The sequence below is a fragment of the Adiantum capillus-veneris genome, chromosome 18 (genome assembly GCF_014529385.1).
Source record: "Adiantum capillus-veneris isolate H3 chromosome 18, ASM1452938v2, whole genome shotgun sequence".
NCBI classification, from domain to species: domain Eukaryota; kingdom Viridiplantae; phylum Streptophyta; class Polypodiopsida; order Polypodiales; family Pteridaceae; genus Adiantum; species Adiantum capillus-veneris.
This window is the reverse complement of record NC_140948.1, coordinates 95,195,564-95,267,652: the sequence shown is the minus strand read 5'-3', so window position 1 is coordinate 95,267,652 and position 72,089 is coordinate 95,195,564. Positions and strand designations below refer to the sequence as shown.

The window sequence follows — 72,089 nt, the reverse complement described above, 5'->3', positions numbered from 1 at the left end:
GAAAAAAGCATATCTTTGACATGAATGGCTTTAATGCAAAAAATCTTTATAGTATATACTTAGCATAGAGGAGGCATCTCCATCCACACAAGTTGCCATCAGTTTGTAAAGGCACCGTGACTTCCTTAATTTTTAACCTGTATAGCTCTATTCCACATAGCCTTCCATATACGTGCAACAATCTTTTTATGCATCTGCAAGCAAGAGGAGTTGGTATGAACCCAACACAATAACTATCTTCATTTTATTTAAAAAATAAAACCAATTTATAATTTTCAATACTCACGGTCTCAATTTTGGATGCGTTCCTCGAATTGAGTTTAGTGTCCAGACAGCTGGCTTGTCAAGTTCAATGCAAATGAGGCTCCAGTGGTGGTTGCTCTCATATGGAAAAATTATGGTTTTGCTACTTGCAGCATTGGACAATCAGCAAGCCACTTCTCGAATGTGCCGATAGGGTTATTTTTCATTATGAGAAAGGAAGAAATTTGAGAATCTAATATATATATTTCTGCATAGCTTTGTGGAGGTTGTTGGCTCTTTATCAAACTACAAGACAATTTGATGTTGTTAGTCTCTAGCCTCAAGGCTAAATAAAAATATGCTAGAGCTGGTGAAAGCATCTTACTTCAGGAAGATATATACAATCGAATCTGTGATTTGAGCATCTGAATCCCACAATATATTGATATCCATAGAATCTAATGCGAGTCTTCTTATACCATCTTCTAGCTGTATATTTACTATTAATCCTTCCTCCATAGATGACAAAATTTTGTTGTTGCTAACATCGATTTCGTGTGTAACAATGTGGTAGTTTTTAAACTCTTCTTCTATAGCATGTGTTGCCTTTTCCTTTGCTTTCAGTTTATTTATCTCCTCTGCACGTCTTATTTCCTTGGTCAGCCCTGGTGCTGGTATTCACACCATGGGTGACTTCTACAATATTCACCACCTCTGGCTTTGATGGAGGAATAACCAAAAGTTCCTTCATTTTATTATCTATAAATTCATTGGGCTGGAGCAGTCTATCATATCTCCACCTTGATCTTTTCACAGTTTCACAATCGTTGTCCATAATCGTTACCCTATGTGCATGTGCTGCAACAATTGTTATGTCATTGAAATATTCCAGCAAAAAATCTTCTGCTACCTCTTGTAGTGCTAGCAGTGCAACAGGTTTCCACCTCATGGTCTCAAAACATGCTTCCTCACATATTGACCTGACTAGTCTTTGGAATGGAAACTTTGGTACTAGAAGCTCGATACATTTTTGAGCCTCGTGATTTCCTTAAACAATCTGATCCGTCTTTGGAGCCTATTCATCCTTGGAGCTTTCAAGATTTTCATGGGCTTTCCTCGTCTCTTCTTTTTACTAGCAGATCTTCCTCCTCCTTTAGTAGCCAAACCTGGTCCTTTGCTTGCCTTTATCGCAGTCGCCTTTGTTCTTGCCATTTATCTGTAAGCCAATCTCTCTCTCTCTCTCTCTCTCTCTCTCTCTCTCTCTCTCTCTCTCTCTCTCTCTCTCTCTCTCTCTCTCTCTCTCTCTCTCTCTCTCTCTCTCTCTCAAAGTGGCATTATGGCACGCAAGAATGATTTAGCGACTGATCAAATGATATCCGCGCGCCATTGTGCACACAAGGGCTCAACTTTTTTACCACAACATTAAAATTCTTTTCTCTCTCTCTCTCTCTCTCTCTCTCTCTCTCTCTCTCTCTCTCTCTCTCTCTCTCTCTCTCTCTCTCTCTCTCTCTCTCCCTCCTTGAGAGTGGCATTATGGTGCATGGGAACGATTTAAAGACTGATAGAATGATATCCGCACACCATTGTGCACACAAGGGCTCTAATTTTAACCACAACATTAATTTTTTTCCTATCACATATAGGGACACACACACACACACATATCGGGACAAAGTGTCATTATAGCACGTGTAAGACGTTTAGCTAAACATAGAATCATCTATGTGCACCATTGTGGATGGTTGTCATTTTGGCTTGTGTAGCAGTCCCAATAACATACCATTTCGAGTTTAGCATTCACACAAACACACACAACACTACTCTCTGTCTCCTCTCTATGTCTCTCTCTCATACCTGTAGGTATATGTGGACAGCAATACCCTCTGCATTGTCACCTTGTGCGTTGCTCTCTGAGATGTTGTCCCTCTTTGTCTCTCTCTCCCTGTCCGTGTCTCTTGCTATGGATGATGGCAGTATCTTCTTCTCTCTCTCTCTCTCTCTCTCTCTCTCTCTCTCTCTCTCTCTCTCTCTCTCTCTCTCTCTCTCTCTCTCTCTCTCTCTCTCTCTCTCTCAGGTGCTACAATAAGCATGCCAACAAATATTGTGCAACCCATTGTGTGAAAGTGACCTCTCAATAAAAATTATATGGTGCAATAAATGCCCACTAGTTAATTTTAGCCGTTTGACATGTGTAAAGCATGTAGTTATTTTCCATGCATGTCAACAACGGTACTATGAACGATTTGATTATGAGAGAGAATGAGAGAGAGAGAGAGAGAGAAAGAGAGAGAGAAGGTTCTGCACATTTCACTAGGTTGAGAGAGAGATTTCACTTAGGGCGATTTCAAAATTTGTAAGTGGAATTACACTAGAGCTCGTACACACACACACACACACAAAGTGAGAGGGAGAGGGTGGTTGAGAGAGAGAGAGAGAGAGAGAGAGAGAGAGAGAGAGAGAGAGAGAGAGAGAGAGAGAGAGAGAGAGAGAGAGAGAGGTATGCAGAAATAGCATCTCTTGAAGGTCACCATGCCTAACCCCTCTTTTCTTATAGACATGATTTAATGTACATTTTGAGAGAGACAAATAGACATGACAATTTTACTTGTCTTATGGCGCACAGATGGGTGTTTTTGGTCAGCCGATTGTTGTTTGTGTGCCATAGAGCACTAAACGGGTATGTAGGGGGATAGGCACTCAAATAAGACCGACACGAGGGGGGGGGGGGGGGGGGGGGAGAGAGAGAGAGAGATAGAGAGAGAGAGAGAGAGAGAGAGAGAGAGAGAGAAAGAGAGAAGAAACCTTTATTTGTTGTCCTATGGCACGCATATACGTAGTATTGGTCTGTTGATCATTCTTCGCACGTCGTGGAGCATGTAAGGGGTAGCAAAACAAGGAGAGAGAGGAGTCGAAACTCAAATAAAATGAGATGCTCTAAGTAACTTTGTAAAAAACAAACATGACCTATGAGACCAATCTGTCATAAAGAGAGAGAGAGAGAGAGAGAGAGACCAACAGCTTGCAATTTAGGAGAAATGTGCTATCAAATTTAATAAAAAAGTTAAATGTTGGTGTGTCCCAATACTTACCTATTTTTTCATGTATTATGTTTTTCTTAGGATTAAGTTCCCACATAATGAAGAGACAAAGGGTGGATCCATTGTCTTAGGTGAACAGGAATCAGAAGAGAGACTACCTAAGTTGCTAAGAGGCTCTTTAAAGAGATATGTGAACTTTGCTCTGGCTAAAGATACATTTCTTGGAGATGACGTTGTGGGGACATAGGAACCCTTCAATGACTCAGAAGCTTCAGAACAAGACGAAGTGCCTGTAAGCCAAAAGCTTCAAGTGACTAGCACCAAAAAGAGAAACATTGATCTTTCTTCTGCCAATGAGCCATCTACAAAATGTAAGCAAGGGGTTGAAAATCATGCATGTGTGGATGAAAGAATTTTTTATTTTGCAGTATCTGCAGGAGCTGCTGAAATGTTCGACAAGGTCTCTTCTACCTTCAATGCCCCATTCATTCTAGGTGACCTTATAGCTCAGCATAGCGATTTCCTCAAGTCTAAAAGAGACAAGTTTGAGCTTGAGGTCCATAGGGGTAGGGTGGTTCTTGCTGACATGGTGGTGGTGCACTTAAAAGATTGTGATTCCACAAGATGGTCATACAAGAAGTACCATCAGCTGCCTTTTATCTATAGACCCTCACGGTGTCCTATTCACAAATGAGATTGCAAGCTAATTAAAGAATCCTTTGGGTTCCATCTATTCCAAAATTCTCTATCTACTAGTCTATTGAAATATCCTTTAGAGGTAATGGATGAGGAGTATCTACCACCCGATGAACAAGATGATGAGGACATGGAGTCCAATAAGGTTCTTGAGATTGAGGAGGACATTAATCTTGAGGTAGAAGCTAAAGAGGTGCAACGAAGCAAAATACTTACAGTTAAAACATTTGACATCAAACTACCTTTAGATTTCTCTGCTTTAATGAGAATCAAGCCACATTGATGCTTTCTGGATTGCCAGACTTCAAATTTGGTGAGAGATCATACATTTTCCTCCATGACATTCAAAGTATATTTTCTTAAGGGAGGACTTTGAACTTGCCACGCTCTCCAAATTTCAAGAGGGGAGGAGTGGATTTGTATCTAATGACAGCAGTGACAATGAGGAGATGGAATCATCTAGTAACCCAATCAAACTCTGCTTTGATAAGGCAGAAAATTATAGAGAGACACTCCCAGATGAGGCCACCTTCCAAGCTATCAGAAACAACCTTAGAGGACCGGTTTACGCATCCCACACAAGGGTCCACGAGGTCAGTGGACCTATGGAAGGATGACTTTTATATGCAAGATGAGAGCTACATGGTAAGCCTCCCCCCCCCCAAAAAAAAAACAAAAACAAAAACAAATCTAGCAGTCATTGTCTTTCCCTAAGTCATCCTTTTCTATACAATCATGTATTTCTAAAAAGAATGACTTCCTTTGTCGTCGGACAAGAGAGTATTGTGGAAGGGATGCAGCACTAGAACAATACCTTGCCAGACTCTGTGAGGCACCCATACTAGTATTTCACAATGGAATGTCCCAAGTGGGAAGTAATGCAACATTCACCCTCAAGACGCTCTCACGCTTTTTAGGTGGACCAATGCTACCACAAAATGCAGACAAAGTTATCCTCGTCGACAAAGTTTTTACTACAGAATGTTTTGGATATTGTCCGGGGTACACTGGTTGTCATGCAGCTTATTATTACACATACACAGCAATGGCACTCACTTTAGGGAAACAAAACCCAAATGAACTATTAGATTATGGAAAATATTTAATGATCCGATACAAGGGTAATGTGCCAAATGATATCCACTATGTCATCAAGTTGAGAGACTTGTGACTTGTACTATATCTATTATATCATTAGGCATCTCTTATACATGTTGTGACCTAAAATCAAAATCTCTTGATCCACCTATGGTTAACATATTGCATTGTCTCTCTCCACTTTCTCTGGCCTTCACGAGCAATGGAGTTGTTGAATGCCTCTACTCGTTTCCGTTTCCTTTGTTGCAAATGCCTAATTGCTTGTTCTATTGCCGAACATCCCATTACATGTTTTTGTTGCAACCGATGAAGGATTCTATGATAAAACCACTGAAACAACTCTTTAAAACTGTTTGCCTTATCTCAAGAGCCACCATGTCATGTGTGTCTGAAATATGCATTCTTAGCCATGTAATGATGCTGCCTAAATTGGATTAAGAACCTAAGTAACCATAGATTATTAGGAAGGCATTCTCCATGGTATTAAGAGAAGATCTCTGACACCTAGCTTGGTCAAACTAGATTAGTCAGACTGCTTAATTTTTAAACCTAGATAAGTGATTATGACAAAAATTACATTTAATTTAATGTTAGATACTAAGCAAATGTGTTGAATATTATGCTACCAATCACAATTAAAGCAGACAAACATGGATGCAAAAAGATAAGGGGCAATGCTAATGGACAAGAAACACCTGTTTGTGTGATGGCCGTGCTTGATTTGAAGTGTGAACGAGAGAAAGATACCATGAAGGTCCAAATCCTAACAATAGCAACACGTTCATGTACACACAAGGAAACACAAAGAATACCCCTAGGAGACACATCAGTGGGAAAAGGTACCAACACTTATTGAACACAACTAAAAAACATAAGGAACCCTTATCTAATTATTTGCACTCCCCCTAGAGAGTCAAGGGAATCGGATAGTGTAGAGATTGGGGAAAACCCTAAGGCTAAACCCCTATCCTCGTCGTCAAAAAAAACAAAGTCATCATCCGTGAGACCATATGTGCCATCCGTATAATCATGCAAATCTTCTTCATCATCAAAGGCACCAATGTTTATTAAGAAGGTCACTAGACACCTATAGTCATCTTGGTCAAAAGGATAGGCTTGTGCATTGGGAGATACACTCTCTACTAAGTATGGATCAATCGTGGTCAAGAGACGTATCAGCCATTCTAACTCCTCGAAATTCCTCTCACATGCTAGCGTACCTACCAAATCCCATACACAGGCAAGCACCGGAAAGACCATGTGAAACATTTGTGAAAAGTAACGAGGGTACCTCTCACCCAAGGCAGGAGTGGATGACTCTAGCGTACTAGCCATATCTGTACACGCAAATAGATTATGGTTAGAGTGAAAATATTACAAGGGTCGTGTTCTTCTGCATAATGTGTTTTTATGATTTTGTGTCATGGCTCTTGCTCTTTTACTTTTTTATCTTGTTTTTGTGAGTATAAGGCTTTATATATACATTCCCTAAGATTGGAGATTGAGAGGTCAGGGAGGAAGGTTGAGAGGAAGCAAGTGAATGATGGATGTCAGCAAACACTCCCCCTTACTTGGGTAGATCATACCTTTTGGAATGATGTCGTCACCTTTTGAAACTAATTGTTCCAAGTTGTTATGGGTGAAGACTATAACCAATAGTTTTCAACCGCCCTATGTGTTTCATCTAGTTGCAAGGGTGGTAAGGTACTCTCCCATGATTTTATTTGCAACATTGTTGTAGGTGGTGAACTTACAACGGGAGGTGCAAACTCTTTCTTGCTTGTATGGATATGTACAATGGTAGGTGGAGGTTGTGTTGAAGCTTCTATTTCCGTATAGGAACTACACGAAGAGCAAGAAGCTTCATTTGATCTCCCTGTTCCTGAGCTAGGTGAAACAAATCGTTCTTTCTTCGGTACCCAAACTAGCTCTGGAGCAGGTGTGTAGCATTCCATGATTTTTTCCTTTCCGCAATCTTCAATTTGTTTTGGAGCCACAGGATTGAGCTCACATGGGCCTGGTGACAAGTAAGAGAACAATTTACATTTTGGCACCTAGGATTGATCATATCCATTATAGTAGCCTTGGGCTTCCAATAGCTTTTTAGGAATCCAACGCAACGTTTCTTTAAATTTATTGGGGCGAATGGGACGTCTCTTACCAGGCTCATGTCTTTTAGCACTGGCTATGGTCGCTGAAGAAGCTTTAGGGACCCACTTGTATTTTTTCTTTGTTATATTGGGATGGGTCTTGTGTGTCTCAAGCTTTATTTCAACTACATCAGTTGAAGCTCTAGAGAGTTGGGCTATGGGGACATATGGTTCAACCTCTTGGACATGCAATGTTTTGGGTTTTATTTCCTCAAGAGGGAATATCTCATGGACTATGGCTTAAGTGGCAGGGCTAAGAGTTGGTTTCTGTTTTGTGACACCCCCTGTCCCCCAATCAATAGTGCATTTGGTGGCTATCATCAACGTGTGTCCTAGGTTTATATTGCCCTCCATAGTTCCAACAGGCATGACCAAAAAGTCTTCAGCTACAACCCCATTGTCATAACTGACAGAAGTGTGTCAAATTCCAAAAACCGCAGTTCTTTTCTTGTTGACACCCTTGACTTGGATAATACTCTCAGATAGAGGTGGCTTCCCTAACTGACACCACACCCCATATGATAGCAGATTATATTTAGCACCCGTGTCCTATAAGGCGTTATATAGAACTTTTCCATAGGTGTTGTTTAGCTCAATAGGGTATCTTAGAGGTGTGTCAGAGTCCAACCAATCCTCGTCGATTTCAACGTGGAATGCATGTGTAACTCCAAGGTTAGGCTCTCGTTTTCATCTTATGCGTTGTTGTTGCTCCTTAGCCTCAGCTTGAGCTTGTATCTTCTTCAATTCTATTTGTGCCTTGGCTGTCTTTTTTGTATGGATGGCATGTAGCTCCTCTTGGCTTAAAGGATCATAGTATCTTTTAAATTTGCTCCCATTGAGGAATCCAATGGTTTTAACTCCATCAAGAGTCTCCACATGAATGGTTCCTTGTGGGGTGATCTCACATACTCTATATGGTCCTTTTCCCGCATATTTCAACTTTTTCTTTTCGTTACGTACTCCATACATAAGGACTTTATCACCAACATTGATATCTTTGTTCTTTAGATGACGGTCAAACCATTTCTTCCTCCTATCTTTCTCCACAAGTGCATTTTGCACAGCTAATTGCCTCTCTTCATCCAGCCTTTCAAGGATATATAATCGCTCAACTAAGGGGTTACCATCCCAACCTTCTTGAGAAGCTACTCGAAGACTAGGAATGACAAACTCCCATGGCTTAACTGCTTCTTGGCCATACACCATCTTAAACGGTGTGCAGTTAATGGAAACTTTGTACGCAGTATGATAAGCCCATAGAGCTGATGTAAGCTTTAAATCCCAATCTGTGCGATGAGCTTCCACCATTTTGGTTAAGATAGAGATTAAGGTCTTGTTGGTGCTCTCAACTTGGCCATTTTCTTGTGGATAATAAGGTGTGGACTTATGGTGAGCTATCATAAAGTTGGTAGTGAGTTCTTTTATTACTCCATTTATAAAATGAGTACCATTGTCACTCACAATCTCAAAGGGACAACCAAATTTTGTAATAATGTTCTCAAAGAGAAACTTGGCAGTTGACCTCGCATTGGCTTTATGTGTCACCCTGGCTTACGCCCACTTTGTCACATAATCAGTGGCAACGATAATATATCAAGATTGAGTGCTACGAGCTTCCGGACTAATTGGGCCTACAAAGTCCAAACCCCATTTTTCAAATGGTTGAGTCACTTTAACAGGATGTAAGGGCATCTTATCCTTTCGTTGTGTGATCTTGTAACGTTAGCATTCATCACATCCTTTTGCAAAAAGTCATGCATCCTTGAATAAGGTAGGCCACCAATAGCCTGATTGCAACACCTTTCTAGCTATTAGTTCCTCTGAGAAATTTCCTTCGGCTATACCCATGTGGGCTCTTGCAATATGTATAAATACTCGTCCTCACGGGCACAACGTCTAATATTATCATCCTTCCCTAGCCTGTAGAGAGTTCCTGCAATGAGAGAGTAAGGTTCACATTCTTTTAACAGTTTTTGAGCTATGTCCTTACGAAGCTCTTTGAGTGGAAAACCATCAACTAGAAAGTTCACAATCTTCTCACTTCATTCAGATATGGTTTTGACTAGGAATATAGAAGTATCGGGCAACTCATCATTGACTCAGGTAGGGGCTTCACCATTCGGTATGCGAGACAAATGATCCACCATGACATGTCTTTTACTAGGACTCACCACAACGGTAAAATCAAACTCAAGGAGAATTAACAACCATCGTGTAATTCTTCTCGTGGAACAAGGTTTATTTACTAGATACAACAAGGCTTGATGATCAACATAGAAAAAGAACTTGTTGGCCAGAAGGTAGTAGCGAAATTTTTGCACTCCATAAATCATACCTAAACCTTCTCGCTCTGTAGTGGTGTAGTTTCTCTCGGCATCATTCAATTGACGACTTGCAAAGCTAATGGGGTAGTCCAATTTATGTTCTCCTGGTTGAGCTAGAACACACCCAATAGCAAAGTTCGATGCATCAATATGCACATGGAAAATTACATTCCAATCGGGCACTCGTAGAATAGGAGTGCTAGTCAAGGTCTTTTTCAATGACTCATAAGCATGGTCACACTCTACGGTCCATTGGAACTCAATAAGAAGCTTGTACAAAGGACGAGCTATCTCGGCAAAGTCTAAAATAAACCGTCGATAATAACCAACATGGCCCATGAACCTTTGAACTCCTTTATAGTTTGTAGGAGGTGGCAATTTAGCAATGTCTTTAATTTTGCTCTCATATGTGGAAATCCCATTTTTGGAAACTATATGCCCTAAAATGACTCCATGTTTAACCCAAAATTGGCATTTTGAAAGGGTTTAAGGAGATGCAATACAATCTGCACTTCTCAAATAATTTTCGTAAGCATGATAGATGTTCTTTCCAAGAGGAATAAACACAAAGGTCATCTAAAAAAGCTTCGCAAAACTCCCTCAAATAGTCTCTAAAAGCAGTGTTTATTAATCTTTGAAAGGTAGCAGGGGCATTGGTTAAGCCAAAAGCCATAACACGAAATTTCAAACACTCCAAATTTGGTTATAAAGGCTATTTTATCTTGGTCCTCCAGCGCAATTGTGATTTGATTGTAGCCAGAGTACCCATCTAAAAAGCTATAAGCTTCCTTCCCTACAACTCTTTCAAGCACATGTTTTGAATATGGCAAGGGGTAATGGTCCCTCCTAGTGGCGGCATTGACCTTCTTGAGATCCATGCATACTCTGAGTTTCCCATTCTTTTTTGGCACAATCACTATTGGAGACACTCATTCTTAGTGCTCAATAGGGTATATGAATCCGCATTCCACAAGCTTTTCAACTCTTCTTGAACAATCTTTGCATATTTAGGATTCATTAGATAGGGTCGTTGTTGAATTGGTTTAGCCATGCTATTCATGGGGATTGTGTGCTGCACCACGGAAGGTGGAACACATTTCATATCATGATATGTCCAGGCAAATATATCCATGAATTCTTGAGAAGTTCTTTAAGTACACACTCCTCAGTCTCTGTCATAACTTGGGCAATGAAAACAGGTTTGGACTCTTCTCCTGGGTTTGCTAACTCTATTTCCTTAACTGTTGTTGGACCGTCATAGACTCCATTGCTCCCATCGATAGGTTTTCTTTGAGCCTTTGTATACACAACCTTACATTCCTCTGTGGTATAGGATTTGAAATGTTCAGGTGCAGGGTGTAAGGTTGTGGGGTCCTGTTGTTTTGTGGACTATGATTTCACTTCCAATCCCTTTTGTTGTTGAGCTAACTCTTGATTTTGTCGTCTCCTTACGGTAGGGCTCAACTTTGGCTTCTCTGTAGCCTCTAGTTGTGCGATGTCAATGGATTGTGGACTACACCACATAACGCTTTAAAGGTATTCACCCTAGTTATCTACCAACTTTCGATGAGCATCACATGCCCCTCTATAATTAAGCCATTCTGCGGTAGATTTCTTTTCATTTATTCTAGCACGCATATTTGCTTGATACCGTCGCCTCTTATTTGCTTGATACCGTCACCTCTTATATCTCTTACTCCTCTTGTCTAATTTTTTATTACGGATCATCTCTAGTAAAGAGCCACTAGAGGAATTTCAACTTGTGTCTTCTGCTCCCTTGGATAGATTGTCATCTAGGGTACCACTAGGCCCTGAATGGTTTGTCCCCACATTTGCACTGAGATTTAACTCAGATTTTTTTTCATCAAAAGCTATATGCATTGCTTCTGGCATATTTAAGGGTACGAGTGGTGGCATTTCATCCCCCTCAGGTGTTACACAGGTCGTCCCCCTATTTACCCAAGTGTCTATGGTTGCTGCTAGGTGGACCCAATCCACATTGTCTGACTCAGTCATCCCAGGTAGTACATCCATATAAGGAGAATCTTCCCCACCATCAGTGTCCACTTTACACGTGTAACAATACTGCAATGGGGCCGAGTGAACTGTGGTGTCAGATCTATGATCAATTATAAACCTGTTTCCTAGGGGATATGCTTGACCAGTTACAAGATCCACTCGAATGACAGAATCGTGGAACTGCAAGTAGACGTAGTTTTTAGCCCATTCATGCACCATTTTTGCTTCCCTCATGAAAGGACGTCCTAAGATCGTCTCAGATTCCATAGTGTGCTTGGATAAATCCATAACAATGAAGGTAACTCTTATTTTATATCCAAAGACCTTGACTTAAGACCTTCTAGCATCCCAATAGGTTTAACAATAGACCCATTGGCCATCTTCACTACTATGGTTGTGGTCGCAAGGTGAGGTCCTCCCATAGTTTCCCAGCCATTTCTAATCACAATGTTAACCCCAGTGCTACCATCAAGGATTCCTTCACAGTTAATCCCTTAGTAGTGATTGGTATGGTCGCATTGGATTCATCACCCTCAAAGTATTGTCCCAACTTGTTAACAGGTATTTCTATAACAAGGTTCTCATCTAGGTTGGGTTGTGGATCTAAATGTTCCTCCTCTATTGGCATCTCCCCAGCTCCATCCATCTGTACAAATTGTGGTAGCCCAAACTTCAGTTCTCCATTGAGGAAGGCTCGAAGAGCTGAGACTAGCTCAGGGTCTTTATATAGTTTGGACATGATGGTGGTTCTAACTTCTAAAGACATGAAATCCATCAATTTGGCAACATTTAATGGCACCTTTTAGGCTTCAGTCCCTTGATGTAGGGAAGATGGGATCTCCATTTCTTTGATAGGATCAGGTAGTCCCTCTGTAAACATTATTTCCATCAAGAAGTGAGTACACTTTCCCATGACTTTAAGTCACTTTCTTCTTGGATGACACTAGGTATGGCTAAGGGTCTATGGACTTGGTGAGGTTGTTGTTGCATAGGGAACACGGTGTCTGTAATCTGGATTTGCCTAGGTGCTGGTTCTAGATCCCTTTGGGTATCTTCTACCAAACTCCTTGATTGCTTGACCCGCTCGATCTCCTATGTAGGGTTTGGATAAGTTATTATCTTCTTCTTGGATCCTGTCCATTGTGGCTCATGAAGATCTTCCTTGTTGGTTTCTATCTTAGTGATCGTTTTGGTCTCCATGGTTTCACCTGAATCAGAATCCTCTTCAGCGTCATTCATATATACGGGGTCATCACCAGTCCCTATGTTGGTCTTTGAACTAGGGTTTGACTTCGTTACTTTTTGCGATCTTTTCCTTCATGTTTTCTTCTTTTTTTTAGATTGGGCAATTGATGCCATGTCTCTTTCCTCAAGAATATAATTTTGTTTTTGGAGCATCGATCGTGTGAGTATGTTTACTAGTTCCACAGGTGTACTTTGTAATGGCTCCTCGGTAACCTCAATCAAGTTTAATGACGTGATCTTTGGTGCATTTGGATTATTTGGACATTGGGCAATCAAATGATCTATGCCACATCGATTACGCATGAGTATCGGCATTGTAGACATGCTCGCTTGATTGGTTTGCATTGGTGTGGCATTCTTTTGTAGCCTAATAGGACACTCGGCCACACGATGTGGACCTCCACACTCATAGCATTGAAGAGGTGGTCTCTTAGTAGTGTAATTGATATTTTGGTCTCTTGCAGCAAGAGCAGCTACTTGATAGACAGGTTTGACTTATCCCCAATAGTCCTCCATGTAGTATTATAGACTTTCTTCAAGCACATCCATCCCATAGGCAATATTAAGGTCTATATCTTCCTCACAGCCTTCCAAACAAGCAATAGATGACTCACAACCCACTTGATTCACAGAAGTAATTCTTGGATGTGGTGGTTGCAATCCTAGCACTGGAGGTGGTAAGGGTGTTGTTTGAACAACATTTTGGGCCCTAGGGACCATGTGTTGTGTTGTTTGTTCAAGAGGTGGAATCAGGCAGTCGAGGTTTGTGTCTATCCATGCTAAGATTGGTCTATTGGCCATCGTGCGCTTAAATACTATGCAATCCTTAGCTTGATGACCATACCTCCCACAGGCATTGCAGTTCCCATTGAATTTTACTCTAAAAGTAGGGCATTCACTGGTACCATGTGGTTCATAGCATACTGAGCACCAATGTTTCTCCCTTCTTGGATACATATGATTGTTTTGCGGAGCACGATTGTCTCTAAGAATCTTTTGAATAGCCTTGGTGAGATCAGCTAAAGTCATCTCAAATATCTTTGGCTCATTATCAATAGGCTTTAGGGTCATTGGTTGATGCCCCGATGCTTGCGAGCTAATAGATTTAGGCTCAATAGACATTCTTTCTCCTTGAATCATTAAATTATCCTCCAATTGGATCGCATTGGTGGTGACTGCTTCCCAAGTGGTGATACCTCTAATGACTAGGCCATTATAGATATCCTCATGTCGTAATCCCCTAATGAATCTATCAAGCAATTGGTTATTAATGAAGCGTGCATTTGGATTACAACGAGAATTCAAATGCTTTAAGCGACTAATAAAGTCTCTCACCGACTCTCCTTCCTCTCGTTGGGCTTTCTGAAGTTGAGAGGCTACACCCCAAAGTACTCCCTCTCGTATGTATTCTTTCAAGAACAATCTCCTAAGAGTAGGGTAAATCTTTTTTTCTTCCACCCTTAGGGTTCTATAGCAATCCCCTACCTTCCCAATTAAGGTTAGGCTTAAAGCATTACTCTTATGTAGGTCATTGTGTTCTCCTAGATAATCGCATATTTGTTCAAACTTCGATATGCTTTCTCACATCCCTGTCTCCACGAAATTTTTGTGTGAGCTTGGCTATTTGTACTGCCTTACTTCTAGGTTCTCTTTCAGGCGTGTTACACATACTCTTAGCAATAGATCGACCGATAGCTTAAGCAAATGTTGCCAAGTCACCTAAGTGAGCAAGAACCGTGGGTGGAGGTTCTCCAGAGACTACATGTGGAGTAGGTATTGGCATTGGGCTTGGCGCATAGGAAGCCCCTTGGGTTCCACGTTTGGTACGGTGTTGTGCCATGTGGTGGCCCAAAGTTCATATGTGTGGCCCTAGGCATAGCAGACATCGGATGTGACATGGGTTTATACGATTGGTACACACTTGTAGGTACTGTTGCAGGCATTGAGCTACCATGTAGCGGTGCTTTGCTAACAAATGAGGTCCATGGTGTGTTTCTCGGCATGCCCATCATTGGGATAGGCATGGTAGTTGTGGTGTCATCATGGGAAAGATGAGCTAGACTTGGAAAGATAAAGCTATCACTTGTGGGCTCACATTGCACTGAGACCCCTGGCGAAACAACATATGGAGGATCCATCGGACTTACCGAGGGAGTCTCCATTTGCAATAAGGTTGGTTGTTTAGCCTTCTTTGTATCCAAGAATCCCATGAGACCCTTTGAAGGCATGTGGATCCCCTTGTTCTGTCTCTCTAGCTCAATAACCCTATGGATGACCTCACAAACTCTTTGTTGTTGATCCTCCACACTAGTAGCACCCGTTGTGGATTGTAGGACATCTAACCAACCCACGTGATAGGTGTGACCCGTGTATAGGTCGGTTAGAGTTTTCGTTTGTAGTTTATACTCCCAGTTCTCATTTAGGAACACTCCATTTAGGCTTGAGGTGCTAGGGGTGTCCTTTGAACTAAATGCAATGTGGCTCTCTATGGGTTGACCCTTAGTGGTCGCTAATTCAAGAGCACTCGATTTCTCTCCTAGCTAGGATATTGACATAGGGGCTTTCGCTTTTAACTCTCTTTGTTGCTCCGCCTTGCGTAAGCTCTCGATTTCCTTTTCCCTAGCCGAATGATATATTGCTCAACCTCTTGCACTTCGGCAAGGCTTCTACCATCAGGTAATATGACCTCGGAGGGGAATAGTTCTCAAGAGTCAGGGGGTGCAGTGAATGGAGTATTCACGTGCACACTCTCTAAGAGCATAGGGTCTATGTTGGTCATGAATGGAAAATTTACTTCCCCACCCCCCTCATTTACATCGTTAGCTCCATGTTCCGAGCGAGTGGCTCTACTAAAGGTTTCCTTCAAGCGGTTAAGCATGCTCGGCCCGGACCGTGGACCAATGGCATGCATGTCTTGGCTTGAGCTATCGGGATTAGGCATTGGGAAACCCTCCATGACATCGTAGTCAGAGGAAGAGTCACTAGCCGCTATGTTTGGGTCTTGGTTTGTACTACCTTGGGTCCCACCGAGGGCCCGGAACCTAAGGTAAGTGGATAATGAGAACTCGCGTAAGTCAAAATTCTCTCTAGTTGCTCCATATCTAGCACACGACCAGAGCGTAGATGCATGTGCCTTTGGCACCCTACAAGCGTCGGTGAATAACCTCAAAGGTTAACCGCTTACTTTTTTAGGCGTCCATTTTCAGTCGTTTTTTGATGTTCTTTAATGTTTTTTAATGATCAGTTTTTTTATTGAAGTGTGTGATAGCTCAAACGAGTGTATCACTCAGAGGGTCGTGGTGTGCTTTATAGCACAACATTTGATCAACTGAAGCTCCGTTGGTCCTTAAAAAGGTCAATATTTAGCTACATGTGAGGCTAAAATACGTAATTTTAAAGGGCGACTGAGGCATGAGCCTGAGCGTGAGCTTGGGCTTGGGTCTGGGCTTGGGTCTGAGGGATATTTCCAATCCCAATCCTACCTTTAAAATTTATTTTAAAAATTTTTATTTTTATTTTTTTGGGATAAGGTGGCCGCGGCCGCGCTGTGCGCGTGAGCACACACACATCTAACCTACCTACTTACAACTAATATAACTACTATTACACACTAACACACTACTATAGCAACTCCTTAGCTAACAGAACTACTTACTGTACTTTACACAGAACTAACATTATGGATCTACAACCTTAATACTAACACCTTATCACAGAGAAAACACGGTCCTTTCAACACCTTATTAACAAAAAGAACACGGTACCTTTAAAAAAACAATACACACTAGCAAAACAAACTCCTTCTCAACACACACACCTTCCTTCTCTATCTTTCCTACAATTGAAATTGCACCACAAAGAAGCACAGAGTGCCATTCAAGCTTAGTGTATGGCATTCCACGGCAACTGCGCCAAAATTTGCGCGTCTGTCGCACGTGTCAATGCAAGGACCTTGCCAATACGCTGTGTGAGAGCCGCAAATGGCTCCAAACACGCAACTATCCTAAACTAGTAAGCTCAAAGATGATGATGGTGTGTCGCACGCCTCTCTACGCTTGCTGTCGTGGAGGATTCCTCACCGCGAAGAAGAGGGAGACGCCACTATGTTAAATGGTCACTCAATTTTCTATAATCTAGCAATAATCTAACATTGATTGTTAATACAAAGGATGGCTAAAACATGGGAATGTGTCAAATTCTTAGAAAACAATACATATGGAAGCTAAAATTGGATACTCTCTCTTAAACGACCCAAAGTTGAAAAATGCTAGTCTATGCATGTGGGATGGGTTTCTAACCTTAATCCTATGTTATTGCATACATAGCAAGAACCGCGAACATAATTGTCAATCCATGGGACGAAGATGACTTGACTAGTGCATAGAGGCTACAAGAGGGTGTCAATCTCTTGGAAAACAATAAACAACTCACATCTAACACGAGCTACACTCAAATGATCAAAGTCACCAAAAGCTAGTCGCTAATCGGCAAACAAAACATGACCGTTACAGCATCAAATGACATCCAAATGTTACAAAACTTCTAGGATATGTATAAAAGACCTAAGCACATATGCTTATGGTCTCAAACTTCACTTTTGATGAAGTGTAAAAATTATTATTATTAACATCAGTGAGTTTTTTACCTAATCGTTTTTGCCCTGAATGCATCTAAATGCTTAGCAATGATACCCCCATACCCACCTATGCTTACTTTGTGATTTCCTAGCTTAAATTCCTACTTATAATGAAATTAGGCCGTGGGTTGGTGATGCCAAAATCTACGGATTACCATGATATGTTTACATTAATGCGTAGAGCTCTTACCTGCGGTTGCAACAATGCAACAGATGGCATTGCAATGCAACAACCGGGAAGGGAGTAAGAAGCACAAGAAGGAGAGAAGTGAGTGTCGTTAGATCACACTATGTTTCTATTATCCAAAACTTGAATTAACTTACAAAAATTGGTTTTTATATCTTAGCCAACATTTCTTTGTCAAAAACTAATAATCTGGGAGCTCTAACTAAGGATAAGTTGATACAATTTGGAAGCCTATAGGCTCGCCTCATCGATTACAATATCCATCTCGAAAATAGGAGTTACAATATTCTCGATTTATCAAAAGAATAAGTTTTTTTACAATCAAAGCTCCCAAAAAATGTTACATGGGTTAGCTTGCTGCTAACATTCCCCCCCTCCTCGACTGTGTCGTCCCTTGACACTGTTTCATGGACTAAAGTAGTCTTCTGGTTGATGGCTAGCGAGAAGGTCTTTAAGTGCATGTAGAGCTTTCTCATATCTGATGCGTCTTTCATTGTCAGAGACTTGCAAGAACTGAATAGTGACTTTGTTTTTAAGTTCAATGGCAGAAAAGCCAACAAACCTTGATGTCAGATTGTTGATCACTGGCCCGAAAATCTTTGTCCACCATGTGAAGAATCCAATATAAACAACCTCTTCAAATGCCAACAGATTGCTGGATGGCAGAAACATACATCTGGCGTAGAAGCCGTACAGGACTTCTTCTAAAGGTTGTCCGCTCAAATCATAGCACAAGCCTTTATTACCTTCTAAGAAAGACATCCAAGGGGCTCCTGCTTGCTCAGGCTCATGAAAAGTTGAATGCATGTAAGCAGAATTCTGCAGATTTTATAGAGCATTGCATATGAGAGGTCAAGGAAGCTTTTGAAGAAGTTCGTGGTGCCCATTAGGGTTTTCACCATGTAGTCCTCTGTTGTTGGTCCCTGCTCTAGAGCTCGCACTCTTGGGTAGTTGAGCCAAGTTTGTCTCTTCTTCCTCAATGCATTGTGTGCCTGCCATGTCCTTACCCTTGGTATAGGATAGAATGTAGGGTCTTTCCGTATTGTTGCAAGTGCTCTTGTAAATAGAATGAGATATCGTGAGTTCTTGTTGAGCCAGTTTTTTCTCCATTTTGGGCGGAGAGCATCTAAACCTTCTTCTTGCATATCCTTGTAAAGTCTTTCTTTGACTTGCACTGAGCCCCACCTTTATCAAAGGGTAGGGCAGCGAGTGCTGATGCCATTGAGCATTGATTTGGTTGGGAGTGAGCTAAGTTACATTGACTGAGTAGAGAACTCTCAACTCCCAATCCATTGCCGCTTTCCATTCAGCATCTACTTCATGGACAGTCTTCACTTTCAGTGCATCTTCTTTAGCTATAGAAAGCTGGACCATTGGAACTTGTTCTTCTTCAATGATTGGCACTTGAAACTCCAGATCTCTTGCTAGCCCTTCTGATGGCTGTGTTTCCATATCTGCAAAGGAGACTGATGGCATGTCTATGATTGACTGTTTAGAGGTTCCTACCTCCTCTTGAGCTTCTGTATGTCCTTCTCTCAGGAGCTAGTTAGCTCTTTCTAAATCCTCTATCTCCTTGAGAAATTGCTCTTCTCTTTGTACTCGCATTAAGGCAAGGTCTCGTCTTTGTGACTGTTCAAGCTTCAACTCAAGTTCCAAGTCCTTGTTTCTCTTTTCCAAAGTCTTGTAGACTTCATCTGTCTCCTTTGAGTGAAGCTATGGCTGGGTTTTCCCTGATCTGCCTTAGAAATGCCGCTTGGTCATTGATTCTTTGCTCGGAGTATTGCAGTGAGACATTAGCTACATCTAGTTGCACTTGGATCTTTTGGACTGACTGAGTAGTGATTGAAAGTTCATTGGTCACTTTAGTCAGTTGTTGGTCCTTGCTTTTGCATACATCTAACAGCTTCGTGAGAAGCTCCCCTAAATCTTCCATCTCTTTCTATTGCCTTTCCTTGACAATTTGGTGTTGTTTTGCTTCATTTTTTATCTCTTTAATCTATCCTTGCATTAGGGCCAAAAGGGCCTCTAAAAGGGTTGTGTAAGGAATTGGTTAGCTTGCTAATTAGTGGAGCATTTGACGGTCAAAACGGCTCTAAATTTGATTGTTTTAGATATTGAAAGTGTATCTCGATACAGATCTTTCAATATGAAAAAAAGATGTCATTTTCACACGATTTTCTCCCGTACTGGACCTATTTTATTGGCTTGGCGGAAAATACAAAAAAATCACTTTTGAATTATGGTTTTCCTCACTACTCTTTCTCTCAAGCCGTTTCATTAGGATCTCCTTACCCTCACAACTTTCCAAGCTCTCTCTACCTTTGCAAGAGGATCACCATTTCTAGTCTGGCTAGAAGGACCACCATGATTTTTTTCTCTTCACCATTGCAAGGGAACCACCATTTTGTTCTTTTCACCATCATAAGCTTTTAAATTTTTCTCACTAGTTTTGCTTGGCTAGAAGCTCACTTCAACCTCACAAGTTTTCCCATCATTTCTAATCTGCATGGAAACCATTTTTCTCTCCTCACTCTCACAAGATTTCCAAATTTTCTCACTAGTTTTGCTCTTCCTAGAAGCTCACTTCAGCCTCACAAGCTTTCCAAAATTTCTCACTAGTTTTGCTATGGCTAGAAGCTCCCTTCAGCCTCACAAGCTTTCCCACCATTCCCACTCTACCTAGAAACTCATTAAGTTGTTCCATTGGAAATTGAGCTCAACCAAGTGTAAGAAATCGTGAGGGTTGTGTATCAAAGGCTGCAGGTGTCTAAGCTCAAGCATTACAAAGCCAAGGGAGCAAGCAAATGGATATGGACAGAAGTAAGCTTGCATCATGTTGATCCACAAACTAGAAGGTAAATAGAAAAATTTGAAGCCTTACTCTCATACCTAGATTTCCATGGTGGCCATCTACATTTGGAGAAGGATCCAACTATTTCTAAAAGGATAGGAAATGTTTTGAAGGATGCTGCAATAGGAGGTTTAAAAGCCAAAAGATTCACTTAGTTTTCTCTAAGCTGGAAATTGGATCTCATGATATCCTGCAGCATATGCTCTATCTACATGGACCATATCTTGCAAAACAAGGGCCCATTGCAACACATAGAAGTCACATTATTAAGCACAAACTTCATTTTTCATATCAACAAGAAAAGGAGGATTACAAAGAAGAAGCAATGCACTAAAATAACTACTCAGTCGGTACGAAGGGAGGCAATTATACAGGATGAGATCAAAGAACCAACACCAACCACCTTGCTGAACATCACAATCATTCCAAGGAGGAGACTATTTAGATGCAAAGTTACAATATCATTCCTTGCAAAACACTACTATATAATTCCTTGTAAATTTACTTTAAATCTCCTTGCAAAACATTCATTTTCACAATATAATACCTTGTAAAGTTACAACATATGTTCCTCTAAACACTGCAGCATCAGCATCAGGATTAACACTTTATTTTCCCTTTGTCACACAATAGTTTTACTCATCTATAACTCCTAAGACAAGTTTTACTCATCTATAACTCCTAAGACAAGTTTCCTTTTAACTATTCTAACATTTGTGTGAGATCAACCTTGAGCTTGAAATTTTTTCACTCTTCTATGTAGACTTCCATGTGACAATGATCATATAACATGACATCTAGAAACTATTGGCATGGACCAGCATTATTAGAAGCTTCATCACCCTCGAGCCCCTTTGCCTTTAAGCCATGTTAATAAAACTTTGTTGCTTCAGCTCTTTTGACTCAACTTAATTATAACTTTCAAATAGAGCAAAATGACAAAATTAATGAGTCCAAAATGCCCAAAAACCCCGGAAACGACTGGCTATATGCCTCGTTTTGACACTCGGAGAGGTCGGTATGGCCAAAAAAGGCCTCGGGAGGCACAATCCCGTACGGTGCGAGGAGAGGGGCAGGGAGAGATTCTCCCTGCCCCTCTCCTTGCACCATATGGGATAGTTACAAGTATTATATATTGTAAAATAGAATCGAGTAATTTTGTGACTATGCTTGGGTCCAATATGCTTAATAGATCTGTATATAAAAAGAGATCTATAGTAGGCAAGAAAGGTGAATCTGTGAATGCAAATAACCCACACGTCATGATTGGGGTAATGAGATTCTAAAACTAACCCCTATCTTGTTGTGCAAGAAAGGCATAGTGTGCCATCAAATTGGCGTTTTGAAAATGACCCACATAACATGAGGGTTGGGGTAGTGAGATTCTAAAACTACCCCCTATCCCATTGTGCAAGCAAGGCATAGTGTGGCACCAAATAGGCCTTTTGCTAATATCTTGTACATATGAGAAAAACCATAGGAATCCAAACAATAAGGTCACTCAAGAGTTTTATGCATGGTGTGTGCATGGAGCCAAAACGATGTGATGAGGGGGGGAGTGACAAGCTCTATGATGCCCTCTTCACGCGGTGTGCACATGAGATAAAATTATGCAACAGGGGGAGTGTCAAAGTCTCTGAGCGCTTTTGCACATGATTTAGAAAAATCTTAGGAATCCAATTAACAAGGTGATTCAAGGTTCTTATGTGGTTTGGCCGTAGAGCTAGAACAACGCGATAGGAGGGTGACAAGCTCACACATGACAAGCGCAGTGTGGGCAAGAGCTGGAACGGTGCTATAGGGGGAGGAGTGAAAAATTCATTGAGTCCTTTTGCGCACGATGTGGGTACACTACCAAAATGGGAGGCGAGTGAGGGTAGAGTGACTAGATCAATCAAGCCACAATCACACGGTGTGGTCATTGATCCAAAACAATGTCAGAAAGGATGTCTACAGGTGTGGTCCCATGTTGATGGGTGTCATCATCACTGTTTGAAAAGAAAGATTTTGTATCTTTTAGCTTAATATTGTACAATATTAAATAGAAAAGAGCACTTGTACATCGGGCCCAGAATATGATGTTATTCATCAAAAACAACAAGAACTCCATCAAGTATAGGCAATTTAGCCAAATGAAAGTGACATTTAGATGTTTTTCACTAAAGTAGGAGCACAAAAGCTCAAGCTAGAGGAGATACGAATGCCATACTTTTGTATACGTGTCAAGTGAGTATTGGCCTATTTCTTAATCCATGGATTACCAAACAACCCTGTTTTATACGTTTTTGGCCCTAATGGGATATCTTCAATGATGATCATCCTATCCTCGAGCTCACCTTGTAGAGCTTCTATTACCTGCTCCAATTCTCTAGCCTTGGCATTGTGGCTAAGTGTTGTTGTTCGCATATTTTCTGTCATTAGCTTCATTTGCTTTGCATACTCATTAACCTGAATGATGACCTCATCCGTGATTTCCATTCTTCAAGTTCTACCTGGGGTTGCTTAAAGGTTTCAACAGATTCGGTTTGCAGCTCTTTCGACGTTGTAGCAGATTCTGCTTGTGGCCTTGTAGCTAGTTCAACTGATTCTTCTTGAGGCTTCGTGGCTACCTCTACTGATTGTGCTTGGGTTGTTGTAGAAGGTCGAGCTCCAATTTTTTCTGTTCCCTTGGGCTGTTCAAAACTGGCCTCTTCCTGTTGCTTCTCTTTTTCCTTTGCTTTCTTGCCTTCATTGGATTTAGCAGTTGTTGGTGAAGGGCTTGGACTTGGCATGGGATGGTCTTCTTGCTCCGTAGTGGGTGAAGTGCGTCTTGGAGACATCTCTCCTTGTTCATAATGTGGTTTAGTTTGTTGTGCAGCTTCTACTTGCCTTTGTTACGCAACTGATTATTCTCTTGCTTTTCTTTGCGCTTCTAGAGATTCCTGTATCTTCAAGGCCTCGACTTCTGCATACATCCGCTCAAGTAAATCCTTCAAATCCTCTGGGACCTTCTTCACGGGGTTCTTGGTCCTTGGACCCTTGATCTCCCTTGGGCTCCATGATTTTAGGTTTTCTCCTATAGCTTGGCGGCTTCTTTCATACGACTGTTTCTCTCTTTCAAACCTGGCCCTTTTCTGTTGAGGTTCTTCTTGATGGGCTACCACTGCTCTCTTCTTCATTTCTTCTCTTCTTGCCCTCGTTTCTTCATTGTTAGAGATTTCACTGATGTGGGCTTCGTGTGAGATTTTTGTTGATTCCTCATCGATTTATATACCCTTTTCTTCGTTGATCTAGTGGTTCATGGAGAAGGTTGAGCTGATACTATCCATGTATTCTGATATGAGACAGGCAGCAAGTTGTCGACCATTCCAATAGCATGGTATGCGATTCTTGTTAGAACCTTTGGGGCACCCAGATATGTTATCTTTCCTTCCTTCTTTTTGCTCTTGAGTGTTGTAAGCACGTATTGCACGTAATCTATAACTTGCCCTGTCGTTGACTTCAACACTTGAGTGAAAGTAGTAACAACTGCATGATTCGGAGTTGTGTATTGTGGCGGTCTCTTTGAAAGGAAGTGGAAGTGTTGATGACAAGCACGAGCTAGATCCTCCACTTGCCTTAGAATGAGATCAAAGAAGCTGGCGGCAGCTGTATCCTTGGTGAATGTACCTTTTGTTTTCCTATCCCTGGCCCTCATTGTCATACCTTTTGTTGGCAGCTTTACTGCCTCGGCCACTATGTCTTTGTTGATAACCACTTTCACTTTTTGCCCCTGCTAATCCATGATCTGAGCAGATCCATCTTCTTTGATTGTGGACAACATTTCATAGGCTCTTTGGAAATCCACTCCACATGGCTCTTGGTCATAGAATTCTCGAAGTCCCAGTCTTATGTTGGCTTCTTTAGTGTCTGGCCTGGTAGCTACATCATAAACTTCCTTGGGTAGCAATTGTAACTCCACATGGTGTCCATCTTCACTTTGAACCTACCAGTGAAGACTATAGTGTTGTTTTCTTCAAGTTGTCCTTTGGACAGGTAGGTTGCCTTTGTCGTTTTCACAGAGCTTGGCTCCAACCGGTATGGTGGCAATTCCTACAGCTTCTCTTTTTGAGTTATTCTCTTCTGTGCTTCTTCAGCTGCTTGCATTGCACCTAATAGAAGAATACAGTGTAAAGAATAATCCATGGATTTTGCTCTGAAATTCCATGAGTCTGAATTGCTGGTAAATCATGTCCATTGTGCTTCAAATCAATTTTGGAGCATGCATAGATGCATAAAACCATATAGAGATCAAAATCATGTAATCCATGCAAAACTTGCGACTAAAGTAAATAATTGCGATTATTTACAGTTGGGGAATTTTTTCAACTTTTTGCATTTTTGACATAACAGGCTTGAAATATATGTGATTTAGATGGCAATTCCTGCAGCTTCTCTTTTTGAGTCATTCTCTTCTTTGCTTTTTTAGCCGCTTGCATTGCATCTAATAAAAGAATACAGTGTCAAAGTTAGAAAATTCAACTGATTCCTCTCTGAAATGCCATGAGTCTAAATTGCTGGTAAATGATGTCCATTTTGCTTCAAATCAAATTGGGGCATGCATAGATGCATAAAAACATGTAGAGATCAAAATCATGTAATCCAGGCAAAATTTGAAACTAAAGTAAATAATCGGGATTATTTACAGCTGGGGAATTTTTTCAACTTTTTGCATTTTTGACATCATAGGCTTGAAATATATGTGATTTAGATGCTCTGAGTGAAGTGTGGGCTCATTTGAGTGCACTGGGTGGAAATGGTGTCAGATTTAGACTTGAGACTCTAAAACAGTAGATATGAAGGGATGTTGGGTTTTTGTGATCAAACTTGATTGGTAGGCTTGTCACAACATATACTTTGGTCCCATAAGGTTAAAGTTGAGATTTGGACTCATTCTGACAAAAAAGTAAATGATCGTGATTATTAACTTCTTCAACAAATTCGACATTTTTTGTTGCAAGCTAGTTTTAGACATGATATAGAGCCTGTGTGTGAGATATGGGATGATTTGGATCAAAAAATGTTACTGTTAACTCAAAATTTGGACAAAAAAGACTTTAGTGCGTTTTTTGACAAAATCTGAGAGTTTCTTGATCTTTTGGGCTCATAAGTGACAAGTGGCATGATATAGATGTATACAAGTGATAGGCGAAGTGACATGATGATTTTCAAGCCAAATATGCATAAAAATAAATAATGGCAATTATTAACTACAATCATAATTTTCTCATAAAAATATCATTTTTTGACCTAAACATCTTTAATACATCTAAAACAAGTCCTAAAATAAATTGGGTAAGATTTGGTCGTGTCGGCATCACTTCGTGCTCATGTCGACTCTGAAATCATCGGTTTTTGTTACTACTTGGTGTGTAGAGTTGTTTGGTCACTTTTGAAGCCATGGACTTGTCCACTACATAGTCCCAATGTTGCTCTTCCAGTTTGGGCTCATTCGAAGTCAATTTGACTTCATACGTCAAATTTGACACTTTGTAGCCTTCAAGATGTTTCCTGTTGTTTGAGGGCTTGCCTTGATTGTTTTCTTGAAACCATCTAGGTACATTGTGTATAGACCTCGTCTATAAGTTGCCCGTGGAGTCAAAATCCAATTCTAGTTATGTGGCAAAAACCTAGATTATTTACTTGGGACCCCCTGGACCCCTGCCAAATGGTCATCTAATGATATGGAGGTGTTCTACTATCTAGGGACATGTTACAGTTCAAGTTTCGTCCAATTCGATTGAGCTGACAGGCCGTTATGGTCGTTTTTGTGTTGTAAGCATTCGTACACACAGCTGGGATTCTAGGGTTTTTTTTTGGGCGTAGACTTGCTACCCGATCGTATAGAAACGATCTTGATAATTTTAGAACTTACCCCTCATGTCTCATGTGAGACAACGCTGAAAATGGGTGACTGTGGACTCCGAAAATCTCGCGCGAAGAAGGTAGAAAGCTCTCTCCTCCAAGAGTGACTAGTGGAAATGCGGTGATTTTGGGCTACCTTGGATATCTATAGTCAGACTTCCCAAACTATTTTTCCCTAGATTCCCCTGTTAGTTCTACTAGGCCGTGAAATCTATGTTAGACTCAAACATTTCTTCAATCGGACTTTGTTAGCTCATTTTGCAAGAATTTGCAGAAACAGGCCTTGGCAGCGTAGTTTAGGCTTCCCGCTTCTACTTCTCGTTTTGATTGAAATTTTTTGTCTCTATCCGCCTTGTTCTTTTGATCATTAGCGTATCTTCAATTTCTTCATCTGAGCTCATTTGTTATTTATTAATTTTTGACCAATTTATTGAAAAAATCAAAGAAAATAATAAAATGCACTAAAAAAAACAAAGTAAAAAATTCGTAATTAAGAACCATTTTTAGGCTCCATTATCAAGAAAAATTGATGAAAATAAGCAAAAAAGGCTATTTTTTAATGTATTTTTTGATAGTATATACACTCTTTACACTCATCGGGGAGATGTTATCAGTTAAAATTTCCTTGTTTATGATGTTGTAAGGGAATTATTAGGTAATTTTGGAAAAAACCATACGTTAACATCCAACTTTTTCCTCCTTCATTAAACATTGCCCTTAATTTTACTAAAGTTCCCTTCCACCCCTTCTAGATGGAGTGCTCCAGGATGACTTTGTGCATGGGTTGAACAATTGTGTCTATGTATAGTTGTGGTTGGCTCTACCATGCTCTAAAGATCAATGCATTTCAGACCAGCACGCTATGCAAGAGTTCGGTCTTGAGTAGTTAACTCAAGGGTTTCCATGGTCGAGGTTTCCTGTTGATATTTTCTAAATAACATATTCTATAATTTGTGTGCTCTTTGTGTGATTGTACCATCTGGATGCTTTGGCACACTGATTTCCTTGGCTGTAGGTATGAATGATGGCGGTTGTTGAGATTTAACTCTCCACTAGTATCTTGGTTTTCTGTTGATGAATTGTTGTGGTTGTGTTTTTATACTTAACTTTCCACTGCTTCATTGGCTTTACAGTTTGTGGAGAAGATAGATGCTCCTTTTTCCTCCAAACCCATATAGTGCTAGTTTCTCTCCTGAAGGATGTTTTTCTCGGAGTTGTCAGATGTGAAACTTTCGTCAGTATGGTAGATGAGTTTTTAGGCACCCAAATCTTAGATGGATTGTCCTTGATTTGTGCTTTTGGTACCCATATTTGCCTGACTCCTTGCATGCACTTGAAGCATTTGCTTGTCTAGAGAAGGAAGTAGATTAATGACTCCCTTGTTTCTTCTGTGGTTGACCTCTTTTCCATTCCTCTTTGCTCGGTGCAATTGGAACGATGAGTTGTCCTACTTTAGGTGATAACTTGAGTTTATTGGTGTCCCAATCTGATACTGCCCTGTACGTCCGCATCCATGAGATTCCAAGAATCATTGTTTCATTCATATGTTCATCTGGTATACATACAAATTGATGAGGGCATGAACATCCATGTACTATGACATTCAAGTTAACTACTCCCAATGCCGATGTTGGGTTTTTGTTGCATCCTTTGAGAGCCGATATTCCTGATGCTAAAGACTGATTCGTCGCTTTCTTGTAAGTGGAAGAACTGACTACATTCATTCGAGCTCCAGTATCTACCAATGCATTTGTGATATGATTGTTCAATTGTACTTTTATGCGAAGGTCCATTCCATCTAACCATTCATCATCCGTTGACACGGCATCCTTCTTCATTTCCCATAGTCTTTCATCTGGTTCTAAAGTGTTTATGGAAATAGGAGTTTGTTGATTTTTGAAAGCAGCTTTCCTCTTAAGTACCCGAAGTCGAGCTTCCTCTTGGGCTTCATCAATAACCTGCTGCCATTTCATTTGCGAGACCTTCGACCAACACAATTAGCTTGTTAAAAAGAAAGAAGAAGAAAAAGTGATGCTTGGAGGTTCTCTTGTTGGGTTAGTGTTCTAGCTTTGACTTGGCTGTCAAGGGGTGAGTTGTGGCAAGGCATGCTCCTTGGTGGCAATCCCAAGTTAGTTCAAGCTCTCCTTTGCCTCGAACGGTCTCAAGGTGGCACCCTTTAATAGCCGATGTATCTATTCATTGTGACTAAGTTGTTGTCCAATGCCATGGCTCGAAAAGAGCATGGCTGCCTATGTAATCTTTTTTCGTTTTATAATATATATACATACACTCACTATTGTGAATTTGGGGAAAAAAGGGGATCAATACTCTACTATCTCAAAGTAGGTTTAGCATTTGACTTCAATAACATAAAATTTATAATCATTGAATTGCCAGACATCAAAAACTTTAATGGTTGTAACTCATATCCACGAGCATGGTGCTCATCCCTTGTTCAAAAGCCAATGTTTGACTGAAATAATATTACTCGTCATTTAACTCAATCATAACAAGTGTATATTATTATCCTCCAAGTACTATTTATCACAGTTAAATATACAATCTTTAAATATTTCCATAGGAAAAAAACTCAACTCGAACACAAATTGTGTGCAAACATGTTGTCGCTTCCTTCTTGCAATTCATGCGATGTGTCTCGAGTGCGCGCACGCACACACACACACACACACACACACACAAGGGAAGGGGAGGGGAGCGGGGCGGGGGGGGACAAAAGCTTGCAAAACCAGAGAGTCAACCTTTAAAGTAGGGCACATAGGTGTGTATAGAGGACGATGAAGAAAAATGAGTAACAAGAGCGCATGGGCTTTCGTGGTTGTGAGGCCATACGGTCCTATTGTATTTAGCAGCGCATGCAACACCACATTGCCTAGGTGAAGAATAATGTGTGTTCATGAGTGTATAGAGTCATGAGGTGTTTGGATGAGTCGTCTCCAATGACCAAAAAAGTGTATAAGTGGGTGAGGTAGTGCTTAACTTTAGATTTTTGAAAGATCTTGATATCTACACATGTGGGCTTTGTCTAAGGTGGCAGCAAAAGATGCATTGAATACAAGAATTGGCTTGTGATCCGGTGGACACCTCAACTCTGATCTAGAACACACGCAATGCCACATATATGAATAAGGCACCTGTGGAGAAGCAAGATCACTGAGGTAGAAAGAGATAGGACATCTAAGAATGAGAGAGAGAGAGAGAGAGAGAGAGAGAGAGAGAGAGAGAGATTTGGGAAAGGCTCTCCATGTTGATAGCAAGCTGCTCACACAAGTGACCAAAGGGTGATTTGACATAGATCTATCCTGCCCTAATGGAACGACCCGAGGTGCACACAAATGTAACTGCTACTGGCAATACCAACTACTCATGCACATGAGACCACTAACATGATCTCTTGGCATGGGTTACCACTAGTAGGTAGGCTAGGGACAAAAGGGGTATCCACAAAAGAGGGACTAAGGCCACATAACTACTTCAAAAAATTTGACAAATCCAAGCCAATGGAAGAAAATGAGGCAAGTTCCTCACTATGGGATTTGGCTAGGATTGGGAGCTAAGAGATGTAATCTAAGAGAACCCTTTTATCCAATGCAACCCCCCAATACCCTGACCCAATCGTTGAAAGTGAGAACTTGAAGTAGTGAACCATGTGAGTTAGAGACAGTTGATGAAGAAATATTTTAAGCATTTTTCGTCGTTAATGCATTACAAAGCATAAAAGTAGCTTGTGATACAAACTCCGTTGGTATATCCAACCCTTGAAAAGGGGTGAAGCTCTAAAATCACAAAAAGATAGTTACAAGGGGTACAAAGTTAAGAATATCTAGTAGGCTGTTTCCTGGCAACACTATACAAGTAAAGTCTAGCTCTGGGAGAGTTGTGAATGGGGTCAAAAAGTTCTAGAAACATAGCATGCTATAGTTTTTTAGTTCTATGAGAGATGTGAATGGGGTCAAAAAGTTTTAGAAATATAGCATGCTATCTCAGTACTCTTAGTAGGGTCATAAATCACCCTCATGCCAGCAATTTGGTTGAACCATTGTCAATTGGGAGTTTTTAGAACGCAGAGGTGCACACAGTGCCATGTGTATCCAAGAAGCTAGGGCACAAATGTGTGTGTGTGTGTGTGTGTGTGTGTGTGTGTGTGTGTGTGTGTGTGCACACGCTAGATTTTAGAACCCGGTTCAGAAGCATTTGAGCCTAGAAATATTACTCTGGTTTCATTAAAAAAAAATGTTAAAAGATGTGCCTCTTATATCTGATAGCACTAAAAATTATTTTCTCAATGTCCACAAATCTTTTTCAAATGATCTAAAATCAGTTCAGAAGCGGAGCAATTTCACCTTTACACTGTATACATTTACCCAGAATAAAGTACTCATTCAGCTTCGAGGTCCCCCACACAAGGATTTCAGAATTAGCTTCTCAAGATTATTCTTTACATATAGGATAATACCAACAGACCTATACTCATCAACGACTCAACAAGACCAGATCAAAAATAGTAGAGGAGCAAATCATACAATAGAGAATCCCATCAACAATTAATAATTTTCAGGGCCAGTAAGCCTAGTCCATGATTCATGCATATCCAAATTTATGTTAAGGGCTTCTACACACTCCGCCTTGCCGTTTTTCCCTCACATTTCTAGGACAGACACCTCCGCCTAGCAAATTTTAGAAGAAAAGGAACTACCATAGAAAAGTGCAATAGGGCCTCCCTTCTTAGATCATCAGATAAGAGTACATAGAATTTATTGAAAGGAAGTTGGCCTAGTGGTAAAGGTGAGGGCTTTAAGTGCACCCACTATGGTTCAACCCTTGAGACATGAGGGTGTGGGTGAGTAACCAAAGGATTAACTAGTAACCCTAGAATTTCCTAACCATCAAGGGTTGAGAAGGTAAACATTAACCAAGAACATCACCAACAGCCTCTAAAGCTCACACAACTTTTTCCAAAACCCATAATCCCTTACACCTAAGCAGGTTCCAAGACCAATATGAGAAACCAGTAAAAGTTGAGGGTCATGCAAGGTTCAATAAAACCCTGACCAAAGTTCAATCCAAATTTTTAAATCATTCCATCAATAGTACTACCAAATATCTGACCATTAAAGCAAGAAGATTTAGCATACAGAGTCCATTCATTAATAACACTTATTGCAGAGAGGAAAGCCCAAGGGCATGAGCGGGGATGGGTGGTCCTTTCAGAAAAGAACGTGTGTGTGTGTGTGTGTGTGTGTGTGTGTGTGTGTGTGTGTGAGAGAGAGAGAGAGAGAGAGAGAGAGAGAGAGAGAGAGAGAGGAATAAAATGTACAAAACTGAGTTACTCACTCCCCAAAGACCTTACACAAATGTAACAAAAACCTCCATGTCCCATGCCTGTGCATCCAAATCACGCTGTAAATTTATGAGAATAATCACCTCAACATATCGGTATGCCCATCCTAGAGAGAGTGATGGAACATGCATTGATCCACCACAAACAATCTGAGAATCTTGATTAAAACCAAATGCGACGATGATCTTTGCTTGGGATAAACAACCCAAGATGTATAGTGCCACTCAAGTAGAAAAAGATCCTCCTAATTGACTTCTAAAGCTTTGACGCTAGGCTATGATAAATATGCTCACCTACAAGACTACAAACTGAATATTTGGCCTCATAATGCATACATAGATAAGGCAACCAACTATTGTCTAATAGAGAGAGAGAGAGAGACATACAAGAGAATAATCACCTCAGCATATCGGTATGCCCATCCTAGAGAGAGTGATGGAACATGCACCGATCCACACAAACAATCTGAAAATTTTGATTAAAACCAAATGCGACGATGATCTTTGCTTGGGATAAACAACCCAATATGTATAGTGCCACTCAAGTAGAAAAAGATTCTCCTAATTGACTTCTAAAGCTTTGACGCTAGGCTATGACATATATGCTCACCTACAAGACTACAAACTGAATATTTGGCCTCATAATGCATACATAGATAAGGCAACCAACTATTGTCTAATAGAGAGAGAGACATCAAAGTATTCTCCAACATCATAAAGACTTGGCTTCAAACATGTCTCCCTAGGAGTACAATTAGACATGCAGTCCTCAAGGTTGTATTTTACACAACAAGGTCTCCATGTACGTTCTCTGACACAAAACAATCTGCTTAAACTGTAAGCCTTTATAATGATGCAAAAGCCCTGAATTTGACATCATATAAGTCCTTCACAGTAAAAATCTACATATACCACCTTCAAGGCAGATTTGATCTGTGATTGAATTGATGAGTCAAAAAATGGTATAAGGTACATTGTAGATGCTCTGAAGGCAAACTCTACTGCCCCCTTCAGTAAGAATATGCCTTTAAAGCACCTAGCCAATATGGACAAAGAGGAGAGGCCCTGATAGCTTAATTACATCAAGGCATAGACATTCACAAGTCAAGTCTGTTTCCAACAGCTTCCTGGCTTGGCCTTGGTCTGTGTACACAGATCATAAGGCAACATAGTCGAGGGACTCACATGTCATCTCCATAGGATAGCTTTCTCGAATTGCCTCTGTCTTTGTATGCGGCTCGCAAAGCATTATAAGATAGCTTACTTTCTGTGTGGCATATAGGAGAGTCCTTGAAAACTGTTGACAGCTTCTTCCCAGTATCTATCGATGGATATGGACTGAGAGACTTAACACGGCTTGCTACATAATCACTTAAAATTCGATTGCTTTGACTGCCATACATATTTGTGTTGTAGGCAAGCTTACTGCTGTAGCATGGTGTGGACGAACCACTCTTATCAATCACAATGTCACCTTCCAGTATGCGAAGGACCTTCACCAGAACAGATAGCATGGTCACATGAAATCAGCTCTCTCTCTCTCTCTCTCTCTCTCTCTCTCTCTCTCTCTCTCTCTCTCGTACATGTAGCATACACCACATACACGCGCACACACACAAATGTATATATCGGTATGTGCATATGAGTTCACACATATGTGTATATATGCATGCATGTATATGTACTACTCATATTACTCACACACACATAGTGAGTGTGAGAGAGAGAGAGAGAGACTCCATACCTGAGACATTCGTGGCCGAAGGTGAGGGTCTTTTCGAATGCAAAGGGAGGCAGCATGCAGCATACAGTAAGCTTCATAATCTGAGTAGCTCCCATCAAGCATCGGATCCATTAAGTTTTGAGTAGAATGATCGTCCAAAAGGGGGCGTGCCTGTGAAGGACATCTCTCTCTCTCTCTCTCTCTCTCTCTCTCTCTCTCTCTCGTTACCTGTAATCATATTGATTACCTAAAAGAGTTGTACGTGGTCAAACGACCCATCAAACAACTATGTACAAAGGCTAGAAGTCCAGAATTGAATGGAGCAGTCATGCTAGACAACCAAGCAATGAATGTCGCCGTCAAGATGCCATGCTTCCAGACCCATAAATTTGCCACAGAAATGACCCCAGCAATGAAACGTTCCAAAGAAAAATACCTTTCAACCTGAATACATGTTGTTGAACATCACTTGCAGAATGAAAAATAAAGGCATTTCACGTTGTCCAATTATGCCAAAAACCCCAGTAACGCAGCACATCAAAAAGCAACTGAAAATTGTAAGGATTCCAGGTTCTAAACCTTAATTAAGTATTTATACTCATAATTAAGACTTAAGAACTGAACTTGACTTGAAGACAAGAGACTTAGTTGATTGATTGAATGTGTTTACAATAGACTCCTTATATAGGAGGTGAAGAGACACATGTGAATAGACATGACCATAGGCCAAGAGACATGCCTCTAGACCAATAATTGTGTCTTTTTGTTGTAGTCGTGACCATTCTGCGTAGTAGAGATGCAGCCATTTGCTAAAGAGGCATGGCTATTCGCCGAATGTGTACAACCTTTGAGCAAATAGTCACAACCATTCAAAAGTAGTTGTTCTCCACGATTGGTTCATATCTGCATCCAGGACTAGATATAACAATGTAACATAGTCACAATTGTGACATTCCCTCCCATTTAAAATAAAACCCAGGGGTAGTTGTAGAAACTTTGGGAGAAGGGAAATGTATTTCTATAGTGCTTCTGCTGTAACTATCAAGTCCCATGTCATGGCACTGTTATCAACCGTGACAATCTTGCATACGCCACTCTTTGAATGTCACACAGGAACAAGCATCTCTTGAATCTTCAACTTTCTCAACGAGTGTTGAGGCTTCCATTTGAGAAGGGGGAGGTTGAGGTAGATGTGGCCTCTTAGACCTCACAAGAATCCTCTTGCACAAAAAAACAATGAGTAAGCTTCAACCCTACCACCAAGAGCCTGTCACGGCTTGCGAAGGGAAACTTGTTCAACGAGACTGTCCACTACCGAGTAGGCATATGTGTTTACTCGGACATACGTGTCTCTAAGTAAGCCCACTTTGGAGAGGTTGATTGCTCTTCAAAGGGAGATCTTTTGAAAGCTTCATGTTGCTGTTTTTGTTTATGCTGATTCCAAGAATGTCGATGGTGATCCTTAAACCTGATTTGAGTTGCTCGACACCAGCAAATGGTTGATGATGGCGCACTTCCATTTGTTCTTGGAGTGGGCCACGTACACTGATGAAGAGTTTGTTTTAATGTGGCTGCCTTAAATTGATGAAGTGGCCAAACGTTAAAAAATCGGTCCCGCTTATTAAAAGTGGCCACCTTTAGTGTGAATGTACTGTACAACCACCTCAAGTGTGAAATTTAGAAGACGAGAGAGTGCCATGCAGCAAGGGGCACACACCTGCGGCGTAAGAGATGCACGTCGTGCGAGGGAGAGGAACCGGGGAAGACCCATTGCCAACATGTGTACCCAAGGGAATTTTCCATCATCCACACCATCTCGGCCCAACCATACGTTGAAGAGGCATGGCGAACAAGTGCGACCTTTGAGGGAATAGTCACAACCATTAGGAGCATCTATCTTTAAGGAGTTACTTGGCGGTTTCATGAGACATCATACGCAGGACTTGTCATGGTTCGTATACATCTTCATCTCCCGTTCGGCGTTGCTCTCGCCAATCTTCCTGCATAGGGGCAACATAGGCTAGCCGGTAACCTTCGTGGACATTGACATTTGTCTATTCCGCCATTCGCTCGGACGAGCATCCATCCGGTTTGCAGTTTGGTTCACACCATCCGAGTTGGGGCAGCAAAGGTTATTGTTCGCCAATAACCAACAAGAGCATCGTTGATCCAAGAGGCAGTCCATTGTTTGCGTGTAGATGCGTCATCCCCATCCTTGTGTTTTGGACATTTCCACATGACCCAGGGGAGTCTGTCTCTCAAAAGTCGTCGTGGAGGACATCATCTAGAAGGAACTTCATTTGAGACCATCTTATGGCATGCATGGAGTTCGATACACGTACCTCATTAAGCAAGAGGGGATGTCACGTGCACATGGCTCTGTGTGACACATGGACATGCTTCATCGACTTCCAGAGCCAGTTTTCCCCGTCTTCCTAGATAAGAGTGTCTAGAATTCTAGGAGGATTAGTATCAGCAATTATGTGAGCTTGTTCGCATGACCTGCACGTCCAAACGAATCCATTAGAGTAGGTTTTCCAGTTTTGAAAACCTCTTACATTTATGGATTGTACAAGCGTTTTGACAGATGTTATTACACTACGATGGCCATCTGGCATGACGTGCATATCGTTCGAGGCTAGAGAAATCCAACGAGCCATTCCCTGCATCGATCGGATTCCCGAATCAATAGATGTGCGACAGTTTCAACTGAAACTTAGCCTTGGTCAAAAACTGTGTCACGTGACACATCCAACCCTATGTATCCGTGGACAAGCTACAGCATGACAAGGGTTCAGTCAGTCTAGCTTAGAAAGTGTTCTGGCACTTTTGTGAGTCTGTTCACAGACGGTGCATGTCCAGCCACTTAGATTGGATGCATATCCTCTAGTTGCACACAGCATGACCAACAGATTCCAGTGAGATCCCATCACTAGCATTTTTATAGTGCATAGACCTATTTTCCCTATTTTTGACATTTTTCACTTATTATTTTTAAGTGACTTTTGTTGGAAAGTAGGTAGGGCAATTTTGCTAAGTTTGTATAAATAAAAACCTAGCGCTAGCACTTTCTGGCAGAAGAGGCAGCAGGAGCACACGCTCAACAGGCAACTTCTCAGCAGAACCCCCAAGAGACCTAGCGTTTTTGCTCCACAACATCAACCTAGCGTTTTGGACCAGATCAGCCAACGTTTTTGGATCTTGCAGATCCCTGGCGATAGCAAGAAGCAGATCAGCCGTAGCATTAGCAGATTTCCACAGCAGGACAGTTTCGGCCCTAGCGTTTTTGGGACAGCAGAGCACCTAGCGTTTTCAGTTTTCAGCCTTCAGCACTCGCAAAAGAACCCCCGAACCTCGTAGATCTCACCTTCCCATAGCAAATCCTCGCCACACGGTCACATTCCGCAAGGTTTACAGATTTAGCCCGGAAAACGCAGATTTCAGCATCTGCGTTTTCAGCGCGTTGTCGTCGCATCGTCGTCATCGACATCGTCACCGACATAGAGTCAGCAGTCAGCAGATACAAGATTTGAAGATTTTAGCCATTAGCGTTTTCAGTTTTCAGCCCGTCTCGTCGTCGTCGACGGCGTCGACAAGTCCAAGCATTGTAGAGATTTGTGCAATCATAAGTAGACTGCTCTCGCCATAGAGAGTGGGGCCTTCGGAGGAGGGTTTTACAACGTCTCTGGTGTCGTATTCTCTTCTCTATCTCTCAGTCTCATGCACTTCCATTCACTGTGTCCATTCACTTTGTTTGTGTCCATTGCACTCTCTCACTAAAGGAACGGAAGGCTCTCCTTTCCGTAAGTAAAAGGAACCCTTGAGCACAGTTCGGAGCACTCATCTTGAGCAAAGTTAACATTCACTTCCGCTGCACCTTACAAGCTGATTAATAAATCGTTTCTATGATTTATTGGGTCTGGTGGACAGTTTTCCCTGCCTATGTCTTGAAAAGTTTATAACCAGTATCTTGCCCTATAAAGGGAGGAGTAGAACCAGCGTTTTGGATCAAATGAGCCAGCGCCAGAGATCAGCCCAGCGTTTTTGCAGATCAGCCCCTAGCGTTTTGGACCTTCATTGCAAGCATTCATGCCGGATCAGCCATAGCAGCTAGTGTTTTCAATTTTCAGTCCTTTCCCTCGCCAGATGAGCCATGGATCTGCTAACGCTAGTCCCTCTGCTGCAACACGGAGCTTTTTGCAGCACATCGAGCCTCTCTCCCGGCCATTCCCTCGCCGCATTGAGTGCTCACATCGCTATCAATAATCAGCTGTGTTCTCAGCCCTGCTTTATGCGTCAGATTGGCTGCATTATGAACGCCAGATCCGCGTTTTTGTAGCCATCTTTCAGCCCTTCATTCCTCTCACATCGGGGGCGCAAATCAATCCCAGATCTACCCTTGGTGGCCATCAGCAATCCCACAAAAGGACAGATCCAAAGGTGCATCAAATCAGCCCCGGAGGTGCCTCATCTCGAGGAGTTTCCGTGGCGACAGTCATCATTCGAGTCGGTAAAGTCTACACTTGAGGTATTCCACATGTGTACATTCCATTTACGTGATCAAAAGCAAATACCATGTCACAAAGTGATGACGTGGCGGAGAGCAGAAACACTAATTTCTGGCTGAAACCCTAAAATTCCTGCAAACCCTAAAATCTGCCAGAAACCCTAATTTGCAAAAAAACCCTAATTTCTGGCTGAAACCCTAATTTCAGCAAACCCTAAAATCTGCCGGGATGCTGATATGGCAACTGGTACGGAATTCCGGATATTGCGCCCAATTTGCGCTGACAGCTTTTGGGCGATGCTTTCTGCTTTTTTCTACGCAAATAAGCGAGAGAGAGAGAGAGAGAGAGAGAGAGAGAGAGAGAGAGAGAGAGAGTAATTTGCTTTTTTTTTAGAAACTCAAAAGAGTTTGTGAGAGAGAAACAAACTGCTTTTGATTTTGAAGCTTTTGGGGCTCTGCTTTTGGGCATCCCTTGTACTTTTAAATACGTGGTGAGGGCTTCATTTCTCAGAGCATCTGGACGCAGAGTCTGAGAGTGAAACCCTAGCCACTCTCTTGTACTTTGATCTGATTAATATAAAAAGAAATACCGAAAGGGGCACCAGTCTTTGGGGCCAATATCTCTAGGCACGGAACTCCGCCGGGCCAGTGCAAATCTATTGTGATCTGTGAATTGTTTGAAGTGGTTATTTGGTGCTGTCGCGGTTGATTCTTGACTTGGAGTGTCCAAGTCTGTTACAGTGGTATCAGAGCATGGCCGATTTCTATTCTACGAGAAATCCGATCCCCGAATTTTTTTTCCGTGGCACCTATGGCTTCAGGCAATGATTAGTCAACTCCCTCTGCATCTGGAGATGCGGGCAGGGATCACAACGAAGATTCCGACACGGAGTATGGCCCGCCTAGGCCTACTCCAACAGAGTAGCGAGAGATGGAGCATCGTAAATTGATTGATGATGCAACAAAGATGATGCCGAAGATGGAAAAATATATGAACCAGACCTCTTTGGAAGAGGTATAGACGGAGTGGCACAGAACCACAACACCACTCCCGAAACCCGCTCTCAAGAAACCTTCTACCTCCAAGAAATATACAGAGAAGGAACTGGAGAACGTGGTTGATGCACGGATTGCTCAGCTTTTTGACGTGCAAAAGAAAGACAAAAAGCACGGCAAAAAGCAGAAGAAAGGCACTAACTTCCTGGGATATTTGGATCGTCCGTCAACATTCGACAAGGCAAAGAAACTGAAGAAGCGCGTCAAGTTTGAAGGCTTACCCAGTTCTTCTTCTTCTTCTGACAGTTCTTCTAGCTCTTCAAACTCAAGCGAAGAAGATAGGAAAAGCAAAAGGTGAAGCAAGAAACAACGCTTCGGAAAGGGCAAGAAAAAGGCAAAGAAGTCTAAGTCTCGCCCAGTGAGTGACACTTCTACAGAGGACTCGTCTACGGACAGTTCAGACTCTGACAACGGAAACTTTTATGCGAACAAGAAGAATTTTTACAAAGCCAACCAGTATGACTTTCTCGAAGATAAAAGCAAGAAAGTCTGAGAGTTTAAGGAAGGTGGCCAAGCACTTAAGTTTGATACTTTCTCGGGATACTCCGATGCTTCGAAGGCTGTCTTTTATACAGCAGTTTGACATCGCTTTCGCGGGAGGACGCTACTCAGAGCACTCCAAGATTCGGAGAGCTACCTCTTATTTTAAGGGGAATGCTCGCACTTGGTGGTCCACGCTTCTATTAAGCAAGACTGTGCCAGTTACATGGTTGAAATTCAAGAGGCTTTTTATTTCTTGTTGGTTGACTCAAGAGTTTGAGCGAGATATACGAGCTGCTTGGAACCATCTCCGGATGACCAAGAGCGATACAGTGAATTCTTACTGTGAAAGATTCTGGAGCTCTTTTCTACCCGCCTCTTCATTCAAGAAGATCTCGTTCAGAGAACAAATTGAGCGGTTTACCTTGGGTCTACCTACAGAGATCCGAGATCACTGCTTGGAACAGAAGTCATGCGAAGCAGGGCTTTGCAATTCACTCTGGCAGTTTGACCTACCCCACAGATGAGGTCACGACACAACGAACCGGACAGACTTCTGGGAATGAAATTAGAAAGAGAAAGAGCAACCCAGAGAGAAAGGATGCACGACCCAAGCTTACTCCTCAGGAGAGAGCTCGCTTCATCAGGGAGGGGAAGTGCTTTGGATGCGGGGAACTTGGACATATCTCTGCGAAGTACCCTAAAAAGGCACAGAAAGAACGAAATGACAAGGACGACGAAAGGCCTGAGAGTTCGAGAGCAGCTGAGGACCGTGTACGAAAAGGCAAGATGAAAACAGGACTGCTTCCAGATTGTGTGGGTACTGATCCCGACACCATGAATGAGAGTACAGAACTTTGCCGAGCTTGGGGCAAAGTGAAGATCAAGAGGCCCTGATTTTCTTTGATGGAGGAGCCAAGGCCAACTTCATTTCACCGGAATTGGCGGCGCAGCTCGAGATTACTCCCGATCGGATGGGACCACTTGCAGAGGCAGTTATAGCGGTACCCGGAAGGGACGTAGCCATTACACCTGTCATTGGCAAACTTCGATTGCATTGTCAGGGGTATTTGGGGCATGAGGACTTCTTCATAATGCCTTTGGAGGGTTGTGATGTTCTCTTAGGGATTCCTCGGTACCACAAGAACAACGCCGTGGTCGATTATCGGGCGAGAAAAGCGACTTTGACTACAGAAAAGGGCAGAACAATTGTACTTGATGTTAAATTGAAGGGTGAGTCTGTCCCTATTGTATCGGCTTCGGTCATTTCAAAATTAATGAAATCCAGTCTCTTTGTTTACTCGATCTTTATGAAAGAGTTGAGTGATGATGATAGGACAAATATGTCTAAGCTTGATAAAGAACGCCAAGATTTTCTACACTCTCACGCCGATTGCTTCTCAGAAGGCTTGCCAGGTGAGTTACCATCTGCTCGTCCTGAAGATCATACCATTGATCTGATACCTAGTAGTACACCACCGAACCGGCCACCCTACCATGTGAGCCGAGCACAGAATGAAGAGATTATGAACCAAGTGAAAGACCTATTGGAAAAGGGTCTTGTCTAGCCTAGTACTTCACCGTATTGCTCTCGAATGTTGTTGGTTTTGAAGAAAGACGGATCTTGGAGAATGTGCATCGATTATAGAGCTCTCAACAAAATCACCATCAAGAACAGATTGCCGATCCCTAGGATCGATGATATACTCGACAGGTTACAAGGATCCTCGTGCTTTAGCAAGATTGACTTGAAGAGTGGATATCATCAGATCAGGATAGCGTCAGGAGACGTCTACAAGACAGCTTTTCGGACGACTTTTGGGTTATTTGAGTTTTTGGTGATGCCTTTTGGTCTAACCAATGGTCCTGCGACATTTAACCGGATGATGGACAGGATTTTTCGAGAGTACAAGCTATTTGCTGGCACTTTCTTTGACTACATCATTGTTTTCTCCAAGAATGAGGTAGAACACAGAGATCATCTGCTTCAGGTCTTTCAGGCATTACGAGATCACAAGTTAGTGATTAATGCAAAGAAAAGTGAATTTTTCCTACCAAAGATACACTTTATGGGACACATTGTGTCAGCAGCAGGAGTGCAAATGGATCCGGCCAAGATAGAGACTATCCGTGATTGGCCCGACTTGAGGAATGTCCATGAAGTTAGAAGCTTCTTGGGACTGTGTTCATACTACAGTAGGTTCATACGAAAGTTTGCAGAGGTTGCTTCCTCTTTGCATATCTTGACACAGAAAGGAGTACCTTTTTCGTGGGGGCCCACAGAGGTGACTGCCTTTCAGACATTGAAAGAGAAATTGACTACGGGACTTGCAAAAGTCATTTGAAGTATATAGTGATGCTTGTGGTCGTAGTCTGGGTGCGGTCTTGATGCAAGAAGGCCATGTCATAGCTTATGAGAGCCGTTTGTTCTCTAGGCCGGAGATGACAGCACAGATTTATGAGTAAGAGCTTTTGGCGGTTAACCATGCTCTTACTCAGTGGCGGCATTACCTACTCGGAGCGGATTTTACTGTCTTTACAGACCATCAGAGTTTGCGCTACTTCTTGTCACAGAAGCAGCTTTCGGAAAAGCAGATGCGATGGGCGAACATCTTGTCACAGTTTCACTTCCAGATTGTCCATGTGCAAGGACAGAAGAATGTGGTGGCAGATGCTTTGTCTCGGAAACCGTTGGTTCTGGCTATTTCCGCGATACATCATAGGAGCTTCGAGGATATGGTCAATCAGTATGCCACAGATACAGATTTTGCAGATATTTTCACACGGATACGCGATGGGGAGACGGTAGCTGGATACTCCCTTCGGGAAGGCTACTTGATGAAAAAGACTATGTTGTGCGTTACACAACAGTTGAGGGAAAAGGTTATGACTGAATGCCATTGTCCACCTTTTACGGGTCACCGCGGCATTGCCACCACCATGAAAGGGGTAGAGAGATACTTCTTTTGGCCGAGACTCAAGAAGGATGTGGAAGAGTTTGTGCGCAGTTGCTTGGTATGCCAGAAGGTCAAGTTTGACAGGCATAAGGCACAGGGATTGTTACAGCCTTTACCCATACCCACTCGCCCCTGGGAAAGTATAGCGATGGATTTCATTTTTGATCTCCCGAGAACACAAAGTGGTCACGATCGTATCTGGACTGTTATTGACAAATTTAGCAAACAGGCTCACTTCATTCCAATGAAGAAAACAGTCAAGCCGGATCATTTAGCAAGACTGTTTGTGGCCAAGATTTTCATATTACATGGCATGCCTGAGACGATTGTCTCCGACAGAGACCCCAGTTTTACGAGTTTGTTTTGGAAAGCAATTTGGGAGAACATTGTCACGCGGTTGCAGTTCTCGTCATCGTTCCACCCGCAGACTGACGGGCAATCCGAGATTGCCAATTCAGTGGTTCTAGATTTATTGAAGTCTTATATCTCATAGCAGAAGACTCAATGGGAAAGATATTTACTTTTGGTGGAATTTGCCTACAATAACGCGATACACTCTTCGACGGGGAAGGCGCCATTTGACATTGTTGAAGGTGCTACGAAGGTTCCACCCTTCCTAAGCACGAAAGATAAGATCTTTGAAGCGGATGAATATACACGAGATCTGGATACGGCTTTTGCCAAGGTTCGCGAGACTTTGCAGAAGTCTCAAGAACGACATAAGAAGGCAGCGGATCGCCATCGTCGCGGCATGAAATTGAAGGAGGATGATTGGGTGCTCTTACGTTTTGAAAAGGCACGCCTACGAAAGAAAAAAGTAAAGGAGAGGCTTTTTCCAAAGCTTAGTATGCGATACTACGGCCCTTTCTAGATTACTGAAAAAGATAAATGATGTGTCCTTCCGATTGAAACTGCCAGATACTTGGAGGATCACAATGCATTTCATGTGAGTCTCTTGAAACCTTTTAAAGGTGATGTGCCTGATGATGGGGAGCCTGATGAGCAACCCGAAGTGAAAGAAAACGAGGAGATCCTTGTTCCTGAACAGATTTTGGCACATAAGGATACGAAGAATAAGGGTAAAGTCTGAAGGCGGTTCTTGGTTAAGTTCAAGAATTATCCTGCACTTGATGCGAAGTGGATGGAGGAGGACCTAGCAGATACTCCTCAGATTGTGAAACTTTACCTCGATGCTTTTGGTTTAGCATAGTCTACTCCAAATGGAACCTAGAATTCAGCTTGGCCGGAGATATGGTGCAGTGGGATGCACAAGAGGGGAGTCGCTCCACTCCTTTGTCTACAGATGCCTTGATTTTGATACTAGAATCACTGATGTCTCCTTGAGCTTCAGGGATACTGAGAGCTGACAGTATTCTTTTTTTTTTTCGACACACCATAGGGCCCACAGGGGGAGGTGCTTATCCCTTCCAAATATTAGCCATGTTACATGGTCGGGCAAGGGCCGAGTACCATCGGGCAAGAGCCACGCGTAGGCATCACCATGGCCACCTAATTGATGCACCACATGCTGGGAACGACGGAGAGAACTCGTAGCAACCAGCTAGGAACCTCCTCCTCGGGTGACCCACCCCAGGAGGAGGATGCACTCGAGTGTCCAAGGGCAAGAGCCCTAGCAACGTGAACACCAGGTGAGCACAAGGTGTCCCTCTAGAGTGTGACCCAACGGGGGATTTGAACCCACAACCCATAGGTTGAGAGGCCAAAGCCTTACCGTTAGACCAGCTCTTTGGGGACAGTATTCTGCTGTATGACTTTATGGAATGGAATTCCTGATAATGATACTGATTTGTTCTTGACATCTTTTGAGTGCAGGAACTGATAGTCGAAATGACTGCAGCATTTTGGTCTGACTCATCTCGAATAGACATGGTTGCAATAGGGGTTAGTCAATCGGACATCGATGAGGTCCCGATTGGACCTAGATGTGATTGCTAGCTACATTGCCGATAAATCATGGTCTAAGATCCGAATGAATGTTGAATGTCATGTGATGTCCTGTGATATCGTGTGATGCGACTGTCGATTTTGTACATGTGCTAGATGTGTGTTCCTAGATGTCTAAGATCCGAATGAATGTTGAATGTCATGTGATGTCCTGTGATATCGTGTGATGCGACTGTCGATTTTGTACATGTGCTAGATGTGTGTTCCTAGTACGTAGGTACTAACAATCTGTCTGCTAAGACAGTTTATGGCTTTTGTCGGTTTTGCAGGCGTAATCGCGGTCGATTACAATGCTTTCAAGAGGGGGGTATGTCACAAAGTGATGACGTGGCGGACAGCAGAAACCCTAATTTCTGACTGAAACCCTAAAATTCCTGCAAACCCTAAAATCTGCCAGAAACCCTAATTTGCAGGAAACCCTAATTTGCAGGAAACCCTAATTTCTGGCTGAAACCCTAATTTCAGCAAACCCTAAAATCTGCCGGGATGCTGACGTGGCAGCTGGTACGGAATTCCGGAAATTGCGCCGCAATTTGCGCTGACAGCTTTTGGGCGATGCTTTCTGCTTTTTTCTACGCAAATAAGCAAGAGAAAGAGAGAGAGAAAAAGTAATTTGCTTTTTTTTAGAAACTCAAAAGAGTTTGTGAGAGAGAAACAAATTGCTTTTGATTTTGAAGCTTTTGGGGCTCTGCTTTTGGGCATCCCTTGTACTTTTAAATACGTGGTGAGGGCTTCATTTCTCGGAGCATCTGGACGCAGAGTCTGAGAGTGAAACCCTAGCCACTTTCTTGTACTTTGATCTGATTAATATAAAAAGAAATACCGAAAGGGGCGCCAGTCTTTGGGGCCAATATCTCTAGGCACAGAACTCCGCCGGGCTAGTGCAAATCTATTGTGATCTGTGAATTGTTTGAAGTGGTTATTTGGTGCTGTCCCGGTTGATTCTTGACTTGGAGTGTCCAAGTCTGTTACATACCACATCGACAACGCTGTGGGGGGCCCTTGATTGGGTTGGTTGGGACCCCATCGGGTCTCTCTCTCTCTCTCTCTCTCTCTCTCTCTCTCTCTCTCTCTCTCTCTCTTCAAAAGAAACCATCATTCAAGCTAAAAGCAATCACTAACACAAGGAAAAAAAAGTGAAGGATTTGTGGTATTGTAAAACCTAGATCTTCACCATTTCAATTCAATTGCACCTGATAGCGTTTTTGCTCAGCAAGTCAGCCCCAACGTTTTTCATAGGCAACAGAGACAATGCTTGGAGATCGTCTCTACGGTGCAAAGCCTCCTCAAGGCAGGCTTTCACAAGCCTTGTGATCGTGCAATGGCAAAGTTTCTCATCTGAGGTCCAGATCCAGATCTAGCAAGTGCTCAAAGCCTTCTTGATCTTCACAAGACTCAAGCCTTTGTCGTCTTCAAAAAATTCTCAAAGAGAGAGATCGCCCAAAAACTGATGATCCACCACAAATGCCCTCAAGAGGTCTTTATATAGGTAAAAGCCTAGCCTTTGGGTGCCCTTGACCCTTTGCTTCTCAATTGTCCGACCTTTGGCTTTTCATTTGTCCAATCCCTTGGCTTATAAAAAGAAGGGCACCCCGCTCTCTAGGGTTGATTTGTGTTATGCGCCTCACTTTTAGGGTTGATTTGTGACATACCCCCTGTCGAAAAAATAGTAATCGTCCTCCATTGCATCTACCAAAAAGAACAATGGTAACACAATAATATTTATCAATTAATCAATCAATCATGTACATGCATGAATAGTACAACCACATGGCATGCATCACATGTATCTAGGCATAACTATCTGGTTCAATCTTGAACTCTCAGATACTTCATATGCACTACAATCAATCAGACTAGTCATCACATCCAGTTCTTATCTTGAACTCCACGGATGTCTTTGAAAGTTTGATGCAAAGGAATCAATCAGATTTCTATCCAACCATCTCATCTTCATTAGAACTTTTGATATCCTGGAGTAGCAATATTAGCCATCACATCTAGATCTCACCGATCTTTGACAGGTGTCTTGATGCACTAAAACCACATACCCAGTTTATCTCATCCAAATTGGAACTTTTGATGCACTCGATTTATCCATAGTAATCATACCATCCAATCATTCTCAATCAAATAATAAGTCATTAGTCAAAATGAGAGAATAAATCAACAATCTTAAATGGGGCCTTCCCTATCGATGTACAAACTATATTTTTATAGGCGAACTTCACCAATGGCACATACTTGTCGATAAGCATTTCCAATCCACGTCGCTCGAATTCCTCATATCTAGCAAAAGGATCGCTTGCTTTGTCTTCAAGACTTCCATAATGAGCATTATAGAAACTGTTGAGTTGAACACAAACCATCGGCTGCTTAAAGGAAAACAGATTGTCTCCCCATAAATCTATCTGACCGCATGTTGAGTCGGGCCTTCTGCCTTTCCCATTTTGCTGTAACCAATCTTTTTCTGAGTCACCCTTGCCAAAGGTCGTGGATTGTCTGCCTTTCACTGCTTTACTGTTGTTTGAGTTGCATGGTTTCTGTTTTGGCTACTTCTTCGTCATCCACCTCAGAGAAAACGACCTCTACAAGATCCTTCTCTTCGATGTTGTTCCCAAGCTGTACTTCTTCATTCTTGCTCTCCTCTTCACTTTCGTGAGACGTAGGCTCTGAAACCATCGTGCTCTGCTACTGTGGGAAGAATCAGATTGTTTGTAGAAGAACAATCAACTGGGCTCTGATACCAATGAAACCTTTATGAATGTGAAGCACAAGGTGAATCACAATAGCTAACACTTCTACTTGAAAATAGAGAGAGAGAGAGAGAGAGAGAGAGAGAGAGAGAGAGAGAGAAACCAAACATGAGACATAGGAAGGCGGAATTCCTTCTCTAGAAGCATAGGCCCTCAAGACGAGCGCCCCCGAAGGGTATTTCTTTTATATTGCAAAAGAAGGTCAATACAAGTTGTTGTCACAAGTGCTCAAAGCCTTCTTGATCTTCACAAGACTCAAGTCTTTGTCGTCTTCAAGAAATGCTCAAGGAGAGAGATCGCCCAAAAAACTGATGATCCACCACAAATGCCCTCAAAGGATCTTTATATAGGTAAAAACCTAGCCTTTTGGGTGCCCTTGACCCTTGGCTTTTCAATCATCCGACCTTTGCTTTTCATTTGTCCGACCTTTGGCTTAGCAGAATAGAAAGTCAGTCGTCCTTCGAGTTTGACTGATTGAGAGTCTGAGACAAACCCAGAATGATTTTAATATTGCTCTGCATTTAGATAGATTTATTTGAGAGTGCGCGTGTGTGCGGAAGCGTGAGAGAGAGAGAGAGAGAGAGAGAGAGAGAGAGAGAGAGAGAGAGAGAGAGAGAGAGAGAGAGAGAGAGAGAGAGAGGGGGGGCGATCAGCCCAATATGACTACCATAAACAGAAGACCCATAGTACAATTAGTATGATCTCTGTGAGATGTGGAAGTGGGTGCCCAAGGGGAGGTAGGGCAAGGCTTGATAAAATCCCCATGACCCAACAGAAAAATGATATATGGAAATATGTGAGGAAGCCCGGACAAAGTGGACGGCCTACCCCAAACTTGGGCGGCCGGACCAGGTACTACCTAGACTAGAGACATACAAGTCGTACAAGTATGCCCTAGACTTGTGAAGCAGCAGAGTGGTGTAAGTCTAACACCCCCTCTCAACACATAATGCTGAACAAACCGCATGAAGCCGAAAATGTGAGGCAAATGATGAAAATGTCTGCTGCGATGTCCATTGAAGGACAAAACTCCGGCGAACTCCGCGAGTATTGCAGTAGTCTTGGGTGTCACGACTGCCAAGAAATCTCCATGGTAAAGAACCATCACGAGCAATGTGGCAAACTAATGTACTCCGAGGATACAGGGTGAAGATACTGCGTGGAGGTCTTGAGTGTGAAAACAACTCCTTGTCGTAAAACAAGTGCCAATAGACCTGCAAGTGTCATGCCCAATAGGATCTGTGGTGTATGTAGTCAAACCGTTTGGAGAAAAAAGGGAAGCCCAAGAACCGTCATGGGAATGACCGCAAGCCTGTCAATGCATGAACCTGCAACCCAGTGTGGCCAAGTGGCTAAGCTGTGAAAAACCCCAGGAAGGCCAGATGTAGCAATCTGCAACGTAAACGTCGTCCGAATCAAGGAAAGCCAAACTAAGCAGTCTGCACTATAGAAGCTACCGTAAGTTGCACCAGTCACCGAGAGTGTCACAAGACGGGCATCACGTGCTAATAGAAAAGAACAGACTGAACAGACTTTTAGCACTTCAATAACAATTGAACAGAGAGAGAGAGAGAGACGACACGCGACACGGAGTGGCGAAATTCCACCCCAGAGAGTATTGGCCCCAAACCTTGACGCCCCTTTCAATATTTCTTTATATTGTATCAACACAGTACAAGCCGGTACTCGAGACTCTGTAACTTCTCCGGGAAGCATGCCAGAGAATGAGCCCTAACCTCATATTTAAAGGCCCTTGGCCTAAAAAGCAGTTACAGTGAAAAGCCTTTTACACTCAAAAGCTTCTGGTACCAAAAGCAATGCCAAAAGCTGCCAGCGTAATTTAAGGAAATCCGTACAGTCTGCCACTGTTGCTAATTGGACTATTTTCTTATTTTTAATGATTAAATCTCTTTTTTAGGATATTTTATTATGTGCACTAAGAACTGTTAAAAAGATTGTAGCTACAGGAACTGCCATCAGGAACAGACAACTCTGATGTGTCATTTGATGGGTGACGATAAACATCGCGAAGGAGTTTCCGTAAGTTCGGTGGAAGGAGCCGGGTTACGAGTGCCTCTGATGCGTCACATGATGGGTGACGGATGCATCAGTAAGGGGGCATCCCGTAGGCTAAGGAGGAAATCCGAACTGAGTAAGAAAATACGCGTAAGAACGCAAGCACAAGAATAAAGATGGGTTCAATGAAGCTTTTTACGAAAAGCAGGAACAATCGCGGGAAGGCAGACGCTTTCCCGCGAGGAATCTATGTTTGCATTGCATTCGTGCATGTGGTTGCATCCAGGGACGTCTAGGAAGTGTTGTTAAATGCATTGGTTTTAACTTATAAGGTTTTATTGAGCTTTTTGGGCAGGTTCAGACCAATTTTAAAATATGCCGGCCGCCCACTTAATAAGTGGGCAGCCACTTAGAAGATAAAGCAACAAAACCAGCCAACGAATTCTCTCTCCCTATTTCGGGTAGAACAGCGTAAAGAAAAGGAAAAAAAAAAAAAACGGCCGCGATCTCTACGCGAGCAGCTATTCGTGCCGTGGCCAGGGAGCTATAAAAGCACCACATGCCCTCACTCAAAGGGGGTACCAACGTCAGCAAGAGAAGACTCTGCCGCAAGAGATCGCGAGACTACGAAGCACGGAAGTCGCTTTTTCCCGCGCAAGAGCAACAGGTATCTATTGTGGATTCGCCATACGAATTGTTGTCGCGTGTTTGTGTGGGAAGGCCCTTACGGGAAAGGACGGCTTCACGCCTAAGTCCCTTACGGGAAGGAACGGCCTTGTGCCCAAGCCCTTTACAGGAAAGCACGACCTTCGGGTCTAAGATTACAGAGCGGAGGGGTTTCCTCGGGTTCTCGTGCTTGTATAAGAGTTCTCCCTGAATAAAAGAACTCTTAACAGGGGGGGACCAGCCCATCTTCTGGTCCCCAATACTATGTCGATCTTATCCTTTCTCTCATGTTTTCAAAGAATTATAATTTTCAGATTTTCTAAGTGCTCGTGTACGCTCCCGTTTTGTGACAGCCACGTCATCAGCCAAAGTATTTTTCATAAATCTGCCACGTCATCAGCAGCTACGCAATTTGTGTGTGTGTGGGTCGTGCTTTATTTTAATCCCATTGTCATTGGGGCCCCATCGGACGGGGTCCCCATAAGTTGGTAGGACTTCTTCTTCTGCTGCTACTTGTTCTTCTTAGGGTTTAGGCCCCTCGGTCGGCATCTGTAAGTTGGCTCCTTCTTTAGGCTTTGACACGTCAACAGTTTGTGACATCTCCCCTTCTTGAAAGAGAGTAATCGTCCGCGATTACAGCATATCTGCAAAACAACTCAAGTTAGCTCAAAAAAAATAAAAAAATTGAGGGTCATTCCGAAAGACATTCCGAGGGACAATCAGTTTTCTCTTTTTTGTTAAGGAGTTAGCTTCTCCTTTCGGCTCTTTTTATCAAGGAGTTAGCTTCTCCTTTCCTCCAGATCGAAACTCTTGATATTCCGGCGTAGTAAAATTAGCCATCACACCCATACCGCACTGATCTTCCACGGGTGTCTTGATGCACTAAAATTACATACCCAGGCAATCTCATCCAATTAGGAATATTCAGTAATTGGCACATCGCAATGCAACACAAATGCTTACAGATGCATGTTACAAGACACAACAAACAACGTCGCTGAGCACTCCCCCGAGACAAACAGTCTGCGGTATGAAGCTACTTAACGACTACCTCGTCACTCCCCCGCAAATAACCTAAAAGGTCCGGGCCATGAGCCAAGAGGACTGTACAACCAAACGCTCCCCAGACCGCAGTCTACGTCGCTTGGAGGTTCAAGCATACAACCAAACGCTCCCGAGGCATCGGCCTACGTCGTTCGGAGGTTTTCTAGCATACAACGGAACGCTCCCCAGGCATCAGCCTGCGTCGTTCCGAGGTTCACACTATACCATAACAATATTTCTCACTTCTCCACCTGAGAGTACAATCAGCGATCGATGAAACTAGTATTGAAATCCAGAGTCAAACAATTCAAATCGGCACCAAGACAGGTTCAAAACAGATACCATCCATTTCAAACAAATTCCAAACAGGATCACCAAACAAGTTCTCAAACAGAAGTCAAACAAAATTCAAACTTAAAAATCAATCTCGACATTAGCCGAGCTCGAAAAGTCGACTGACTTTCCATCCTGAAACCTGCACCAAAAATTAGGGTTAGATTCCTTTCATAAGGTCGTAGCTGAGCACAGCAAGGTCCATCAGCTCTTGGACAGACAGTGTTCCTCTGGCGGCGATGGTAGTCTCAAGGATACCCCACTCTGCCAGAAGTTGCACTCCATAGGAAGATGTCAGAAACCATACAACTTCGGGCAAAATTTTTCTTGAAAGATTGCCAAGTACTTGGAGTATGCTGCTTGGTAGCCATCAACATCTGCATGGTACTGTCTCTGAGAAAAACAGCAGCTCGAAATGAATCTTGGATCCTTCTCTTGCAAGTGATCTTAATGGCTTATGCCTTGTAAGACATGAGCATGAAGACGGGAGCGCGCCCGATGCGCGATGAAGTAAGGGTGGGAGTGGCTAATAAGTCCGGGTTGGAGGACGAAGATACCTCGAATAAATTTCATAAGTCTCTGGTTTGCTCTGTTTGCTCTTTTGTGGGACCGATATGCTTTCAAAAAAGCACACGTCTGATGCTCTGATACCACTGTCACAAGATGGGCACCACGTGCCAACAAAAAAGAACAGACTTTTAGCACTTCAATAACAACTGAACTGAGAGAGAGAGAGAGAGAGAGAGAGAGAGAGACGACTCGCGACACGGAGTGGCGGAATTCCACCCCAAAGAGTATTGGCCCCAAACCTTGAAGCCCCTTTCGGTATTTCTTTATATTGCATCAACACAGTACAAGCCGATACTCGAGACTCTGCACCTTCTCCAGGAAGCATGCCAGAGAATGAGCCCTAACCTCATATTTAAAGGCCCTTGGCCTGAAAAGCAGTTACAGTGAAAAGCCTTCAAAACTCAACAGCTTCTGGTCCCAAAAGCAATGCCAAAAGCTGTCAGCATAACTTCCGAAAATCCGTACAGCCTGCCACGTCATCAACCAACGCAAAACGCGAAAATCTGTACAACCTACCACGTCATCAGCCAGTGTGTTTTTTGAAAATCTGCCACGTCATCAGCAGCTACGCAATTTGTGTGTGTGTATGGATTGTGCTTTATTTTGATCCCTTTATGTCACTGGGGCCCCATCGGACGGGGTCCCCATAAGTTGGTAGGACTTCTTTTTCTGCTGGCATCTATAAGTTGGCTCCATTCTTTAGGCTTTGACACGTCAGCAGTTTGTGACAGAGAGACCGCACGGACCACCACTGGATGGTGTCTTGTCAGTAGGTAGGGTAATCCAAGATGAGGGAAAAGCCAGACTCAACAGTCTGCACTGTGAAGGACCTCTGAGAAGAGGTGTGGTCAAACCATGTTGCCTGTACCGTAATCATCGTGTACTAAGAAGCCAGACTAAGAAGTTTGCGCTGTGAAGATCCTCTGAGAAGAGGAAAGGCCAGACCAATCTGTCTGTGCCATCTTACCTGTATCTCTTGCCTCCAATCCTCCGGTGTCAACCAAAACACAATCCGCGCCAACAACGCCACCAAACCGCAACTCGGTTTGGCTCTCAATGTGAATGAGCTGGGAGTGTCCTACTGCCCAGGTCGGGGGATAAGTCTCTTGTAAGGTCGCGAAGGGTGAGTGTAAGCAACTCTGAAGGTAGCAATCCAAATGATCAGGAGTATAGAAGAGCAATTGTACTACCATCCAAGCCAAGCTCTGGGCGACTCCGGATGTAGTCGCGGGGTGCCTGATCTCCCGAATCTCACGGGTAAACTCTCCAAGAGAGTCCAAAGCACTGAAGTCCCACTCCAGACTGTAGATCCAAGCAATGAACCTGTCCAAGAAGAGATCCAAGATCCTCTTTGTAAGTCCATGTAGATGTTCCTATGTAAGCAAGTGATCTAACGTGTCGAGGTCAAGTGGTGTCTGTCCACCCAAGATGGTGGTGTCCTCTCTAATGCCATGAGCATGGCCATATCTTGTGTGAACTCCTCTGATGAGTACATAGGTGTGTCCAAAACAAACCACAAGTCACCACCCTCTCTGGAGTGCGCAACCACCGAATGATGGCTGGAATGAATGGATCTCCCGAGTATCGAGAAATAGGATCTCACGTCGCCGTAGAAGGTACCGTCTCCAAAGCTGTAGCAATCCACAATGACCGCTCAGACAACCACCAGATAGTGTCCTGACAAGCAATGGAATGATCGACCACACAATAGGCAAAAATTCAGCCTGCTGTCCGCCCAAAAAACATTGCAAAGGGTGCTGAAAGCGCTGCTGTACCAGAGATTTCAGCGTGCCTATACACCACCGATCAGTACGAGAGCGTCGCAGAGGTTTAGATGAGGGGGATCTCACACTTCTCACCCGTCAAGGGGCTGAAAACAGATAAAAAACAGCAAGTAGTAAGTGCCAGATAAGTACCGGTTGGGTGTAGATACCTGAGAATGGCGTAGATCTGCAAATCCCAGGCAGTGTAGAAGACTCCCAGGGGTGCATTGGCTGCTCCCGTGTCTACAAGAGGCTTAGCGATTGCAGAAAACGCAGCAACCTCAGAATACGCAGCAACTTTTGAAAACACGGATTTGTTCCAGAAACGCAAGGCTGATCTGATGCCTTAGGTTGCATTTCTTTGCAAGGAGGGAGCGCCAAGAAAGCGAGAGGGTGATCGATGCCTGTAGAAGCAAAAACGTAAGGCTTGGTTGCAAAAACGCTGAGTAATGCAAAAGTGCTAGACAGAATTTTAGCACTTCTCGCGATGAAAAGCTGCAAAAACGCTAGCGCTAGCGGCTAGCCTTGGTTGCTGAGATAGATGGTGATTCTCCAAAAACGCTGGCTGTTGTGATCCCTTCGGAGGAGTACCTAATGTGGAGAAAGCGCCTTGGATCTCAACTGGCGACTGATACCATGTGAGTGCGCGTATGCAGGTGTGTGTGTGTGTGTGTGTGTGTGTGTGTGTGTGTGTGTGTGTGTGTGTGTGTGTGTGTGTGTGTGTGTGTGTGTGAGAGAGAGAGAGAGAGAGAGAAATGAAATGAAATGATATATTAACGTCTTCAAAAGGCCAAAATGACCTATGAGACCATCGGATACAAAGTGGTGAATCTAATACAATGTCTGAAGTACAAGTACAAAAAGTACTGAATGTAAAAAATGAAAACTGAAAATGAAGTGTGAAATGTGAAATGTGAAATGTGAAAATGTAGAATAGGCCCTCAATGACACTCTGGGTGTCGTGCCTCTAATCCTCTGCTGGAGTCTCCGTCGATCGAGTGTGCTCCTGCGTCTCGGTCGTGGTTGTCTCGATCTCCCGATCTCAGTCGCCCTGTCAATGAGGGTGCCTCTGGTATGAATGTGGGTACAACCCTGTGCTGGTGGTTGGTCTCCTGGCTCCCTCGATCCAAAGAAGTCTGTGATCTGTCTATGTGATTGTCGTACTCCATGTCTCCTCAGCAGACTATCTCTATGTCGGAGTAGCTCAAGTAGATATAAGCCAAGGCATCTCTAATCCTGATACCTCATGACTCTATCTAGGGGTCCAAAACCCTCCCTGAATACGCAATCGAAGCGCCCTCGTATCTCATAAAACACAATGCAATGGCATATGTAGTGTAGCTATGTCTCTGGCTCTCTATCGCATAGTTGGCATATCCTAGACTCCGGTGGTATCCCTCTGAATCTACCCGTCTCAATCTCCAGCTAGTGTGAGGATGTACGAATCTGACCAATAGCACATCGCAGACCATGAGACAAATGAGTGTCCATGTAGCTCGGACGAATCACAAACCCATCTCCTGAAAGTTGGAGAAGATGCTCTTTGTAGACAGCCATCTTCGTGCCCAACTCCTGCATCGGCTCTACCCATGTCCTCCTGGTGTCCAACTGTATAAGATCCTGACAAACGAGTCTAGTGATCTCCGTCCGTGTGACTGGCAGGGAGGGTGCATCCAAGGAATACTAAAAAGGAGGCAATCTATCCATGCTGAAACCATGCCTCTGAAACCATGAGGTCATCTACGCATACCAACATGATGCGTCTCCCTGCATCGCTAACTGTCTAGAGGACTCAAGAGCCAATCTAATATATCTGCCTCTATGTGTATCCCATAGACTGTGCATAAAGGACACTGATCTGGTAAGAGCCTCAATCTCTATAGGAGGGGCGGCTACCCCCGCTCGAATAAATAGCATGTGGTACGGAGGCCTTGGCTCTAATCATCCGGGATATCATAAATACCAAGGGTCTCTCCAAGCTCCTCCAACTGTCATGATTCACAGATGGTCCCCAAACCTGGACCCCATTAAGCATAGGTGAAGCAACCAAAGTATCAAAGAGCCATAGCTTTGTTCGTGGTTCTTGAAACTGAACCTGTGAACACATCCTCTCTAGCCCTCCCAATGCCGCATAGGCTCTGGACAGTCTAGTCTCTGCTGCTCTCCTCAGAGTAAACCTCGGTCCCGTGAATACCACCCCCAGATATGTATATTTATCTGTGTACTCCACAGTGTCCTGACCATATACGAGTGTAGGTGCCGATCTCTTGACCCACTGTGGTGTGGTGTTAAACACCATAACCGTGGTTTTACCAAGGTTCACAGACAATCCACTATCCTCTGCAAAGTTGTGCAATGCATCCAACTGTCTCTGCATGCCCTTTGGTGACCCTGATATCAACACAATATCATCAGCATATAATAATAAAGGGATCCATGTCCCTACTAGCTGAGCGCCTCTGTCGCCCTCTCTGTCATTGTAGTCAGAGACCTCATCTACATACAAACGCTAGAGATGGTGAAGAGGGGGCGATTAGCCCCCCATGACTACCATCAACAGAAGACCCTCAATACAATCAGTATAATCTCTGTGAGATGTGGAAGTGGGAACCCCCCTGGCCCTATAAATAGATGCCCAAGGGGAGATAGGGCAAGGCCTGATAAAATCCCCACGACCCAACAGAAAAATGATATATGGAAATATGTAAGGGCGCCCGGACAAAGTGGGCAGCCGGCCCCAAACTCGGGCGGTCGGACCAAGTACAACTTAGACTATGGGTGGCGAGCCCGGAGACATACTAGTCGTACGAGTATGCCCCAGACCTGTGAAGCAGCAGAGTGGTGTAAGTCTAACACTTTACACTTTAGAACTCTCTTAGAGAATATTGTTTGTAATTTGTTTGAAATAGGATTTATCTATTTTGAACTTATCTCAGTGCCGATTGAATTTGCTTGATTTTGATTTTGATGCGTGTTTCGATGTTGTTTCGAAAACCTTGGATGATGCAAGCTGCCGTCTAGAGGGCATCTAGATGTGTATGGCCTCTAAACAGCACACGCTACTGTGTGGGGAGCGTTAAGTTGTAACTGGAAAAACCTCCAAGCGATGCAGGCTACAGTCTGGGGAGCGTTTGGTTGTATATTTGGCCTTTGAATATCTCATGGCCGAGTCTTAAATTCTCGGGGAGAGTACTCATGGGGGAGTTTACGTCTCTCTGTCTTGTGCTTACATCTATAATCATCTATGATGCAACGTAGTTTATGAAGCATATGCTTCCAAGTTGGGTGAGATTGCTTATGTATGTGATCTTAGTGCATCGACAAACCCCTTTCAAGATCAACGCGGTCTAGGTGTGATGGCTAGCTTTGCTAACCCAAAATATCAAGAGCTCCGATGCGGAACGAGATGATTGGATGACCCTTCTCTCTCTCTCTCTCTCTCTCTCTCTCTCTCTCTCTCTCTCTCTCTCTCTCTCTCTCTCTCTCTCTCTCTCTCTCTCTCTCTCTCTCTCTCTCTCTCTCTCTCTCATCTTCTTGAGCAGCAGCTGAGTAGATGGGCAGAGAGGGAGGGGATACGCGCAGCCCGGTAGGTAGGTTTCAGCAGGGGTTTTTCTACTCTTGACCATATCTCGACACTCAGAGCCATCATTGAGGAGGGCAGATCGCATGGGAGACAGATCTATTGTAGCTTTGTGGATTTCCACAAAGCATTTGACACAGTGCCCACAGCTAGATTGATGCGCATATTACAGCAATGGGAGTACCCACAGAGCTCATTTGGGGGGTCATGGCATTATACAGGTCAATAGTGGGGCATGTACGCACCCCAAAGGGTCTATCCACACCAGTTTACTCCACTATTGGGGTGAAGCATGGCTGCCCACTCTCTCCTACTCTATTTGGTATGTATGTAGATGAGGTTTCTAACTACATTGAGAGAGATGGTGATAGAGGTGCACAGCTGGCAGGGACATGGATTCCACTATTGTTATATGCTGATGATATTGTGTTGATCTCCGACTCTCCGGAGGGGATGCAATGTCACTTGGATGCTTTGCATAGGTTTGCCCAGGAAAGTGATTTGTCCGTCAACCTTGGTAAAACCAAGGTCATGGTATTTAATACCACCCCACAGTGGATCAGGAGGTCAACACCCGCCTTCACATACGGGCAGGAGAAGGTGGAGTATACAGATGCTTACACTTACCTTGGAGTGGTTTTTAGTGGGCCAGCATTTTCATTGAGGGCAGCAGAGACTAGATTGACCAGAGCCCATGCAGCATTGGGTAGATTGGAAAGGATGTGTTCACAGGTTCAGTTTCAGGAGCCTCGAACGAAGCTCTGGCTCTTTGACACTATGGTGGCTTCTGCATTGCTTTATGGAGCTGAGATTTGGGGACCTTCACTGGATCATCACGGGAGGACAAGCCGTAGTGATGGATGGGGGGACATGGAGAAGCCTCTAGTCTCTATGATCTCGCGGCTCATTAGAGCCAAGGCTTCAGTACCACGTGCTATTATACGAGCAGAGCTAGCTGCCCCCCCACTGGTGGTTGAGGCGCTCACCAGATCTGTCTCCGTCATACACCGCATGTGGGAACTTCCCAGAGACAGATCTGCACGCCTTGCACTTGAGTCCTCTCGACAATTAGCCATGCAGGGAGATACAGCATGCTGGTATGGGGAGATGAAATCATGGTTTCAGGCGCATGGGTTCAGCATAGACAGATTGCCTCCCTTCCAGTACTCACTGGATGCGCCCTCTCTGACTCTTACACAGTCCGATATCACCAGGCTCGTTCGCCAGGACTTGACTCAGCTAGACACCAAGAGGACATGGATACAGCTAGCACAGGAGCTGGGCACGAAGATGGCTTTCTACAGAGAGCATCTCCTCCAGCTTACGAAGGATGGTTTTGTGACGAGGCCCAAATACATGGACACCCACTTGTCTCATGGGATACGATGTGCTATTGGCCAGGTGCGCACATCTTCACACCAGCTGCGGATCGAGCCTGGAAGATACAGCGCAGTACCAACAGAGGCCAGGACATCCCCCCTGTGTGACATCGAGCCTGAGACAAAGTTGCACTACACATGCCACTGCCCCGTCTACTACGAGATACGAGGCCGCTTCCATTGCTTGTTCAGAGAGGGCTTTGGACCATTCTCTAGAGTCATGCGGCACGAGGATCAGAGATGCCTGGGTTTGTTCTTGCTCGAGCTGCGCAGACACAGAGAGAGCCTGATGGGAGGAGAGGCTAGCCAATCTCAGAGACAGATCACAGACTTCTTTAGAGTTTCCACTGGACACCCTGAGGAGTTACTACCACAGCAGAGCTCGTCGCTTTACACCAGAGGCATACTGATCGACCGAGCGACTGAGCTGGGGAGATCCAGATGCCCACGACTACGGAGGACTACACAGCATCGACGGAGGCTGCATCAGAGGATTCGGGTCACTTTGGCTCGACATGCACACTGGACACCCGGGGGAGTTACTACCACAACAGAGCTCGTCGCTTTACACCAGAGGCATACTGATCGACCGAGCGACTGAGCTGGGGAGATCTAGACGCCCACGACTGCGGAGGACTACACAGCATCGACGGAGGCTGCATCAGAGGATTCGGGTCACTTTGGCTCGACATGCACGAAGCCCGGTCAGACTACTGACCATGGAGGAGATTGATGAGATCCGCCAGCGACCGATGCTAGATCTCATGTGATCTAGCTATCCCAGCTAGTTGTTTAGCTGCTTAGTCCACACCTAGCAGTTTAGGATTCCATAGTATTTTATTTTGTCATTTTGTCATTCTATCATTCTGTCATCTTGTTGCTCTGACTTTGTATCAGATCCACCACATTGTAACTTTCTGGTCTCATAGGTCACTTTGGCCTTTTGAAGACGTTAATATAACATCTCTCTCTCTCTCTCTCTCTCTCTCTCTCTCTCTCTCTCTCTCTCTCTCTCTCTCTCTCTCTCTCTCTCTCTCTCTCTCTCTCTCTCTCTCTCTCTCTCTCTAGCTACTCCACCCAAAACAGAGACAGGTACAGGTACAGGGACAAGTACAAGTACAGGGAAAAACACAGGTACAATCACAAGAATGGACGGTCCGGTTGTATGCTCTATGCAAGACATATGGGGTCTCATTATATCTATGCAAGAAATGATGATGAGGCAGAGTGAGGACATTAAGAAACTTACTCTCAAAAGCCAGGAGTTAGAGCACACAATCAAGATGCAAGACTTGAAAATCACGGAACAAGAAGAGAAATTTCAAGCATTACAAGACACTTTAAACAAGCAAGTAACTACCCAAGAGGAGAAGCTTGCAAATGTATGCGACACACAACAAAATGTACTTGGGCATGCAAACTCATGGGCAAATGTAGTAAGGAATGGCCATGCGAATTCACATGCTATATCACATGCGACAGATAGGTATGTAAATGTGGATGAGACAGAATACCATGAACGCGAGAAACGCAATATGAACATTGTGATTAGTGGCGTACCCGAATCTGACAATGAAAAAGTGCTCACATTGAACACGCATGTAACAGATATCATCACAGACAAGTTTGGAATGCAAGACATGGTCATATACGGGGCACACCGTGTGGGCAAAAAAAGAGCCGAGGGCAATCGTGCGATTGTATGCACATTGTTAGATGCGCGCAAACGAGCCATCATCCTTGAGAATGCACGGATTTTCTTGAAAGATAGCACAATCTACATTAGTGAGGACAGGACGCCCATGCAACAAAAAGAACGGAGACAAGCATATGAAGAACGCATAAAGAAGAACGCATCCCCCAATACGGGGACATGACAGGAGGCATGACAGGTAGGGATCCATGGGATCACAGATATACACGTAACAAGTTGGAATTGTCGGGGTTTCCCCTGGCACAAAGGAGATGGTCTGCAAGAAGTTTTGCCTAAAGCAGATGTACTGTTTTTGCTTGAAACATGGGAACATGATGCATGCCGTATCCCTTGCATTGAGGGATATATGACACAATCCATATGGATGCCAAGTATGAAAATGAGGGGTCAAGGCGGGGTTGCAGTGATGTACAAGGAGGAATTGCACAAGGTGATCAAAATAAGCAAGGTTGATGAATATAAAAGATATATCTGGATCAAAATTGAGACAAAGGATAAGCCAATATTCCTTGATGGATGCTACATACCGCATAGAGAGTCGTCATTCTATAATGCCTTCAAAATAGACAAAGGAGATCCTTTTGGAGAATTGTATGCAGATATTGAAACCTACACACAAGAGGGCATAGTCATGCTTATGGGAGACTTGAATGCTCGTATAGCACACACTCAAATGCAAGTTGTGGATTTCACACTACATCCTGCCAATAAGGAGGGATATGACACCCCCGATCCTATGTGGGAGAGGTGCTCTCATGACCAAATAACAAATCCACAAGGATCAGCCTTGATTAGCATGATGAACTCCATGCAAATGTTATTCATAAATGGATCGCAGAAATTTGCAAACTCGGGTAAATACACATGCTACACGGCCAATAAAGGGATGAGCACCATTGACTACATGTTGGTTAGTTACGATGGATCACACATAATACATGATTTTGCGGTGGGAGAACGATCCCCAAACTCGGACCACACACCCATTCTCGTATGGTTACGAGTGCCCACACAAAGGAAGGAAAAGATGCAGCAGAGCCGACTTGGTCATACAAAATGCAAATAGAAAAGAAAAAGGAATATGCGACTTTTCTTGATAGCATACTCATGGTACATGACATGCCCTGCAATGTTGAAGACACGTGGCTAATTTTCAAACAAGCAATGATCACAACCCTTGAAGTTGTAATGGGTAGAGCTCGCAAACAGAAGAAAGATGCAAAAGGCATGCCACATAATTCATGGTTTGATGAAGAATGTAAGGCAGCCAAACACAAGTTGAGAATGACACTCAAGTCAGAGGAGGAATGGACACCTTTAGTCAAAGAATATAATGCACTCCTACGAAAGAAAAGAAGAAGATATGAGCTGGAAAAAGAACAAAAAGAGATCAAGCATTTCAAAGAGAACCCGAAAGGGGCATGGTGGAAAATGAAAGGGAAACGACAGGATATAATGGGAGACATCAGCCAAGAAGACATGTATGCTTATGTGGAACAACTTTATGTACACAAAGATGCTAAGGAAATGATTGGAAATCAACCCGAGTTGCAAACGAAAGAACCCTTGACTATGAAGGCAACTCTAAAAGGTATACAAAAGCTTGAGAATGGGAAAGCACTAGACACCAATAACATGAGCTCGGAAATGCTGAAATGGTCAGGCAAGGTGGCCAAGGAATGGATCCATAGACTCCTAAATCAAGCAGCCACGCAAGATCTACCCGCAGATTGGCAAGAAAACTGGATTAAGGCCCTATTCAAAAGTGGGGACAGAAATCAGCCAGAAAACTATCGCACTATTATGGTTGGTTCATGCATGGCAAAACTCTTGGGTAGCATTTTGAAAAAAGAGATCAGTGTATGGGCTGAATGTAATGACAAACGTGCAATTGGTCAAGCAGGCTTTAGATGTCAATACAGCACTATAGATCACCTCATGTCGCTCAGAGTATTGATGGAAGAAAGCCGATTGAAGGGCAAAACTTTGTATTGTTGTTTTGTGGACTTCAAAAAAGCATTCGACACAGTTTGCAGAGATGGTTTGTGGAAAAGAATGGAAAACATTGGAGTACCGATACACCTTAGAGCGGCAGTGGCTCGTCTCTACAAAAAGGTGAGATGCATGTTGAAAATGCAAACGGGTTTCTCCCAAGAGTTCGAAAGTAACATGGGAGTGAAACAAGGCTGCCCTCTGTCCCCAACACTTTTTGGATTACGCATAGATCAACTTGAGGACTTCATACAACAAGCACTCGCACAAGAAGAAGATAGACCAAGTATTGGAGCTTTCATACTTTGGCTTCTCATATATGCGGATGATGTAGTCCTTTTTGCATATAACCTCAGGTCATTACAAAGATCAATGGATGCAGTGCATGCTTTCTGTGAAGCAACGGGCTTAGCTATCAATGTGAAAAAGACGAAGATTATGTCCATAAGAACACACAAAATAGAAAATCAACCCAAGGTGATGTACCTAGACCAAGCAATCGAAGTGGTGGATAGTTTTAAATATTTGGGAGTGGATATTCCTTCCAATCATGCATGGGGAAGTTGTGTAAGAAGCAGACTTGATGCGGGCAAGGCCAAATACTACCAATTTGAGAATATGTGTACACAAAGCAATATCTGAAGATGGGAGATCAAAGCAATGGTATTTGAAACATGCGTAGTACAGACCATACTATACGGGGTAGAAGTTTGGGGTGCTAGCATATCGGCCAGTACATGGAACGAAATAGAAAAGATACAAAAGAAGTTCTTATGTAGACATCTGGGGGTCAAATTGACGACACCATACTTCGTGATGATGTTGGAAACAGGCAACAAGCCATTAGAAATGAAAGCATTGCAGAGAATGTACAAATACATTATGAAAGTGAAGAAGATGTCTCCCAGTAGAATACCACAAGTGGCATGGGGAGTCGGTTGTGCACCACAAAAAACCAACAAGAGCAAAATCCTCTCCTCAAGTTTGGTACAAGACATTAAGAGATGGTTTGCAAGATGGAATGTGGAAGCATATGTAGACATGCCTATCGAAGAAGGAAAAGAAGGAGATTATATGCTGAATTTTGAGCTGACAGTGCTAGACAGTCTCCACAACAAATGGAAGACGGCTACACACAAATCTAAATTTGAATACTACTGCAAACATGTACACACAAAGTATTGGGAGGCATACAAAATGTCAGAAACACAAGTTCACATAAGAACTCCTATGTGTCACCGAGCAAGAAGAGCCATCACTATGATGCGTATGAGAGCTCACAAGCTGAAAGTAGAGACAGGAGGATGGCTGAAAATTGATGCAAGCCAAAGAGAATGCACCCAATGCAGTTTACAAAAGATTGAGGATGAGACACATGTGACTCTAGAATGCCCTGCATACACCGACATACGCGTTGATTTGCAGCAGCTTACAAGGGGATGCACTACTCTTGAGGAATTGCTCTCTAAAACCGACCCATCTCCTACAGCTCTAGGCATATACCTAGCCAGTATTCTAGAACATCACACACTACTCATGGAAAAGGCAAAGGGTGCTACACACCACACACCCCCGCAAGGGGAGTTTGCTTAGAGTTTCCGAGGGTCCCAAGGGTCATTTTGGCCCACCGAGGACGTAAATATCAAATCAAATCAAATCTCTCTCTCTCTCTCTCTCTCTCTCTCTCTCTCTCTCTCTCTCTCCCCCCCCCCCCCCCCCCCCCCCCCCCCGCCCTCCCTCCCTCCCTCCATACATAAAGCTATCATTCTTTATACAAGATTGCATGAATACCTGCCTATCTACATTTAGAGATGTCTCTCTCCATCAACTTAAATCTATGTCTGTTCTTTCTAAGAAAGACTTCACCATTACTACAAAGGAACTATCATTAACCATTACTGCAATGGAACTACCATTAACGTAAAGGCACATCCATTGATGCACGGGAACATAAGCATTGTGATTGCTTCATCTTATCAATTTTCTCTTTCCATTGCATCTAACATTATTTGATTTTGCATTAACCATCCAATCTAGAACTTTTGCTTCTAATGTCGAAGTGTGTTTCAGCATTTTCCCCAAATACACTACTTCACTCTCTAAATTGCAAAAACTGCCATTGCTTGTGGGGCCATTCGCCTATAAGGCTGGAATGCAACTACCGTAGATGCAAAATGCAGTTGCAGTGCGCGTACATGAGAATAGTTGTCGTTGTGTGAAGGACAGACCACCTCGATATAATGAGGCCTTGCATGCTTATCAGCCGTTAATCCTTCGACATCATTGATCACATGGTTGCAAACATGCACCAAAGACGTAAAGATTTAGATGGTGAGTATCAATATTTGCTTGCGTCAGATGACAAGAAGCAGGAGTCAAAGAGCACCCTCAAGCATTTTGTGAATATTGAGATTTGCTCGCTTCATATGACAAGAAGCAGGAGTCAAAGAGCACCCTTGAGCCTTTTTTAGCAGCTATTTGTACTCTGTTGCCCATACCTGCCACCATCTCGCCTTCTCTTCTACTATTCCCATTGCTTATTCTAGGAGCACATTGCAATCAAATCTAGAACTCAACAATTCTCCCACGTAGGAGTAACCTTCGTGGATATTTGCATTGGCAAGCCATTCGTATACTTTACAAGCATCCATTTGTTGTAACTTGTAGAATCGGTTCAATTCCAAGTTGGGGAAGTAAAGGTACTTGTTTGTAGGTAACCAACAAGGCCATCGTTGATCCATATTGCAGTCATTAGTTTGCAAGTAGACGCATCAACATCCGAAGGTCAGGGATTCAAATCTCGACGTCTAAAAGCTCGTTTAACGAGCTTTCTCCCTCATTCTCTAGCGTTCGGCACTAGAAGCATCATCACTGCCTCTTTGCCAGCCCCTCCCTCTGGCATTTTTTGCAAGTGACCATACCCTTCTCTTGCAGCCATCCTCAGCGTTTTGCTCATCCATCCCAGCCTCCATCTGCTGCTCACCTAAACCATGGAAGGCACCCCTCTGCTGCCCACATCGGTCCCATTGGATACTCATTTGCAAGCATTTAATCTGCTGCTTTTTTGCCGTTTATTTTTCTGCTAGATCCATGTTTTATCAGCCAGCATTCAGCCATAGATCCCGCTCCCATCGGTGTGCAAATGTGCATTTTTGCAACCAGCATTCAGCCCTAGATCGTGCATCATCAATTGTACCTCACTGATACCCCCTTTGAAGCAATAGGAGGATTCAAAAATAAACAGTATATGATGTAGACTAATATTACAATGGCAAAACTGATTCCCTAGAGTTGCAAACAAGAAAAAGGTGTCAAATCAATGTGACTTGAAGTGATGTGTACAGTGCGACACCTTGGGCCTAAAACACGCTAGGAGAACAAGGTGAAGACTCACAACATCCTCCCTCAGGAGCTGACAAAGAGGAAAAATAGGGACTACTAAGGCATTGGCGGTAAAAAAAAAAACAAAAAGTTAATACTTTGAGGCATTTTGCAACACTAACCCATTCTGTTAGGCATTGCTGACCCTTTGGCCGATTCAGGTCCACAGCCTTCCGCCCAGTTGCTAACTCCAAGAGAACGACACCAAATGAATATACATCCGCTTTTTCCGTAATCTGGCCACTTTGTGCATATTCAGGTGCCAAATACCTGCATGGAAAATCAACTTAAGCTATGCAGAAATGCAGGCAGTGCCCTGGGCAGAAGATTTAGAAAGGAGGTGACAACTAAGGAGCAGAACATGGTTGCAGATTTTTCTCCAAGCATACATCATGATACAAAACGCACCCAAAGGTCCCAATAACACGAGTTTGAACTCCAAGATCACCATCTGGTTGCCATCTTGCAAGACCAAAATCTCCAACCTAAGTGATATCAAACAGCAAGTGATGAGCCAGGGGACATGAAAAAAATGGCCAACACCAGCCTTATCATTATGCCCACCATAGGTTCGTAGTCATGTGTCAGTAGAATGTTGTTAGGCCGCATGTCACGGTGTACAATGCAACCAACACGGCATTCCTCGTGCAAGTATCTCAGCCCCCGAGCAGCCCCCACTGCAACTTTCTGGCGAGATACCCATTCTAAGGCACCTTTGTCTCTGCCTTCAAAAGAATCAGACCGAGATGATTGAATGCCTTAGAATCTCAACATAATAAAAAGAATTCCCAGTGTATACAAGCATATAACAATTTTGGGCAGGCATGTATCTGCATACACCTAGGGAGAGGGAAATGGAGTAATACCATAAAGATGGGAGTCTAAAGATCCATTGCAGATGAACTCATAGACCAATAATCTCCTCTTGTCTTCTATGCAGTAGCCAATCAACATGACAACATTTCGGTGTTGTGCACAGCTCAAAACTTCTACCTCTGAACAGAACTCAATATCGCCTTGAGAGCTGGCAAGCTTATGCTGTTTGACTGCGACAGCTTGGCCATCAGGAAGGACACCCCTATGTACAGACCCAAAACCCCCCTCGGCTAAAAAGTTTGCCTGAGAGAAGCCTCCAGTAGCAAGTTCGAGCTCGGCATAGGCAAACCTCCTTGGAGGCTTTCCAAAAACAGGAGCTTTGTGCTGGCAAATTGAGCACAATGGAGGAGGACCAGGAGGCATGTGTATTGATAGGGACATAGCTCTTCTGATACTAGAGGTTCTCTCAAAATCTCCACATTTGGACAAGCCGCCATTTCCAAACTCACTTTCAAGAGCAGAGTCTGGGTCCCATGCAGCAAACCTCTCCACCAGTTCCTTTGTGGTAAGTGCCCTCTTTACCCAATTGCTCTTATCTAGCTCGAACCTTCGTGTACAACTCCTGGAGTTTGTATTCAATGACTGGGCATTCCGAAGGTGCCTTTGATAAGATTGACCTGCTGACTTTGGCCCTTCTGATGAAGGGCTTCCTTGATGAAGACCTGACCCACCTTCTCTCATGCTCAGTGATAGCCTGGAATTCACTGTGAACCTCTTTGAAGAACCTGAAGGGGAAGTCGGAGTAGTAAGTATCCTACCATGATGCTTTGGGTGTGCTCTAGGAGTAGCATTAGTAGAGTTTGGTTTGAGCTTGGTTGTTGGCATCCATGGGTCCACTGAATAGCTCTCTCTTTTGGCAGCTGCATTACAGAAACCCAGAAGGCAATCCTATCATGCAGGCACACTTTATTTCAAGCAAGAAAATCAAGATCTGCCTTAAAGATAAAAGTATACACACACATGGAGCAAGCTTTTGATGTATGGTTCTCAGCATGTAAAAACTTCAAGAGTAAGTGCACAACAATCAAGCCCTTACCAGCAGTTAAGCTGTAGTCAAGCCATCGCCCAGACATGAGATCTGAAGACTGAAAGTATTGGACGGAAGAGCTTTTACACCTGTGCTCCGGGCTGGCATTGGCAGTTCTCGATATAGGACGGCGCCCCTTAACGACTTGATAAGAGTCGTCACTACTAGAATCAGCATCAGAAGGAACATCGCCAAACTCATAATCAGATGCTGAATCAGTCTCCACAATTAACATATCATTGACCCTTTGACTAGTGCATGCCTTCATTGCCTCATTTCTTGTCACTGGGGATGTGCTTGACTCCGAACTAGATGCTGAGGATGTGCCCTTGTCAGTGGCCGTAAAAGGGGTTCTCCCACCCGGGCTGCCTGAAGAAGTTGCTTCTTCAGAGATGGTGTAAGTTTGCTTGCCATGGATAGAGGAGATAAGGCTGCTTAGGGCTTCTCTGTCATTAAAAGCTTCATGTGGGCTCAAGTTGGCAGCACCGGTTGTCTTAGAAGTGCTTGACGTCGAGCACTCAACGCGACTTCTTTCTGGGTCAACACAAGCCTTCAAGTTGAGCCGTAGAATCTTTGCATCCAAGCGCTTCACTACAACAAGGTTGCATTGCAGCTGCTCCATGCAATACTTGCTCTCTTCTTTCCTGAGCTGGCTGAAGTGGAAGAAAAAGTATGTCACTGGGAGAATGGTCATATAATACCACTAGCCCATGTTCTAAACATCATGGTTATTCTGACTGTGTGTGTGTGTGTGTGTGTGTGTGTGTGTGTGTGTGTGTGTGTGTGTGTGTACATACATAGACCCATACACACGCACGTACGTGCATATGTATGAATGTGCGCATATGTATGAATGTATGTATGTATGTACAAATATAATGAATGACAAAAGAACAGGCTCAGGCTGTAAACATCTAAAAAGCATGTCAAAACTACCTGTCAAGCACAACCCAAGTGGCTTTCACTCTTTGCGCTTCCATGGCTGTGGTACCCTTTGCAGCTGCTGGCACAACCCTTACACTGACTTTGACCTGTACAGCATATCAACGGTTATCACAAGTTGGAAATAAATTGATATGAAACATCAATCCTTGCAGTGCCTAACCTGCTTAGAGTCACAAAGATTATGCAGCTGTTGCATCATTACAGAGCAAGAGTCAGTCACATCCTCCTCCCTTTCTTGTAAGTTTGCATTTTTCCCGCCTTTATTGGACCTGTTGGCACAATCTCCACCCAGCCTGGGGAAGCTCCATAGCTTCTTTCCTGGTAGGTAAACAGCACAACACTAAGCTGGGAGCTTTACTCACTCAAACTGTCAACGTCCTTCCATACATATTTAGATCTTGTGAGCGCAAAATGCAAGTAAAAATGCATTTGGCATTGTGCATTTGGACACACAAAGAACCGCAAAGACTGTCGTATGGATCCCTCCAATTTGATGCAACCTCAATGAAACTCAACCTAAGCACAGGCAGCTCGATCGCTCACTGATGGGGACCCAGCATAAGCTAAAATGTAGGGTAGTAAGCAAACCTTAAATTGACCACTAAGGAGAAAGAGCCTAAACTTAGAATTACCATTTTTTCCTTGTAGTAGAGCAATGAGTGTTATATGATCTCCGCCTTGCACCACGTTGCTGAGAGCCCACTCCAGTGCATGCTTTGTGATTTCTTTTCCTGCATTCAGGGCAACCACGACGTTCTCCGTTACTAATGTTTGGAGATGGCTTCTCACCCTGCCCTCCTTCTTGGCATAGGCTGCAACAGACACCGCCTCAGGTAGCAAAGACGAACTCATCGTTAGCACTGCTAGAGTTGAGAATGGCCTTGCATTCAAGCTGACCTTCAATCACGCGCCCACAATAAGCTCTATGCAGGAATTCTGACGCAAATGGGTGTAAATTGCAGAATAATCAACAAGGCGCAGTAGTATAGGCCCAAACATGGGTAGATTACGACACTAGAACAGGCCTTGATTGCATTCACCAAAGGTATGGTAGAGTACACGCTGCAGAAAAGCATGGTCCAATTTTTCTCTACTAGGAAGCCATAGCCATAGGCATAGGCATATCCAAAAGAGAGGGTAGCAAACAGAGGGAGCTTACATACTTCACAAGGTTTACAGTTGTCTTACTGAAGAAGAACAAGCAACGGAAAAGTCACGGACTCACGAGTGTGGTAGTCTACTTCCATAGCCGTAGCCGTAGCAGCCAAAATAGACGAGAAAAAAGGGCTCCTAGCCTGTCCTAGTCCTGCAAAATGTTGTGATGAAAACTATAAGAGAAGGGATGAGGGAGAAGAATGATGATGGGAGTTTGAGCAGGGATTGGCAGCAAAAAGCAAGATTGGGTATGATTTAACCGGTGGATTGTAGTGGGCAAAGTCGCAAAAGGGCAAAAGCAGGGACAGGGGGCGGAGACTGGTCAGTGGTAAGCAGCATATGATGATGCCCTGTAGGCTGTAACCCCTGTTCCTTCCCTGCTGCGACTTGTCTTCTGTCTTCCCAGCTGGCTATAGACTCTTCTTCTGCTCGGTGAATCATGTGATGATTTGCGCGCTTCGAGTCTTCGACGATTATACGCAGGCCTGGCAAGCCTACCTAGCCAGGCTAGCCTAGAGAATGGGCAGTCGCGCACGCAGGGAAGAGAGAGTCTGAGAGAGACTGAGAGAGAGAGAGAGCGCGAGCTTGCGCGTGTTTGAATTGAGTATTTTATGTGCGCGCATACTTAGAGAGAGAAAAAGAGAGTTTCGCCGAGGGAGGCCCGAGCGGCTATTAGAGAGAGAACTCAGATTCAGAGATTCTGAAGAGAGTGCATGTGTGCGCGCGCCATTGGCAGCTTTCTGGAGAGAGTCGAGACTGCAGACTCCACAACCACGAGAAGACGACGGCCGTACTTGTGAAAGACTACCGGTCAGGCTTGTCGGCGGTCCCTCATCCCACGGAGTGAGTCGGAGTCCCATCCCAGCTCCAAAATTCCCCCTTTGATTCTTTCCTGCGGTAAAAGTCTCAAAAGATGCACACACAAAAGCATTTGCCTGCCATTAAAAAACCCTGGCCCCTCTTCATCACAGAGTGTTCTCACGCAAATGCAGAAAATCTACCATCTCGTTACCTTGTGACTAAGGATGTTTGTTTTGTTTGTTTTAGGAGTCGGGTAGGGCACTCCCGGCCGCTCTCCTCATACACTAGAAAAGTGCACAAGAAGAACGACCAAGACTATGCACCCAGAATCCTAGGGCGTACGCTTTTGTCGCCAGTTTCCTATGGACTAAGGATGCATTCCGATTGCATAAAAACTCGAGCATCATTGTGCCTTTCCCTCATTTAGTTCATTCACACAGCCGAGACATGAAAATGAAAGTTACAACTGCATCAGAGGAAGCACCAAATAGCCTATGAGCTTCTGGAAAGCTGGCTATGAGATTGTGGGTCGGCGGTTCAACTTCTGCCCGCATTTCTCGTTGCAACATACATAGTCAAGGTATATGTCAAGGGGTGGGAGGCCGCTTGTCCTGTTGATATCATTTTGCCATATCTTCAAGATACCTTTGTCCAACTATATGTTCCAATGAATCCGAATGCTACCTGACCAAACCTTCACAACGTATAAGGCCCCTATCACACACATGCAGCAAACAGGCCCGTAAAAGACCCATTTGGGCGCTCTTCTAGTCACACACAACGAACATAGTTTATATTTAATATTTTCACTTTTTCATTCAGCTAATGGCCTCAGGCCACATGGAAACAATTCTGATTATGTAGGATGATGCCTAGCACTCAAACCCAATATTTTGACTTCACGTTACCTCTTTTGCGTGTCCACTACTGAGCAGGAATGGGCGAGGGGTCTACCTCGGATCGTTTTGGAAAGCAACGAATGAGGTGTTAAGCCAACCAGGTTTTGCCACCTCATCTTGACACACGTTCAGGTGGACGTGTGTGACAAGGGCCTAAATGATCAAACTTTGGCATCAGATTTAGCTAACCACAAATATGCACCCCTCACAGCCAAATGGGGTGCATTTTATAAGAACCACAACAAAGGTTAAGAACTAGGACAAGGGCCCTTGCATATGTGAGAACCCATGGGTGTGTGTGTTTGGGGGCGGGGGGGGGGAGCACTATATGCCACAGGGTAGTAAAGGAAGCTCCAATAGTGGAATCAAGGGAGGGGTAGTGATTCGCGGTTTTCAGGGCGATCTGCAACATCCACACAAGCAAAAAGAAAAAGTAAATAAGCGCTTAAAAAGTAAATGTGGATCGAGCGCTTGCGTGGAGCTCTCGGGTGGGCAAGGGGGGCCACACTTGCAAAATTTGGGTTGAGGTGGAGTGCGGCATCTCCATGCTAGAGGTTGTACGTTGCATGAGGATTGTGAGGAGTGAGGGTTGGGGTCGCAGCTTAGGGGGCTTGGAGTGTTGCATGCATAGGACGGCGGGAGTCTATGGGAAGTGAGGGGTGAGAGGGTCAGAGACATCTCTACTTGCACAACTGTGGAGCCTTGATGCAAGGCCACAACGGGGAGGTGGGCAAGCTTGCAAGCCTCAGGTTCTGCAAACAGTGAGCATCACAGGG

At 43.4% G+C, this 72,089-nt stretch overlaps 1 protein-coding gene across 2 annotated transcripts; it reads right to left on the bottom strand.

Moving 5' to 3' along the window:
• Positions 1-32,555: 32,555 nt before the first annotated feature.
• LOC147436047 (uncharacterized) lies at positions 32,556-69,869 on the bottom strand. 2 transcript variants are annotated; one of them, XR_015185147.1, is made up of 11 exons: positions 69,091-69,869; positions 68,619-68,776; positions 68,450-68,544; positions 67,523-68,166; positions 66,477-67,346; positions 66,175-66,335; positions 66,019-66,095; positions 65,733-65,880; positions 33,699-33,895; positions 33,473-33,622; positions 33,082-33,221 (listed from the first exon to the last, which is right to left on the bottom strand). XR_015185147.1 is itself a non-coding variant. In XM_086488946.1 (10 exons), the coding sequence occupies exons 1-10, from the start codon at positions 69,308-69,310 to the stop codon at positions 32,910-32,912; spliced, it is 2,835 nt and encodes a 944-aa protein (XP_086345072.1). In that variant the 5' UTR covers positions 69,311-69,869; the 3' UTR covers positions 32,556-32,909. The 2 variants fall into 2 exon arrangements, 1 of the variants encoding a protein (XP_086345072.1); XM_086488946.1 differs by lacking the exon at positions 33,699-33,895 and having other exon boundaries at positions 32,556-33,221.
• Between the last annotated feature and the right edge of the window lie 2,220 nt (positions 69,870-72,089).

Excerpts from the sequence above, each read along its gene's own strand:
- LOC147436047 (XM_086488946.1), bottom strand. The coding sequence starts at position 69,310 with ATGAGTTCGTCTTTGCTACCTGAGGCGGTGTCTGTTGCAGCCTATGCC. Across the intron at positions 68,167-68,449 it reads ACTTGGGTTGTGCTTGACAG|CCAGCTCAGGAAAGAAGAGA; the intron begins GTAGTTTTGACA and ends CTTCCACTTCAG. Across the intron at positions 66,096-66,174 it reads CACATGACTACGAACCTATG|GTTGGAGATTTTGGTCTTGC; the intron begins GTGGGCATAATG and ends GATATCACTTAG.